General features: G+C 44.0%; 3 protein-coding genes and 1 long non-coding RNA gene across 7 annotated transcripts in view; 1 reads left to right on the top strand and 3 right to left on the bottom strand.

The window, feature by feature from the left end:
* Window positions 1-11262: 11262 nt before the first annotated feature.
* On the top strand, window positions 11263-27941 carry AQP11 (aquaporin 11). Of its 2 annotated transcripts, none has more exons than XM_020810960.3 (3): window positions 11263-12452; window positions 26206-26322; window positions 27724-27941. In XM_020810960.3, the coding sequence occupies exons 1-3, from the start codon at window positions 11864-11866 to the stop codon at window positions 27783-27785; spliced, it is 768 nt and encodes a 255-aa protein (XP_020666619.3). In that variant the 5' UTR covers window positions 11263-11863; the 3' UTR covers window positions 27786-27941. The 2 variants fall into 2 exon arrangements, with proteins under 2 accessions (XP_020666619.3, XP_020666618.1); XM_020810959.3 differs by lacking the exon at window positions 11263-12452 and adding an exon at window positions 16133-16876.
* Window positions 13403-14332, bottom strand: LOC140705571 (uncharacterized). The gene is made up of 2 exons (XR_013543447.1): window positions 13842-14332; window positions 13403-13476 (listed from the first exon to the last, which is right to left on the bottom strand). It is a non-coding gene; the product is annotated as an uncharacterized LOC140705571 (long non-coding RNA).
* Window positions 27942-32577: 4636 nt separating the features above from the next.
* CLNS1A (chloride nucleotide-sensitive channel 1A) lies at window positions 32578-44357 on the bottom strand. 3 transcript variants are annotated; one of them, XM_020810948.3, is made up of 7 exons: window positions 44134-44357; window positions 41991-42127; window positions 39654-39770; window positions 37985-38095; window positions 35819-35992; window positions 34756-34843; window positions 32578-32790 (listed from the first exon to the last, which is right to left on the bottom strand). In XM_020810948.3, the coding sequence occupies exons 1-6, from the start codon at window positions 44250-44252 to the stop codon at window positions 34773-34775; spliced, it is 729 nt and encodes a 242-aa protein (XP_020666607.2). In that variant the 5' UTR covers window positions 44253-44357; the 3' UTR covers window positions 32578-32790; window positions 34756-34772. The 3 variants fall into 3 exon arrangements, with proteins under 3 accessions (XP_020666607.2, XP_020666606.2, XP_020666605.2); XM_020810947.3 differs by lacking the exon at window positions 32578-32790 and adding an exon at window positions 34247-34332; XM_020810946.3 differs by lacking the exon at window positions 32578-32790 and adding an exon at window positions 34247-34311.
* Window positions 44358-54717: 10360 nt separating this feature from the next.
* RSF1 (remodeling and spacing factor 1) overlaps window positions 54718-60948 on the bottom strand; it is a 76531-nt gene continuing 70300 nt past the window's right edge. The window contains exons 15-16 of the mRNA XM_020810939.3: window positions 58636-58827; window positions 54718-56131 (exon numbers count right to left, since the gene is read on the bottom strand). Of these exons, the coding sequence (XP_020666598.3) occupies window positions 55566-56131; window positions 58636-58827 (758 nt within the window). The 3' untranslated portion in view covers window positions 54718-55565. The remainder of the gene's footprint in view (window positions 56132-58635; window positions 58828-60948) is intronic.

The raw sequence follows: 60948 nt of genomic DNA, 5'->3' as shown, positions 1-60948 counted from the left end.
GCACTTCGAAATAAACAATTTGGTTTCGTGTTGCTGTTTGAGCACTTGGGCTCAAAAAGGTTCGCCATCACTGGTCTAGGGGCTAGCCCGGACTCACCATGTCCTAGATCAAATCCGGCCTGAACTATCTCTGGGGGCAAAAATGTTGAGACTGAGGTTGTCCTATTTCATGAAAAGGCAGGATTCTCTGGCAAAGCCAATCATGCTGGGAAAGGTCGAAGACAGCAGGGAAAGAGGAAGACCAAATATGAGATGGACTGGCTCTCTAAGGGAAGCCACAGGCTTGCATTTAGAAGAGCTGAGCGGGGCAATTGAGGACAGGAGATTTTGGAGATTGTACATTCATAGGTTGCTATAAATCAGAAGCTACTTGACAGCACATAATAGCAACATGCTGTTCAGAACAGTGTAAGGAGCTGGCAACATAAAAAACCCAGAATATAAAAACAGCATAGCATCCTCTACTGGCTGGAGGTGCTTCATAATTTAATCAAGATTACTGTATATTCTCTTTCTTTTTTTGGACCTTTGATTTTCCTTCTCCTTTCAACCCAATTATCCTTTGACTGACTCCAAATAATTCTGCGGGGAGAAAGTTTCGCTTCACAATTCAGCGATAGGATTCTGTTCTCTTTTGCTTGTTATACGGATTTAAAGAGAAATCTTAACTTCCATCAAAACCTCAAATCCATTTTTTTATGCTGTTCTGTTCCTGAGGGGGAAAAATGCAGGACTTCAATTTTTCGATTTGACACATTACTTGTCGTTTTCTGTCAGCCGGAAAGCCCACAGGCACCGAAAAGAGCAATGAATATTATTTTCAACTAAACCATGGGGGAATATGCCTGGCACCGAACGAACTACGGGGATCAAAATCTTTGGTAGCTAAATAGTTCAACATAACTGATGTCTGAGAAAACTGACACATTGACATTTTCAGCCTTCCAAAAGCATTTACAGAGATTTCAACCATCTGGGTGATTTTGCCAGTTTTGGTGGTTATCGCATGACAGAACTCCTCATTTTAGAAAATCTTTCTCCTGGTAAATTGAAGCACAAGGAAATATTTTTGGGGGAAAATGGGGGAATGGCAGTGCAAACTTATGAAAGCTGGCAAAGAGAGTAAATATTTAGTTTGAATTGCTAACGTTGTTGTTCTTTCAGGAATAATCTTTTTTTTAAATCTCCATGGAGCAAACGAATGGGCAGCCGCAGTCCTTTGGATGTTGTTGGATTACAGCACCCTTAGTCCTTCCCCATTGGGTATGCTGCCTGTGGATGATGGGAACTGAAGTCCAGCAATAATGGGAGGGCCCTTATTGCCCATCCTGGAACAGGAATTGAATACACCTTTGTCTTCAGGGTGCATTTATGTCTATGTGTACACATAAACATACCAACGGTACAGTCATGTCACACCCTCTACTTGCTGAGTATATATAGAATTGTTCATTTAAAATATTTTCACACCACCTTTCTCCTAAAAAAGGAACCAAGGCAGTGTACATCATTAAAAGCATAATATTAAAAGCTTAATACAGTAAAATATTCAAATATTAAAGAACAATTAATAACATATTTAAAATATGTTTAAAATATGCCCCGAGTAGACGTTGTCTAGAGGGGCGGGGTAAAAATCGAATAAATCAAATAAATATATTTGCCAGCCACAGAGACTGGCAAAACGTCAGGAAGAACACGGCCAAAGAAAAACCCACAACTATCAAATTAATCAAATTGTTAAATTAAACAATTTATCAAATTAGCAATTTAAATGAACTTAAGTAATATTTTACATAAAAACACATTTGTTTCAGAAATAGAATAGAAACAGCAGAATACAACAACTAATATCAACTAAACAAGACAGAAGAAAAGTAAATTAAACAAAAATAATAAACAAAATAAACCCAAGATTCTCCCCCACACCTATGGTTAGGGACTAACCATAATCAACATCTCAGATTGAGCCCAGTTCCTCCCAGTCCCAATACTGAGCTTTTTCCAATGTTTAACCCGTAGCCACACAATCAGAAGAACAGTTAGTTGAACAAGAAGGTTGAAAAAGAACAGGCTGAGCATCATGGTGACCAGCTGGTGCCGGGTACCAAACTCGCTTGCTCTGAAAGCCTGCCTCCAGGCTGGCAGATTTATAGGGCACCTCTGCTGACATCACAAATTGCATCACAAATGCCCTTTGAGGCACCCAGCAACCCTGGTTTGGCTAAAGGCTGTGCTCACCAGGTGGGTTGTACCAATGGCATCTTCCCACTGGCCTTAAAGGAGCCAGCAGGCCACCCCTAATTAAAAGGGGAACCTCATTTTTTTTCTAATTGGCCAATACTTTCTGAGTTCTTGGAGAAGCAGTCAAGGCGACTAAAATGCCCTTTTTGACATGAATGAGATCTGAAGTCCTTCAGAAAATATGTTAGGAATCCACTTGGCTGCTACAGCTTCTCTTCTGAAACCTCCCCCCCTCCCCGCTTAAAGTGTTTGTGTGCTAATTAAAAGTTAATTGAAAGTTTTTGAAAAGCAGTCTGATTGCAGAAATGAACTTAACAATAGGAAGGGTTGCAGCACTAAACTCTGTCCCTCTCAGAAGAAATCAGGAGGTGCTTTGCAGCAAGAATGGGGAAAAAATGCAAGAATCACAAGAATATATGATTGTGGTCCTGAGTTTATATACAGGATATACAAAATTCTAGTTCAACATTGAGAGTCAATCCCTCTATCTGACTTGGGTTAAAGCTGTGGCAGCTGAAAGGATAGCAGCAACACCTGGAGGTCAGCACAGAGCATCTTTGCCAGACCTCTGTACACTTCTTTGGCATTTTGGGTAAAAAAGAAGGGGGGGGAAGGAGCAGGTCTCACCTTCCCAGGCACAAATAAATCAGAAGATCAGTCAGGACTGCCTTGCTATTATGACTGCAGGCAAAAAAATAAAATTAAAATTGAAAAATAAGCTCCGGGGTTATAACAGGATAGCTCCAAGTTAAAAGTTTGGCTCTCTACTTTATATATATATATATATATATATATATATATATATATATATATATATATATATATATATATATATATATATATATATATATATATATATATATATATATATATATATATATATTATATATATATTTTATATATATATTTTATTTATATATATAAATATTTATTTTATATATATAAAATAAAATTAAAATTGAAAAATAAGCTCCGGGGTTATAACAGGATAGCTCCAAGTTAAAAGTTTGGCTCTCTACTTTATATATATATATATATTAGTGTTATGTTTATTTGTGTTATGTTTATTTGGCACAATCTCCTGATCAACCCTCTTTTCCAAAGCCAGATCTTAATTTGACAAGGGCCGCTAAGGCAGAATCTGTTCCACGTGCTGGACGGGCATGACAAGCATGGTACAGTAACCCCTGGCACATGGGCATCTCCTTGAAAATGCACGCATGTATTTTAATGGTTCAAAGAATAAAGGAAACCTACAGGACTAATTTCACAACCTGCCTGGCGCAGCTGGAAGGCTGGACTCGGGAGGTGGAGTTTGTGGGGTGGAAGGCAAAATATGGGGCAGCAACTTGGTTTTGGCGGCCTGGGAGCAGAGCCACCGTAGCGCGCACCCTTGTTAGGTAATCTGAGTTATGCATTAGTCATGTTCTATGCTAATGTGGTCACGAGATGGAGACACAAGAGATGTGAGAAGGCGAAGCCTGAGAGAGGAGGAGGCAGTCGAGTCTGTGTTGAGAGAGAGAGAAAGAGTGAGTTGGGGGATCCGAGGAGTGATTAGTAACCTGTGAGATTTTATATAGAAGATTAATATGGATGCTTGGTGAAACTGAAAGAATACGCTTACGAATTATTCTAGAAACCCTCTGTAATCAATAAACCTGTTTTATTAAAGGAAGTCTGTGCTGAATGGACCTTCGTCTTTTCTGAGCAAACTAAGTTGATAAAAGGGATCAACTGGCGGCAGTGTGTCAAGAGGTGTTTGGGTTTGCCTTTGTGAGCTCCGTGTGTTTAGTGAGACAAACAGGGGCCACGAGGGTCAAACGCCATGGCCACCAACCTCCACTTTATATCCCTTTGCCCCTCTCTTAAGTGTGTGGCTAGAAAGACGCCCCCCCCGGTGAAAAAAACAGGGAAAAGTTCTTAGGCAGAGATCTGGAACAGGGCACCGACCTGGGCCTAAAACTGCCGCTGAATAGCTATTTCTGCTCCAAGTCTCACGCATATCCAGTCCTGTACATATTTTTATTCTATGTCCGGGAGGGTTACAAAGGGTTATGTCATTACAGTGCGTGTTTTCTGGTTTCTTTCATGATCCTGTAAGAATTCCAGTGGATCGAAGACTAGCAGATTTATTTTGGTTCACCAGAAAAACAGGATGGAATATATTTTGTCCCAATACATTGGCTGGCACAATAACCACCACCCGGGGCAAAATTCTCAAAATTGTCCCTAAATGTGCATGTTAGCTGATTTTGCCTGTAGGAAAAAGGAAGAAGAAAAGAGAAAAACTGCACATAGTAAATTTTATTTATTTATTTATTTATTTGATTTATACCCCGCCCATCTGGTCTTCCGATCACTCTGGGCGGCTTCCAACACACATATATAAGTTTAAAACATAAACACATAAAAATAACATAAATTAACAATTAATAAATTATTTAAGATGGCAAAAAGTAGAAAAAGAAAGAGGAAGAGGATCATGGATTAAATGGGGGGGAGGGCCTGCACGAACATTCAAGTTTTTAACTGATTTTTAAAGATACCCAGCGAGGGGACCGCGCGAATCATCGGAGGGAGATTATTCCAAAGGCGAGGAGCCACCGCCGAGAAGGCCTGATTTCTAGTTCTTTCCTTGCGGGCCTCTCTCGGCGTCAGGCTCCTCAGCCTCACCTCCTGACTTGCGCGGGTGATACGGGTAGACCTTGGTGGGAGAAGGCGTTCCGCCAAATGGCTGAAACTTGGGAACATCGTTTACAATTGCTCAAGTAACAAAACCATAAAAAGTTTAGCTTGTAGATCAACTTCTGTGTGGATTCTAAACAACAACATCACCATCAACACTTCTGAATAGCCATTCAGGGCACCACCTGGAAGACAATATGGACGCTTATCGGCCAAGAAGGACTGCAAACTGAGGAAAAACAACTGCTTCCAACCACTAGGTTAGCACTACTCACTTGACTGCAAATGGCTTCTCCTAGTGGGTAGACTCCATTTTATTCCCAATTCTCTGATAGCGGGTTTGCCACATGTCAGATGGAGGAGGAGTGAAAACTGGTGGAAAGGACAGAATAACCTGCAATATGCAAATGAACATTATGAGAATATCTTACAGTTGAGGGTTGTTGGAAATTCAAAATAATTACCTAAAAGATATGTGGAATTTTTTTCCTGCCGGGCGGCTTCAAGCTAAACTGGAAACCTGTCATTGGTCATATTCCAACTCTGGTTATTCTGCACTGAATACAGATTTTGGTTAGACTAGAGGACTTCAGATGAATCTTAACATCTAACATTATTCCATCAGTTGGAAGAACATATTATTCTTTGCATTGTACATTTCTATAGTCTTCCATTACGTTTTTCCCCCCGAGTGTGGCAAAGCTTCCAAATGTACAGCTTAAGAGTGGTGTAGTCCAGAAAGAATGTTATCACTTGATTCTGGATCAGTGGGTAGATATACTGGACGTAATAAAATAAAGTAGCCATCATTAAGTTTTTGATGGATTCAGAGGACGTAGGATTTATATACAGTGTTATACTGTTACAGCCTCTGCAACTGCCTCCTTATTCTCGCCTACAGTTTTAAGGCAGAAAGAAGGGTGTGAGTACATATTACCGAGTCCCTACTGCCCTCTTGTGGGAAAGTATGGAAAACAGTGGGAACACACTTTAGGTGCAGCCAGAGAATACAGCTTGTTTAGTGTGTGATGGTTTTTTAGTGGTCTAGAAAAGGTATCGTGTATTTTTGCATTCGCATTTCATTTTGTTATGACCACACAGCTGCCCTTTACTTCAATGGAACTACAAGGATACCGAGAAATAGCCCTGCCCCACCCCCTGTACCACCAAGAAGACACTTGGACTCCCAACATCAGTAGAGGAGGACTGTAACCACTAGGTAATATCATTTGGGCTTTAATCTGACATCAGTTGGGTAAACCTAGTGTGTTTAGTCGTGTCCGACTCTTCGTGACCCCATGGACCAGAGCACGCCAGGCCCTCCTGTCTTCTACTGCCTCCCGGAGTTGTGTCAGGTTCATGTTGGTTGCTTCGCAGACACTGTCCAGCCATCTCATCCTCGGTCGTCCCCTTCTCCTCTTGCCATCACACCTTCCTAACATCAAGGTTTTTTCCAAGGACTCTTTTCTTCTCATGAGATGGCCAAAGTACTGGAGCCTCAGCTTCAGGATCTGTCCTTCCAGTGAGCACTCAGGGTTGATTTCCTTTAGAATTGATAGGTTTGTTCTCTTTGCAGTCCAGGGGATTCTCAAGAGCCTCCTCCAGCACCACAATTCAAAGGCATCAATTCTTCGGCGGTCTGCTTTCTTTATGGTCCAGCTCACCTAGTGAGTTTACTAAATTGCCACCTCAAATCCCAGATGGAGGACTCGAGTTTTCTGTGTTTCCCCCCCCCCTGCCAATCAGAAACATATCCGTTTCAAACAAAGGCCAAATGGGGAGATCTGTGTATGGGCGGACACACACGCCTGTGTTTCTTTGTTTGTAGTTCCGACTGCCCAAGTTTTATCCATAAAACAGCAACCAGACTCCTCATCTCCATCTAAAAGAGTAAAGCCTGGACAACTGGCAACAGCAGCTTACCTGCCCCCCCCCCCCCAAAATACAGTATCATCTTGCCATGTAGTTTTGGATTTTAAGCTTCAGATAATACAGGAAATCTATAGCCAGAATTTCCAGCATCATCTCATTCATTCCAGGACATAGTGAAAATGATTTGAATGAGCTTTCTGTACTCTATGAAAAAAATGGCTTGGTGTGAAGCAAATCTGTGTTCAAAGCAAATCCCCATTGCAGGATTGGTTCTGTGAAGGCTCTGACCCACTTGCTTTCTGCTATAAATTTATTTTACAATGCAATACCCCCCTGCCTAATTTCACACCCAAAAGTGAGTTTTGGATGTTGGCAGAGCAAGCACAAGCCTGTGGATTCAGCTCTTGAAAATCAATTTTTTTAGCAGAGCACATTTTCTTCCTTGAAAGAAATCACAGTCATACCTGTTATACTAGTGTAAGCTTAAACAGTCTTAATCACCCCAAACCCATCATTCTCCTGGGGTGATGGAAACTTTCCTCCCCTTCCTCCTTGTCCTCTCTTTCCTGCTGCCACTGTGCAAAGCAACATAGGAACCTGAGCATTTGATTGTGACTCCTTGGGGCTCATTCCTGTGAAAATATACTGCAGCACTATTAGTAGCTGCAGAAATGAGAAGCTGGCATAGTTAGGCTTTCTGTACTACACACCAGTTCTATGGGAATTAATCCGCTGTGCCATTCCATAAGAGAAGCCAACATATCTGCTTGTCTTACTTCATCTATTGCATCACCACCAGAGCTTGGATAAATCCCCTTTTTGAACTAAACTTTTCAGAATCCCCCAGGCAACATGGTCTGAATATTATTATGCACTACAGACAATGCAATAGTAAAAGTAGATGAAACAGTGGTACAACAGGTGAAGGAAAGTGAGCAAGACAATAAGCTCTGACCACAGCCTCTTAAAAACAAATAGATACCGCTATCTGGCACAATGGGAAAGTCAAGGCTGTCATTACTGAAAATATCTAAAAACACTCACTAACAAATTTGTCAAAGGCAACTTCTATAGAGTTTAAGATGTTTTTTGATATTCCAAGGTTCATTAAACCCCACATATAAAAGAAACAAAAGAATAACCCTATATATATAATATATTTAAAGCAAATCCCACTGAATGCAATTCGGCTCACTATAAACTGTATATAGGATTGCACCCTATGGAGCTTTGTTCCATTCAACTATCATTTCTCCTTTGCTCTTTTCCTCTATGTACTGCTTATTGTTAAAGCATATGTGTATTATTTAAATGAATAAAGCTTTTACTATATCATACACATTAATCTTAATGTTTTTAAAGTTTTAATAGTTGTATGCCGCTCAGAGACCACTGGTAATGGCGTGGCTTAAAAATCTTGTAAATAAATAAATAAATAAATAAATAATTATCTGCTTTATCCACAGACTAGACTCTTCTGAGAAAAATATATTTTGATAATCTTGTGTCTGAGTACGATGGCAAGGAAAGTGGGGGGGAAATATGAAATTTGTGCAAATGTATCTTCAATTTTAGTCATAAAATCTTAACATTCTGATGTCAAATATGTATAGCTATCTTCTTAAGGTATTATACACATACTTGTCCCCCTCCCATTAACTGTATTTATGTACAGTATTATGAAGTTGATTCCAAATTTTGGTGACCCTCTCTAGGTAAATGAAATAAATAAATAAATAAATAAATAAATAAATAAATAAATAAATAAATAAATAAATAAATAGGTACTCACAGATGGTTTACCATTCTGTTTTTCCTGGAGTGTCCTAGGATTATGTAGCTTGTCCAAGGTCATACAAGCTGGCTCTTCTCTCAGAAGACACACTGGGGAATCGAACTCCCAACTTCTGGACTGTAGCCAAGTACCTAATTCATTTGACTTATTACGTATAACCTCACGGACTGTTGGACCCAGGTGGGGGAAATCTCAGGGAGGGAGCATAATTCTAAATTCATTGTGATTGTAAAATCATTGTGTTCGCTATACTCATGCAAAGAAGATTGGACCCCCCCCAAGAATCTGGAGAGGGGCACCCTATCTCTTTACCTGACACAAAAAAATGACGCTGGCATGACTACCAGCCTGTTTTAATATTATTAAACTTTATACCAACACTGAAAACACTTGAGCATTCATTTAATTAAGAAGATTTCTCCCTTTTGCTTCTCAGCCAAACAGGCTCGCAAGCAATAAAAACAGAATCAAAGTTATGTTGTTTAGTCATCAAGTCATGTCCAACTCTTCTTGACCCCATGGACCAGAGCACGCCAGGCCCTCCTGTCTTCCACTGCCTCCCGGAGTTGGGTCAAAGTCATGTTGGTCGCTTCGATGACCCTGTCCATCCATCTCGTCCTCTGTCGTCCCCTCCTCCTCTTGCTTTCACACTTTCCCCAAATCAGAGTCTTTTCCAGGGAGTCTTCTCTTATCATGAGATGGCCAAAATATTGGAGCCTCAGCTTCAGGATCTGTCCTTCCTGTGAGCACTCAGGGTTGACAGTTGGAGGATAAAGTACCAGCTAAGGTGGTGTAAAATTATCTGCCCCAGAACCCAGTGTAGGATCCTGCACCTGAGTGGCTAAAGATGGTATCCTCTCAATCACAAGAAAACAAAAGTAGCCATGTAGGCTAATAAGAAATATTCAATTCCATGTTATTAGAGTAAGCAGGTGAAAGTATGCATATTAAATGTTTACTTCTTAATAACAGTAATAATAATTCCACAATGCCCTTTTCATACAGATGCTTGATACAGATACCCCAGTCATATAAAAATTTCTTGTATAAAAAACATGTTAGCATTAAAATATATATACAGTATCTACATTTGGGTAAACTGGCAAAATTTATACAAATCCAATAAATGACTGACTGACTGACTAAATAAACAAATAAATAAATAAGTCCTGTCCTGCACTCTGTTTGGTTGCCACATGCTGCCAAGCGACTTTCAACATATGACAAGCATATGATTTAGTGACCTGCAAAACATCTTAGCCACAGTCTTGCAAACTCAAGGTTCTAGGGTCCTTTATTGAGTTAGTCCATCTCATGTCAGGTCTTCCTCTTTCCCTACTGCCTTACTTTTGCCTAGATAATTGTTTTTCCCTTTGAGTTTTCTCTGCTCAGGAGGCACCCAAAGTATGATAGCCTGAGTATTCTCGAAGTACAGTATGATAGCCTGAGTTCAGTCATTTTCACTTCTGCTGAGAATGGAGGTTTGATTTTTCTCTAGAACCCACTTTCTTGTCCTTCTGGCAAGGCATGTTATCAATAATACAGTATAGCTCTTCTCCAACACCTAGTTTTGAATGGATCCATCCCCCCCCCCCACATCAGCTTCATTGTCCGACTATTCAAACCTGATTTTTAAAAATCACAATATTATATGCATTACTAAGTGCGGTCTCTGGGAGTTTTACGTTTTAACTTTAACAGAATAGCGTGTGCACTAATGAGGCAGTATAGAAATCAAATGAATACTGTGAATGTTCACATCAATACATGTTAATTGGGAATACAGCAGAACCTGTGCTTTTAGCACCCTGCACAAGAGAAAAAGATTCAGCGGGTTTTCACTTTCTTGACAAGGGGGAGTTGTGACAAATCGTATTCTATTTCTGTTCACATTTAACAGGAATGCACTGGAATATCCCTGAGAAAATTGCAAGCTGCTGTTTTTCACGTCAGAGGTACTTTTTCTGCGCGATGGGCAGAAATAAAACGAATAAAGCTTTTCCCATTAAGCGAAAAAGCCTCCACCTCCTTGTATTGCTACACCCTAGGCACAACAAACGTTTGTGACACAACGTATTGTCAGTTTCAGACATTCTGGTTTCTCCAAAACAAACACGACTGTATTTTTTCTCCCTCCCCCCTTTTTTGTCATGGTACAGTCTGCACGGTGAGGATACACCGGTGGACGGTTCCATAGAAACACTTGGCGGGGGTGGGCTCTCCTCTTTCCCCCTCTACTTTTTGAAGAGAGCAACTCCACTCCGTGACCAGGTTTAACGGTCTCAAGCGGCGCGCGCGCGTTGCCATGGAAACTCAGAAAGCGGCTGCCCGGCCGTGAAACTTGGGGCGCGAGGGGAAAGTCGGACTGCGCCTGCGCCTCCGTGACTTTTCCCGCCTTTTCTCGATGGGCCTGAAGGCTTAGCTTAACACAGTCGCCTGGCAGCCTTCAGGGTGCCCATATTTAGTGATTTGCATCTGAAGGGGAAGAGAAAGTTTAGTGTCTCTGCTAAAACAAGGCCACCTACACATTCCCTGTGAGGAAAGTTTGTTTTTTAAATTTTCTGGGGAAAATCCATCAACCAGCTCATGAACAAGAGGCGCTTCACATAAAATGGACTGGTTAATACAAGGCGCAGGCATTGAACAGTATTTTTTTAAAATGAATTGCTAATCTTCTACCTCCCTCCAAATTTGGCAACCAGCTCATCAAAAGAGGGAAGATTTCTTGAAGAAAAGGATTCTTGCCTTTCCTGGCGGATATTATGATTTCATTAAGAGTGAATTGATACTTTAAAAAGAACTGAGGTGGTCCCACCCACCTCCCTTGGGTGAGGTGGAGGTGTTAATTATGATACCCTTCACTGATTTCGCTAAGATGTGCTTGGGCAGAGACAATGTGATCTACTTATTACAGTAAACCACAGCTGTGACAAGAGGACAAGCAGAGAGTATTTGATAACAGGAAATATTTTATTCTTTTTTCCCCCTTGGGTTCCCTGTCAAGAAGGAGCAACTCTGTTCCCATACCACAGAAGTATAGGGGAAAGCTTTGATGCCCTTATAGCAAAAGAGCCTCAAGTCCTCTAGTTCTGATTCCTGATCAAAGAATAAGATATTGATGCAAAGCCAGGTTTGAGGCAACCCATGCCAAGAGAAATAGACTGAGAAAGTGGAAGTAATTTGATTCCATGGAAAGCAGAGCATAATTGTTTGGCTGCAACAAAGCCAAGCATCACAAGAGTAAAAATATTACAGCAATATTTCATCATGGATACGGATTCCACCATGTCGTTGGTCTTCATTCAGGGGATCACTACGCTAGTGGCAACTGAAGCCAGGATAATGACCCGCAACATGGTCAACCTGCCGTCAGCCCGCCTCTTCCTGCTGGAGATGCTGGCCACTTTCCAGCTTTGCACCTGCTTCATGGTGCTGCATCCTATGGCTGACATAGATCCTAAACCCCAGCTGTATCTTGCTCATATTTATTCGTTCATGGCTGTCCATTTCTACTTGACCTTGAATGAGAGTACTAGCAACCCAGCCTCCACTCTGGTGTGCATTATACGTAAAGGTGATTCCATGCAGATAGGCTTGCTGAAGATTGCTGCCCAGTTCCTCGGTGCCTTCCTCGCCAGGATTTACCAAAACTTTCTGTGGTCAATGAGGATCAGCAGTTTGTTCACCGATCCTGTTGTCTGCGGCAATCCTCTCCAGACGGGTCTACTTAAGGCCTTTTTGACAGAGCTTATAAGCTCCATCACATTCCAGCTGAGCTTGCTGGAGTCACAGATGCAAGAGCTCCGTATTCGAGCCAATGTGCTTTCTCTTGCCACCACCTCCCTCATATATGCAGGTTTGTTATTATCTTTCTTTCTCACCGCCTAAAACGATCACAGTCAACGAGATTATATATGAAGCACATACTGTATACTGAATAACTAGTTAGATGCCCATGGAGAATATGCCCTATGGCTGAATTAAGTGAAGAAGTTGCTACCCTAACCCTTATTTTCACTCCTTTTCTCCCTGTTCCTTCTCCGTGTGTCTCACATAATTACTTGATGGTGTGTTAGTTGTTGCCTTCATTAATTCTTGATCCTTTGCTTCCAGACTTACTTTTTTCCTTGTCAGGATGTGTACTACCATTGTTGTCAAGGGTGCACATATTAGGCCTGTGGTGAGGTCCCAAACCCCATGACAGACCTAATATTTGGTTTCGAGCCCAAACAGGGCTTCCAAAATGGTTCCCTATTCAGCCCGGAGTGATTTGGGCTCCATCTGATTTGATGTATGCCCTAGGTTTGTGACCTGGTATGGTCGATCTGTTGGAAAATCAAAGTGACTACAACTTTTTGGTTTTTGCAGCTAAGAAATATGGGAGATATGGTAGACACTAAAGAGCAGATTGAATCTGCAGAATTTCAAATAGCAGTTGTAGGTACCTTTAAAGTATGCTTTTTTTAAAAAAAGCAGTAGGCTGAAGTTATTTCTATCCTGTTCAATTCAGTTGATGCCCCAGATCCAATCTGATTTTGCCTTGCCCTACAGTTGAATCCGGCCATTCCATTTTGATACCCATCTCATAGAAATTGGTCCGAAGCAGACAGATTCATTTTGAAATCTGTGCCTTGTGTGAAACTAGTGTACAGACATACCAATTATGTCTGCAATCAGGGTGAAGATGGGTGTTGATGTCACAGTGGTACAGATGTCTGCGGAAAGCACAGAAGGATGTTGTTCTAAGTGAGGATGGAAATTTGAAGAGATCCTTTTGTCTAGCAAAGGGAGAAAGAGACACAGATGTCACTTGTGAACGTTTTATTTTGCTTCTTTTCTTGCATCTTTCAGAATATATTTGCCTGCGCTAGCAAAGGAATCTAAAAAAAGAAGGCAGAAAAAAGAGTTTTAAGTGGGCAGGAGATAACTAGATGTTGATAAAAGCATTACAGTATTAACCGTTTGCTCTTCACTTCCTTGACTAATAGTCCCTAGAATGAAACAGTTACAAATACAGTATAGCTCTATTTAATCCAAGATGTCTACTTGCCAGAGCCTTTCCCCCAGATACTCTAGCTTTAAAGAGAGCCTGTGAGGCCCAAAGTATTGTTCCCATAGTCTCCTGTTTGTACTGTATACTGGTTTGCCCATCTCTGGGAACACAGGTGGGAGAGGCGGCATATTATACTGATTGCCAGAGGGCAATAATATCTCTCTAGGGAAAAAGAAATCCAAACTCTCTGACCCTTGTCCAGCAGGCCGAGGCAAAGAGGCAGTCACAAAAGCAGCAAAATGAGGGAGCTAGACGCGGTACAGATTGTATTTGTCTCCAGTGTGGAAGGGATGGTCGCTCTTGCCACACTAGACGCTGTTCCAAGTCCTCCATGCAGAGCACGATACCATAGTCTCTAGAGACTGAAGAATACCTAATCTGGACTCTCTGAAAGAAGAAAGACTCAGTTTGAAGAGGAGTAGACCAAACAGACATGTTATGTCAAAAAAGCTGACATTGTAACTGGTAAACCCTGCAACACTCATAGCAAGAGTCACACTGCTTGCAATGAAATGTATCATATTCGCCACATATCTTAAGAAACGTGATTAGACTGAAATCCTGTCTTTCCTCCATTTGCTCAATATGGCATCCAGGAACATGTCTCTCCTCCACTTTGTCCTCACAAGAGTCTCTTGAGGATTCAGCTGAAAAAGAATGGCTATGCTGGCTAATCTGATGGCAGAAAGTGAGGAGAAATTAAAGAACCTCTTAATGAGAGTGAAAGAGGAGATAATAATAATTTATTGTCATTGTAAGTATATACACATACAACGAAATTCACAGGGGTGTGTGCAAAAAACAGTGTGAAGCTCAACATCAAAAAAACTAAGACCATGGCCACTGGTCCCATCACCTCCTGGCAAACAGACCGGGAAGATATAGAGTCAGTGACAGATTTTACTTTCTTGGGCTGTCTCCTTTGACCGGGATAGGGTTGTTCTCTCTGACTACTGGAATCGAGGAAACTGCGGTTGGGTGTCATGTGTGATAGCAAATTGACCTACCATTTATCTGAGTGAGATGGCCCTAGAATTTCACTGAGAGTCGTGGAAAGAGTGAAAGGAGGGAATCTCAAAGGAGCCGAAACCCGCTTGCATGAAAGCATCTGAAGGCACGAACCTTTAAACAAAACATGCCCCTTTATTTGCGCACTGTGTCGGAGAAGCCTCGGGAAGGGACTGCTGAACCATCTTAGGGTGCAGTCCTGTGCCCTTCACTGGCTTCGGTGGGCCTTCCAGCCGGAGTCGATACGTCTTGAGCTGCACCGACAAGGTGGCGTTTATCCTGCCTGTGTCTGAGCCCCGGTTGGCGCCCCTTGATCTGCCTTTATTGCGTGTCAGATCTGGATCAGTTTCCCGGGGTGTCGGGGGTGCCCCTAAAGCAACAGTCGAGCAGCATTTGGAGCACTTCGCGGTTTGGGCCGAGAAACAGCTGGTGAAAAACCCCACCAGCAACAACAAAGCGGGGGACGCCCCCCCCGGCACGAGTCCTGGGGTGGCGGCGATCCGAATGGCTAGAAAAGGCGGGGGGCATCTCCGGTCTTGCATACTCCCCTCTCTTTCCACCCCCAGATTACGGCGTTTGCCGGTCCGCCGCAAGTCCCCTCCACCCTCTCCGGGAACCAGCCCCGCCGACGCGGGATGCAGCCGGGAGCGTCTACCCATGGAGTCCCATAGGCGCCGCTTTCCTGCCCCGGCCGAATCTGCGCCGGAATGGGCCACGCGGGCGGGTGGGCGGACAGGCCCGGGCCGGAGGTTGCTCCTCCTTCCCCGGCAAGAGGGGCCCTCCCTGCTCCTCCTCCGATCCCTGCCTGCGGCTGGGAAGACTCCGGAGCGGAGCCGGAGCCTCTCTCGCCCGGGGCCGACTAGGAGCCTGGAGCTCGGCTGCAGTGCGGCGGACGGAGGCGCGCGCCCCTTCTCGCCAAGCCCGCGGCCGGCCCGGAGGGACTTGCGCACCGCTCGCCGGGGCGTTTGCAGCCGCCTTGTTGGGCGAGGCGAAGAGGCGCCCCCCCCTCAGGACCGCGGGGCTCTCCCGGTCCTGGCTGCGGAGGGCGGTGCATTGCGCCACGCCGGCTGGGCAGCGCCGAGACCGGCAGAAGTCGAGCCGGGGAGGTCTTCCGCTTTCGCTTCCAGGGGAGCGGGTGGGCTCGGGACCCCTCCCGCTGAGGGCTGCTGCAGTGGGTGGAGACCGCGGGGCAAGCCTAAAGAAGTGGGGGGGGGGGGGCCACAGTGGCCGTGGAGGACGAGCTGGGTCGGAGGCGGCAGGACGAGGCGACCGGACAGCAGTTGGCGAGAGAGATCTATCTGTGCAGGGAGACCGGATACTCTCTTCCTCAGCTCGGAGCGGGGGGGGGGGCGGGGGCGGTGAAGTTGGACACGAGGGATCACTGACACTTCGTGAATGGCACCGGGCAGGTGAAGAGGAGCTGAGGTCTCCCGAAGGCGCCGAGAGGGCAGCCGGAGGAGGAGCTGTCAAGCCCTGGGAGAGAGCCTGGGCGGGATCCAGAGCGACTTGAGGCGGGGAAGGCGCAGAGGAGCCCAGAAGGCTGCAGTCGTCCCGCAGGAGGAGAAACAGAACAGGGACAAGTGGCTCTTCTTCACTGATTCCGGTGGCAGGAAATCTCGGGGCCATGGCTGTCACTGAGGCTTGCCTCTCTCTGCTTGTGATGGTGACTACCATGATGGTCACGGCTGGCTGCAGGCAATTGGCCTGCCGCTCTGTACCCCCTAAATCCCATGCCCATTGCTTCTTCCTGGAGTTAACTGGTGCCTTCCAGATATGTGCTTGTACTCACGAGCTTTGCCTGCTGGCTGATCTGCCACCCAAACCACACATGGTGCTCACCCTCGTTTTCATCTTCACTGCTCTCCATGGCTTGACTTTGCCAGGCAGTACCAACAACCCCTCCAGCAGCTTTCAACTTCTCTACAAGGGTAGGATCCCAGTCAAGACCTGGTGGCTACACACTTCAGCTCAGTTCACTGGAGCAGTCATGGCTAAGGTCTACATCAAATTAATCTGGAGACTGGGGATCCTACCAGTGCATTCAAAGGCGCTGGCAGAGAACTGCAGCCACCCCATCCAAACCACCCTAGCAAATGCTTTCATCCTGGAGCTTTGCTTCTCCTTCCTGCTCCATCTGACCTTACTGCAGCTTGAAACAATGAATCACAACACAAAAATCCATCTAGTCGCTTTGCTGATCACCGTGTTGGTATATGAAGGTTTGTTTATTTGCTTATACTTTATTTTATTCTATTTTAGTTTATTTGTACCCCACCGAAAAAGGTGCTCAGAGTGGCTATCAAAACATTGCCTTCATCAAAGCATAACATTTTTAAAAAATAAATTAAAAACAAAATTAACAACATGGCACTAGAAGATGTAGCCAGCACCCAACTGGTTAAACCCTCTTTAGCCACAGATCAGCTTAACTACCAAAAGCCTGCCTGAAGAGGCTTACTTCCCTTTGCCTTCCACTGGAAATACAACAGGAGCAGACCTAACCTTCCTTGACAGGAAGCACCAGAGTTTGGAAGAAAGAGTGTTTTGTTACTTCCCCCCACACACACAATTGGGCTATAAACCAACTTTCTATGATCATCAGTAAGTATGATATTGTATAATCGGCTTGATATTGTTGATCTAGATTCAGTTTTAATATGGTATTTCTGACAAGGCCCTAAACCACTGAGCATAACTAAAATGGTACTCGGTTTCCACTGTAGTTCTGCTCAGTGGTTTTCATTTTTTCTTTCAGAATATGTTTTCTACATTGAACTGTTTGGCATTGGGCCACAGAATCTCTGTGCATTTGCAGAAATTTTATCAAGGATGAATCCTCAGCCTGCACAGGGCTTTGGCCCAGCTGTTGTTGCTCCCTCTGAGCTACCCTTTTGACCTGTATTCTACCAGCAGTACCGATGGAAAGGTCAACAGCGGTAGGCAAGCACGCTTTTATAACCATTTGTTTACCTTTTCCAACATTCTCTGTAAGGACAGTTTCCAAAAGAATCCATTGGTCATGTGGATCTGCATTTGAAAGCTACTGGTTTAGCCAAACTCTGCCCCCCAAAGAAGCTTGTCATAGTAATTAAAATAATATCTGTGTCTTCTCGTAGAGAAAGCAGGGCGACGTACTTTTCCCACTGACCTGACTATCAGGACAGAGACTTCTTGCTCCAGAGAAGAGCTGAGTTGAAGTCTGTGACACCAGTGCCCCCAAGACAGCTGTGTATTTGCTTAGTACACTTAAAGGTGGTGGGAGGAGTATGAAGAGAAATCTATTTTTCCCCCCTCCATTGTTCTGATTCTCTCTACAGTATTATTTTTGCACAAAGCAAACAGAATATTTTCTTTGCTTGCTTTGGATCTGGGCTCTCATTTCATGTCCTTCCTATGCTGTCCCACCTGGTGAAAAAAAAAGTGTGAGATTTTGTTTTGGGGCTGCGTTACTGAAGAGAGCAGTAGCTTTTCCTTCTCTGCTTTTGCTTGTGGATTTTTCTTACATCCCGCCAAGGTTATTCCTCCATTGAAAAGCATTGTGCACGGATAGCCTTTGAAGCAAATAAGAAAAACATGACCACTAAACTTCTCTAGCTTCAATGAGTACTGAGCTTAGGAAATCTTACTTTATAAACTATGTTTCCCACAATTCCCATGGTGGCTGTGCGATTCTGAGACTCATTGTCTGAAGAGTAAATTTTCCAAGCCCCAATTCAATTAACAGCTTTACTACCTGTCTATCCTAGTTGGTAGGAAGCAGAGCAGATATAATGGATACCTACAAGAGAGCTGCTAATATTACACTTGTGTAAGTCTCTTTAATTCTGGCATGGCTTAGCCTTTAAGGAATGTACTCTTTTTTGTAGTTTCTGTATTCTTTCCATATCAGTTTTGTCAATTACCGGTAAATTGATTAGAGCATCTCAGTTTGAAAACAGTAGTTATTGCAGACATTTATTTATTTATTTATTTATTTATTTATTTATTTATTTATTTATTTATTTATTGCATTTATATGCCGCCCATCTAGACATAGTCTACTCTGGGCGGCTCACAATTTTAAAATAGACATGAGCATGAAATTAAAATTTTGCTTGAGCTGCGTAACCTCAGTTGCTAGAGTTTCAAAATCACAGTTCAGTCCAGTTTCTCTCTCTCTTAAGTACATTATATGACTGGCACAAAGGACTTAAGTGTGAAATTTTAAACATGGCCAGTGCTCAAGGGGAAAGATCCACTTCCGCCTGTTCAGCGGAAAATTTTAAAATTTGCCTTTGTTAACGTATGTTGGCACAGATCAGGAAACAAAATAACAAATGAGGCAGAAGGGTTGCTGTTGCTGCAGTGTTGCACATTTAGCAAGGAAAAAGAACCACCTTGGGTTCCTTTTAAGGAGAAAGGTGGGATAACAATATTTTAAATAAATATAAATAAATAAATAAGGAAGGCCTGTCTGTAGAACAGATCCCCAAAGCCATTCACTTTAAAGTCAGAAGCAATAAAAGGCTCTGATTCCACCGTGACTAAAGTCTTGAATTCTGCAATATTCTACCAAGAAAACCTAGGAATGAAACTGGGGGCTTGTCCTGTTGGTTAGCATAGTAAATTGCACCAGAGCAGGCCCATTGAGTCAACAGAGGAGTCAATTCCTCCATCAGCTTCATGGGCCTACTAGCTGCAACTTATGCTAGCATAATAAATCACAATTAGAGTAGGTCCATTGGAATCACTGGATGAGCCGACTGAACCAAAACCTCATGGATACAAAGGGCCTACTCTAGTGCTAAGCAACAGGATTTTGGCCATTCAGTACATGTTCAGAAATCAGACGCCTAGGTAAGCACTTCATTCCATGCTATATCTATACAGGCTAGCCTTTTACTGCTTGGAAAGAAAGAGAAAAGTTTGTAGAACATCTATACAAGATGCGTACTTTGCTTTTCCACCTTCTAGTGAAATGAAAGTGATCAACTATTGACTTAAGGCGATAAGAACTTTTGCACAGGGAGTGTACCATGAGAATCCTTAGTTCTTTTTCCAAGGTTCAAAGTGTCTGCAGCAATATAGACTGCATTCACTTGTTTACTGAGAATGTGATTACACTGTAAATGCCAAGCTATGCTTTGAGCCTTGTGGCGCAGTGGTGAAACTGCCGTGCTGCAGCCAAACTGTTCTCATGACCTGGGGTTCAATCCCAGGTAGCCAGTTCAAGGTTCATTCAGCCTTCCATCCGTCCAAGGTCAGTAAAATGAATACCCAGCTCGTGGGGGGGGGGGAGAGGCAATGTGTAGCCTGCATAATTGTAAATTGCCCAGAAAGTGCTTTAAGTACTAAGCAACGCCCTTTATAGTTAAGTATTAGAAAGTTCCTACAAGGATGACTGACTAAATGTGATGAATCAGAGAGACAGAACAGCACCGATGTTCCAAAACACACTGAGAGTGTGATGAAGTCAGTCCAGGCAAAACAGGAACCGGCATGTTTAAGTAGCCATTTCAGGAATTTATCTCTTGTAGGCTGATGGCACTGAAACAATGGCCAGAATCCAACTGAATGTTTAGACCAGTGTTAAGTGCAACAGTGTAACTTGGAGAAAATTAATGCCCAAATATAACTATGAAAAATTTTATCTGCAAATACTAGACAGAGAGGACAGACCCTGACTGAATTTGGGATTGCAGCCCTCTTGTGTGACTCAACATGTACCTAGAAATTCAGTTGGGGACCTGTCACCTAGCCTCTGTTTGCCACTCTTACGCTGGTGTAGTTATTTAGTTGGATTCTGGTCATTCCATAGGTTAGCATGCCATAGCGTGTAATTAAAAAAATACTTTGTTTGTTTCATCTTTTAGGTGAACATTTATGTTCCAGAATAATTCAGTGTTCGGTAAGGCTACATCTCGTAGCTGAGGCTAGAGCTTAGAAAAGTGAGACCATGAATTCTCCAGTCAGCATGGTAATCCTAGCCTTGGATTCCTAGGAGCTGTAGTCCTGAACAGTAACATTCAAGTTTTGTTCCAAGCTAGTGTCTTCTCTCTGTCCAGCTTTCGCAAATGGAATTTGTCCTAATTATTAAATTGCAGAGTGGTAAGATCAATTAAGGCATGGAGAAATGCTTAATGACCAGCACTAACACAGTTCTACCTATTGTTGTTGAGTTCTTGGGTGTTCACTTATGTCATTTCCATTTCATGCTCTGTGCCTTGACAGTCAGCTGAGATGTTTGAAAACTGCAATTTGGGCAAGAAAAAAAGGGACTATTGTAGCACAAATAAGGCCAACTGATTGTTATTCAATGAAATACATAAAAGTTACTAGAAAATGGAAAAATTACGTATCTGTAATGCAACAGTATGGAAGGTCTGCCCTGGCAACTTTTGCAGAGAGCAAAAATGACCTTTGGAAGTCAGACTGTTTTCACTGGGTTCAATCCAAACTTAGTTGTTTCTATAGTAGACTCACTGAAACCAAGGTAACAAGTCATGTATGACTGAAGCCTCATGTATTTCACTGGGTCTTGACTGTAGATATGATTAAGGATGAACCCAACCTCTTAAAATGGAGCAAAACTTTGAATTTAATGTTCCTGTTTTTTTCTTGGCAACTTGATACATTGCTGAAAATCTTTTACTATTTGAAAGATTTTTCTGACATGCAAATGTTTTCTCTACCTTAGCTCTCCTAATGCACTTTCATGGTCTACAATCGGAGTCAAATAGATTTCATTGAAACAAGAAACAATTGTTTAATTTAAAGACTATAATGTAATTAAATATAATTTATAGCACAGAGGTTCAGTTTCCACAATAGATAACTGCGTTATGTCAGTTCAGACTGTTAATACGTCTACACCAAATTTTATCTATTCCACCTGGCAGTAGCTCTTCAGAGTGCCAGAAAGAGAGTCTTTTCTCATTAGCTGCTGTGGGATCTTGTTAAATGAAATTGTTTGAAGTTGAACCGGCATCTTCTGTATACATAGCAGACACACTATGATTCTATGACAATTCCTCTTGCTGCCTTAAAACTACGTTATTTGATTTACAAACATGTGCAATGCATTCTTAGTCTCCATTTGTTGTTACGTGCCTCTAACCTATGGTGATCCTAGGAATGCGTGATCTCAAAATGTTCCGTCCTCAACTGCCCTGTTCAGCTCTTGTAAACTCAAGCCTGTGGCTTCCTTTAGGGAATCAGTCCATCTCATGTTTGGCCTTCCTTTTTTCCTGCTGCCTTCTACCTTTCTCATAGTAAAAAATAATTCTGAAGTTTACCTGGACATATTTTGGCAACAGAGAAAAATTATGCTACTCTCACCCACTCTCCATTTCAAAAAGCTGTTCTCATCTAATAATTTTTTTCCTGTCCTTTGAAAACCTCATCAGATATAACTCAGGCTTCTTTTTCAACTTTCTTTCTGTCCAGAGAAACATGTTCATCCATGACCATTTTCATTCATGACCATTTTCATTCTTCTTCATACCCCTGGCCTTTAGTCCTGGGTCTGATACTCTTATCCTATTTTGCACTCTAAGCTCATGTTCTGGCTTACCTGTATACTTCAAGGTTTAATTCCTTTTCTCCCCAAATGCGACTCTCAGGAAAAGCAATCTTCTGCAGTTAAAATATTGAGAACCACCAACCTTCCATGCTCTACCTTCGGTTTGAAAACCCCAAATATTTATTTATTTATTTATTTATTTATTTATTTATTTATTTATTTATTTATTTATTTATTTATTTATTTATTTATTTATTTATTTATTTATTGGACTTATATACCGCCCCATAGCGCTACAAGCACTCTCCGGGCGGTTTACAATTTTTTAAAGTTTTACAGGCTACACATTGCCCCCCCCCCCAGCAAGCTGGGTACTCATTTTACCGACCTCGGAAGGATGGAAGGCTGAGTCAACCTTGAGCCGGCTACCTGGGATTTGAACCCCAGGTCGTGAGCACAGTTTTAGCTGCAGTACAGCGTTTTAACCACTGCGCCACCTAGAAGAACATCTGGCATCCAGCTCAGCCATATAACACTCTTGGACTGTCACTTACACCAGGGGTTTTCAGTATATCATGCAACTCTGCTCTTCTGGCTAAATATTACTTACCAGCTAACTAGGTAGTTTTAAAGTGGTTCAAAATTATAGCTGGCAGATGTATAAGAGGATGGTAGAGGCCAGCGCTCTTGGTCCAAGCGCTCTCTTGCAAGCAGAGAGGTTAAAAACAATGGCCGAGCACCCTGATAGGAAGCCAGGATGGCACAATTTAGAGCAATAGCCCTAACAAGCTGAGAGATAAAGATACTTTCAGACTCCCACTGTTTATACCTTGATAGACTGCCACTGCTCTGTAGAGTCCATGCATGTTTGTTTAAAGCGTTAGTGGCAAGGTGTAATCTTTAATAACAAGACAGATGTTTTTCTCCCCGGGCAGCCACTTTTGCTGAGTCATTAACTGAACTGAAGTTTGCGAAAGCCTTTAGATTTCAGTTATGTAATGACAATGATACTAATCCTGGTTCATGGATTGGACTGCTGACTCAGGAACTGTTGGAAACAAGTTTGCGACGAGCCACTGAACAGTAAGAAAAATGGATGTGAGCCACCTTGGGTTTTTCTTAAAGAGAAAGGCGGTTGAAAATATTTTAAATAAATTAAATACTGTAAATATTAGCACACACACACAAAAAACTAGCAGCACGCTACCCCACGGGGATCCTGCCAGGATGAATTGGAGGCTTTGTAGAGCGTATTCTACACAAGAAGCATCACAACCTTCCTAGTACTGATTTTTGTATAATAACAAACATTGCTGTTTTCAAGAAACGGCCGGTTGCTGTCTTCCCTAGCCTTTGGAATCTCTTCCATGTGGGAATTTGCCCAGAATCTTCAGAGCAACTTGCAAATGTAAAATACATTGATTTGGTTCTGATGTATCAGTTTGGTTTTCAGCAAAGACTTTGCTCAGCATTATGAAACATGTAAAACAATAACACCACAGGGCGACAGCTAACTATCAAGGAGGGAAGACGATTTTAACAAGACCACATACTTTACAAGCAAAAATGGTGACAGGGCTTCAGAGCCTCATCAGAGAGGGGACGCAGGCATTTTTAGCCCAAACACCTGGCTTGCCAACAACATAGGCAGGTTTTGCTATATAAAACAAGAGTATATGTGAGCTTTCAAAACAAATCTGTCTCAGCATGGGAGGAGCACAGGGCTCACGACAGCACAGACCACTCCTGCCTCTTCACTGTAGTTTCTTTTGAGGCTTTCTAATGTTAAACAATTGGGAGGAAAGCGATGACAAACCTAGACAGCATCTTAAAAAGCAGAGACCTCACCTTGCTGACAAAGATCCGCATAGTCAAAGCTATGGTTTTTCCAGTAGTGATGTATGGAAGTGAGAGCTGGACCATAAAGAAGGCTGACCACTGAAGAACTGATGCTTTTGAATTGTGGTGCTGGAGGAGGCTCTTGAGAGTTCCCTGGACTGCAAGGAGAACAAACCTATCCGTTCTGAAGGAAAACAACCCTGAGTTGATTTCCTTCAACTCATAGTACAATTTAATTGTAGCCAACCCTGGTTGGCTACAATTAAATTACATTGTTGGTTATGATGTACATGACTGAGAATGACAGATCATGAAGCTGAGGCTCCAATAATTTGGCCATCTCATGAGAAGCCTCCCTGGAAAAGGCCCTGTTATTGGGAAACTGTGAAGGCAAGAGAAGGGGACAACAAAGGACAGGATGGCTGGACAATGTCATCGAAGCGACCAACATGACTTTGACCCAACTCCGGGAGGCGGTGGAAGACAGGAGGGTCTGGCGTGCTCTGGTCCATGGGGTCACAAAGAGTCAGATATGACTTAACAACTAAACAACGTTAAACAAGGCTGGGAAGCCTTCTTCATGAGACTAGTGAGTGGACAGTTGTGGCAAGTGGACCATTTCTGGACAACTAAGTAACGTGTGTGTGTGTTTAGTCGTTTAGTCGTGTCCGACTCTTCGTGACCCCATGGACCAGAGCACGCCAGGCCCTCCTGTCTTCTACTGCCTCCCGGAGTTGTGTCAGGTTCATGTTGGTTGCTTCGCAGACACTGTCCAGCCATCTCATCCTCGGTCGTCCCCTTCTCCTCTTGCCATCACACTTTCCCAACATCAGGGTCTTTTCCAGGGAGTCTTTTCTTCTCATTAGATGGCCAAAGTACTGGAGCCTCAGCTTCAGGATCTGTCCTTCCAGTGAGCACTCAGGGTTGATTTCCTTTAGAACTGATAGGTTTGTTCTCCTTGCAGTCCAGGGGATTCTCAAGAGCCTCCTCCAGCACCACAATTCAAAGGCATCAATTCTTCGGCGGTCTGCTTTCTTTATGGTCCAGCTCTCACTTCCATACATCACGACAGGAAAAACCATAGCTTTGACTATTCGGACTTTTGTTGGCAAGGTGATGTCTCTGCTTTTCAAGATGCTGTCCAGATTTGTCATCGCTTTCCTCCCAAGAAGAAGGCGCCTTTTAATTTCAGGGCTGCTGTCTCCATCTGCAGTGATCATGGAGCCCAGGAAGATAAAATCTGACACTGCCTCCATATCTTCCCCTTCTATTTCCCAGGAGGTGATGGGACCAGTGGCCATGATCTTAGTTTTTTTGATGTTGAGTTTCAGACCGTTTTTTGCACTCTCCTCTTTCACTCTCATTACAAGGTTCTTTAATTCCTCCTCACTTTCTGCCATCAGAGTGGTATCATCTGCATATCGGAGGTTGTTGATATTTCTTCCGGCAATCTTAATTCCGGCTTGGGTTTCTTCCAGTCCAGCCTTCCGCATGATGTATTCTGCATATAAGTTAAATAAGCTGGGGGACAATATACAGCCTTGCCGTACTCCTTTCCCAATTTTGAACCACTCAGTTGTTCCATGACCAGTTCTAACTGTTGCTTCCTGTCCCACATATAGGTTTCTCAGGAGACAGATAAAGTGGTCAGGCACTCCCATTTCTTTAAGAACTTGCCATAGTTTGCTGTGGTCCACACAGTCAAAGGCTTTCGCATAGTCAATGAAGCAGAAGTAGATATTTTTCTGGAACTCTCTGGCTTTCTCCATAATCCAGCGCAAATTAGCAATTTGGTCTCGAGTTCCTCTGCCTCTTCGGAATCCAGCTTGTACTTCTGGGAGTTCTCGGTCCACATACTGCTGAAGCCTACCTTGTAGGATTTTGAGCATAACCTTGCTAGCGTGAGAAATGAGTGCAATTGTACGGTAGTTGGAGCATTCTTTGGCACTGCCTTTCTTTGGGATTGGGATGTAGACTGATCTTTTCCAATCCTCTGGCCACTGTTGAGTTTTCCAAACTTGCTGGCATATTGAATACTAAGTAACGTAGGTACAGTATATTAGTACTGCTAGCAATAGCTGCTCCCTACACAGAATATTTAACACTCTATGGTTTTACTAATAGCTAGGTATCTGGTACTTTCCTTTCTAACAACCATGGGTTTTAAAAGTTAAATGACGACTCATAAAAGGACATTTCTTCTTATAGGAGGACATCTCACAGGAGCCATATTTAACCCAGCTCTGGCTTTTTCCATGCACTTAAGTTGCTTCTCTGAAAAATTTTGGAATTACATATTGGTGTACTGGATAGCACCCTGCATAGGTAAGTGCTTTTTAAAAAAACTAAATATCTGTTTAGGAGAACCCAAATCAATGCATCTCACTGTAAGAAACCAAAGGTGTGGAGCAGAGCTCAAGGCATATCTTTTTGTGATCACATGCTCTGGAATCCCTGAGCTAGACATGCTGCTCAAGTAAAGGATCTGGGACTTACAATCTGAAAATGTTTCCAAGCTCTGCTGTACAATGATTAGGATATACCTTTGGTTAAGCATGAGAGCATATCGAGAGTTTGCTAAAGCAGGGCCCACACTTGCTCCATAGAGATTTACTGTTAGAAAATAATGAGGGCATTTGGCTACAATTAAATTATAGTACATTTTTAGTTATGATGTGCATGACTGAGAATAATATTCAGTTTGCAGAGCTCCTCCCTCCCTCATTGTAGGATTATGCCTTTGACTGTTTCAATCTAGAATGATCAACTTCAGCCCTCCAGGTGTCGTTGTAGGGCATCAGGAGGTGCATCTCTAAAAGCCGTATCCCTTTCCTCAAATTCCAGACAAATAAATAAATGAGCAGTCTTTAAGAGTGCCTGAATCCAAGCCATTTAAGACTTGAACTGAGCTTGAAAACAGATTGGCAGCTAGTGCAGATGACAACCATCTGATGCAAGTTGATATTATATCTCCATTAACAATCTAGCTGCTTTGTGTGAACCAACTGAAGTTTCCTGTCATTCTGTGGCTGTCATACAACAGGCCCACTTTTGCATTTCTAAGGATCTTGGTTCTACTTTCCTGCCCTGGCATCCTTTCAGATATTTCATTGTGAAAAATGCAGTTAAAAGCATCAAAAATGTATAGGGTGGTGTTAAACATTCTGGAGAGTTGTGTGAGGGCTCCATCCTATTTAGAAGGTTAATTGCTGATCCCGGGGGCTCCCAGGAATGTCAGTTCTTAGTTTTCATTTATTCTTTCTTTACTATGAATATAATTTTCCATGGGAAATCAATTTTTAGTGGTATGTTGGTGGGAATGTGATGTGGGTCAGAGCTGCAAAAGCCATCAAGGGGGTGGGTGGGGTTCATTTGGTACACCCCTGCTCTAAAATGCATGTACACAAAATAAGAAGTGTGGTGTCCTTATAGGCAATTCCAGCCAGCCACCATCCTGTGTCCGGTCTTACATAAGAACATAAAAAGGATCCCTCTAGGGTCCCTCTAGTCCAGCTCCTTGTATCTCACCGTGGCCCCACCAGATGCTTCTGGGAGCCCATGAGACAACGAGAGACCTCTCTCCTAATACCCCTAACCCTGCATCTGGCCTTTGGAGGTACCTTCCTTCAAAGCCTGGAGATGATACATCTCCATCATGGCTTGTTGTCACCTTTGACGGACTTCAGACAGTTCCTTAAATGTTATTCATTTTTTTCATCATTTCAGGGTCTGTGTTGGTGGTCATAGCATGGGATGAAGTCCTTCCCTTACTACGCAGAGAAATGTAAACTGGTAGAAAGAAGCTCAATAAACTGTTAACAAAACGGATTCAGCCACAGGCTATGCAGAAGACAGACAGCACACTTGAATCCATCTTTGAAATGTTTATTTTTGGAACATTCTTATACCATTTTATAATACAGTATTTGCTGGTACCCTGAAAACAGGATTGATATATTTTTGAAACTGAGTCATTTATTTCAATCTGATAACTTAACTTCGACATTCCTTTTTGACTTACCCTTTGACATTTCCCCCTTTTTGCCTTCCTCCCATCTGTTTGTGCAATCCATATGGTTCAGCTCATCAATTCTGGGAAGGAAGCAGCCTCAAGTTCCTTACCTGCACCTTTCCCATCCTCCTAATTCTTTAGAATGCAGGCTGTTTTCTTAAGCCTCATCCCAGGCAGCTCTCCAGCTGCTAATTATCTAGATACAACCTAATTACTTCTGCTCCCTTCCCTGAATGACAGCTGTGCACACTTGCAATTTGAGATGGGCATGACCTATTCATCTCAATTCGTCCCAGTTCGTCAAGGCAACAGCACAGATGTTGCTGCTCCTCTTTCCCCTCTCCTCAGCCAATCAGCTAAACATCAGGCCCAGTGTGCTTGTGTTCCCCCCACCTCCTTGGCTAATCTTCCAATCAGGAGCAAGAGCACAGACTTCTTTGCCCCACCCTTTTGTCTGAGTGAACAATCAACCAAGAGGGCGGGGCAGAGAAGCCTGAGCTCTTGCAGAGACTGGGAGATCAGTTGAGGTGGTGCAGGCAGGTAGGATGCTGGTCCTGGCGAGGGGATGATTGAACTGGAGGTGGTGGAAGAGTGGAGCAGCAGCCCCTGTCCTGCCGCCTTGATGAACTGGGACAAATTGAGATGAATAGGTTCATGCCCATCTCTAGCTGCAATTATTTCAAAGAAATGATAATCCTAAATAATATTCACTGACATGATTTTACAAAGCAGACAAGGACGAAAACCATGTCATGTTAATGATTTTGGACTAGCAAATTGTAGAAACGTTACATCTCATGCCAACCTGTTTTATGTTCATTTAATGAAATAATCTGCGAACTTAGCATTCCCCAAGGACCACCACAGACTAGCATAGGCATCCTTCAGTCTCGAGAGACTATGGTAACATGCTCTGAACCGAGGAGTGTCATCTCCAGAGCATGAAGCCTGGGTAAAGTAGTATGAAGGATAGGCTGTTACCCAAGCAGCAAATCCCCCCTCTCCACATTGCTGAAATGGTCCAATGGAAAGGCAAGAGCCAATACAACTGGTTCCAGCAATGTAGCAGGAGTTGGCAGAACGACACATGCTGCCTTCGGGACTCCAGCTCCGGATTTTGCCTCTAGGTTAACTCCTGAAGCCTTTTCCATGAGTGGATATAGCCACAAGGCAGTGGAGGTTTGAAATCGGAGTTTTCCTTCTCCTAGATGGGCTGCCTTCCATGGCTGACGAGCCCCACCTACCACACTAGGAATATATAGAATGCTAGCTACCCTTTTCTGTCCCACCATGGATAAAAGAAAGTTCGCATAGCATTCCTAGGTATTGAAGTACACCACAGACTATGTATGCACATTTTATAGCAGTTAATTGGTTTCACAAATGTTGCCAGCAGTTTGTGCCTTTCATGATGCATTTATACAAAATACTAGAATATAATTAAAGGTCACAAACATTAGGTTTTTTGATTAGTACTACATATCTCTGCCGATGTTTCATTAATATTTGCTGTAGAGGAAACATTACCTTCCAACAGTTTTCAAAATCTGATTTGTTCTGCCAGTAGAAGTAACGTTTCCCTCCCCTGACACCTTTCAGTTTGAAGTGAATGCTAAAATTAAGAGGCAATCCTGAAAGGATCCATGTCAGGAAACACTAGGTTTCTGACCTGTTCTTCGCTAACAGAAACACTTTTTTTCTGAAAGATGCCATTTCAAACTATGCCATTTTTTGTGAAAAGTGTGTCCTAAAATGTTATATGGACAGAGATGTTGGTTTTTTTCCTGCAGAATTTAAAGTCAATAATACTGTGACACAAGAAGCTGAGCTTTGCCTTTAAATGGTTACTCTATTCCCAAATTAAAGCCTCATGTTGGAGTAAACTGAAGCCTTAGGAAGATTTGCAAAGTTCACGTGACAACTATTTACGGATTTGGTGCTTCTTAGTCCTGTAATTCTGGCTGCCCTCAAGGAACTTGTGAAACTGACACTTCAGCAGAATGGCAGTATCAAAATACTGTTGAAATGAGGCAACAAGGTGCCTCTCTGGTGCAAGAAAAGGTTTTTTTTTTTTTAGTTCTAAGCTATGAGTTAAAAGACTTTGAAACTGGGATCCTGAATTTTATTCCACTAAACTCATTCTTATTACACAAGTAAGACTGAATGGAAGTTGCACACCATGGAAACACTGGCTGGAAAAATGATCTGTGCCTCACTGGGGAGCTGTGACCTTGACAAAATATCAATGGTCTCTGGAAATTGCAGAAGAGGGGTATATTTTTATCTCAATAAAGAAAATACTGCATTTGTTCTCCTTTGTATGCTCATGAGCTCCCTCTTCAAACTGCATCACTACATTCAACCATTTCCATAAGTCAGTTTAAAGCAAGACAGTATTTTACCTCCCTTGGTCCCTCCTGAACACACCTGATCTCATCCAATTTTGGGAGTTAAGCAGGGTCTTGTTTAGCTAGTAGTTGAGTGGGAGAGTGCTAGGGATACTGCGCGCTGTACCTCGGACGGGCTGCGAGGGAGGGAGAGCACATGATAAGCCCGAGGAAGAATTTCAGCCCCCAGCATCTCCAGGTACCCTTGTGAAAGAATTTCAGGCAGTGTATGGCAAAACTTCCTGGCCAAATCTGACACAGCTTCCCATACACACACTGCTTCATAGGAATGAATCAAGACAAAGTCATGTTTCATTCCAGTGAAATGAGTGAGACTAGTTACAAGTAACTTCAATTCCAAACTAATCAAAAGTGCTTAAGATACTCTGCCTTTGTTGGTTCCAACTCGGTTCCCAAACTGGTGCGAATTTCAGTAGACTTGCTGCTAGTTAAGAGTTATATTTCCTCTTGCACATCAGGCATACGGTTTAGCATGCAAAAAAAATTGCAAACACCGACGTCTTAACTGTGGAATTGTTCCAATGAAATGTATGCCCTTGGACTTACACTGCCTTATTTCATTGGATTATGCCCAATGAATCTCTTCTCACTAGTGTTACTGTAATTCAAGGAGACCCAAACAGTCAAGAAACCTTCTCTGGATGACAGGAACAAGTATTTAGACATGGGTTGGAAATCTTCTTCCCCTCCAAGACATTTGTGATCCCCTCCCCAGCTTGATCTGGAGGAGAGCGCCCACCAGTGGAAAAGACAAGAGCAGGTGACACCCACCTCTTTGTAGTGACACCTGCTACAGAGAAAACTGGCTTTCCCCCCTCAACTGCCTTACAGTGTGGACCTCTTCTTTGCAGAGACGATCATCGGTTCCAAAGTACGACCCAATAGACAAAACATGCAAGAAAAAAAGTGGGGGGAAAACACCCTTGACCCACAATTCATGAAGCACTAGAATGACACAGGAAGAATTAGAAGAGAGAAACCTGCTCCGGTTCAAACACTGTTTATAGAGGTGGAATCAAAGTGTCAAGAGTGTCTCATCCCACATACCCCATTGTTGCTCTCTCCGCTCACATGGAAAATAGATGTATCCAAAGATTCTCTTTGTGTGGAGGCTCTTCACAACAACTCAAGAACTCGGAGTCGGAAGCTCACGTGGGGAGTCCTCATAAGAACAGATAGGTCTCCCCTTCAGAAGCCATGTTTTCTGCATGGAGGATGAGGCTAAGAGAGCTGAGAGCTCCCCTCTTTGTGCTAAATTCCTTAGAACTATGTAAAATCTGGATACTGTTCCAGTCCAACTAGATACACGAATATCTGTGTATCTGCATGTCTGCACATGGGTGGGTGCACATCTGTTTCCCATGGCCGCAGAAACAAGGTTTCCAAGAACAAAATCGAGCTGTAGCATACAAAAAGTATATTTATTGAACCATTTTATTCCTATTTATAACAAAAACACAGTAAGACTTTTTGCTGTGGAGCAGGACAGCTACCACCCATGTGTCACAAACAGTCACGCCCAACAAGAGGACTGCCATTTGCTTGAAAGGCTCTTCAAACTGTATTTGCAGCCCCCAACCATTCCTCTCTCTTTCGCTAAACCCACAATGATGTCCTTGTCTCAGGTGGTCAACCGAGGATAAACAAGCATAAAAATGCGGGGTAAATTAGAAATAGGGGAAGCCCATCGGCACAGGCGGACGTCTTGATTACCTCCCACATCCAGAACGTGGTATTCTACTTACGGCATGCCTGGCTGGCGTCATCATCAGTGCGTCAATTGCAGTGGTAGCCCAGCTATCGCAGCCTCGTCTCCCTGCCCCTCCAGCAAGGGGGTGACAGGACTCTCCCCATTCAGCCGGGGAGTGGGGGGTGAGCAGGGAGATGGGGCTGCGGTAGCCGGGCTACTGCTCCAATTGGTGCATTGATGATGATGGCAGCCGCACACGCTGCACTGTAAGTCGACCAGTGGGTTCTGGGGTGGGAGGTAATTAAGACAAACGCCTGTGCCTTTCGGCTTCGCATTTGTCTACAAATACAAAGCCCCCATCTCTAAGGAAAATTCTAGGACAATCTAGAATTCTGTTCTAAATACCACTGTATTCCTTAATCTCTAGCACTCCTGTAAAGGCCCTTCCAGTAATAAACCATGATTCATCCTATGGTCAAATCCAAGGTACTATATTGTTCTTTTACATACATATATATAAAACCAAGCCACAGCATCAAATCCTTTTTATAAGCATTTCTATAAAAGCATTTACAGACCTAAAACTCCTGTGTTCAGGCCATTTAATACAGAAAGGGTAATTCCTGCTGAAACGTCTTCTAATCTGGAGAAGTGGCCTGTTCTGGAAATGCACAGAGAAGAATCTAAAAGATATAAAATACTGTGTTTCAGTTCTGACAATGCCCCCCCGTCTTACTGAAAGAAAAGAGTGTGGTACGCCAGGACGAAGCGGCCATCATGCATGAGAAGTCCACAGACATGGTTTCAAGACAGATGACCGTTTTTTTCCTCCAGCGGGATGGGAAAAACCCAAATGCCACATGTAGTAAGCATTTTTTTTTTTAAAAAAAGGCCAAAAATGGTTTCTCATCTTATTTGAGTTGAGAAACTTTGGAATGCTTGACAAGGAGCAGCAAAGGAGAAAACCTTTCAAAAGAGTTATACTGGGGTGGCATTAAATACAACCAGAGACAGTTCCATCAGTATGGAAATTGCAACCAGAGGCGTTTCTGAAGCCAACTTGCTTACAGCCGTCATCTTCACTCCAGTTTCTAATCAGCGCTGTGCTATTATTTTCCCAGCAGAATCAAATACTTTTTAAGATTTTGTATCCCACATAGTTTCTAAACAAGTCCTGGAGGAGCCATTAACTGATTAAGACATTGACTGATATCCTCTTGCTTAGCACAGTAAGTCAGACTAAGAGTAGGCCCACTGAATTTGGTGGATCAACTCCTCTGTACGTTTCACTGATTCACATGTGCCTACTTTAGTTGCAACTTACCTTAGCACCGTACAACTAGAGTCGCACATGTGAACCAATGAAACGTACAGAGGAGTTGACCCACCAGTTCAGTGGGTCTAATCTAGTCTTACTACACTAAACAGCAGGATCCAGCCATTCTGTTTCCAAAGAGTGGGCCAGCAGTTTTTCACATCCACCTGCCCGAGACTTCCTTTAAAGTAAGGTGCTCAATCTCTAGAAGTCCAGGGGCACATGTGCCCATTCTGGGACCTTGGAGGGGTCATCCTGCTTGTTTTTAATGGGGGGGCGCGAGAGGTGCTGGCGGACCTTAGAATATGGCAACATTTCCCCCTGGCCCTGGAATAAAAAAGGACTTTTTGAGCAAGACATTGCCATTGGAGGGTTGCATGAAGATCCATATGGGTTACACATGACCCAGAGGGAAGGGAGACATTATCCACTCCTGTTTTAAGAGTGGCAGCGGGAATGGAGTTCCTCCCTTCCCACGCAACAGAGTGGCTTTTTATTGTAAGTTAAATGCAGTCACCAATTCAAAGTCACAGCAGAATCAAATGTACAAACTTGAGTTAGCAGAGAGGTAGCCAGATGTAAGCAACAGACTCCGAAGCAGCAGAACAGATATACTAGGGCTGGTCTGTTTTCAAGTCTGTTGTTGCCATCACTCTAAGGATGTGGAATTTCAACTGGACGTTAAAGAAGCAAATAAAACTTATTTACTACTTCCCCATCCTCTCGTTCCTTCGAAAAGCTCAAAGTGTTCCCGGCCTTACATAATCCTCCTAATAAGGTAGCTTAGATGCAGAAAAACTAACTGGAATACATTCTCTTGGTAAGTTTCATGGGCCACTCTCATTCTGCTTTATTATGGCTTTTCACTCTTCCGTTGCATTCAGGTTCTCTATGAAAAGACACAGTAAACCTAAATTAAAGCAAAGACCAAATCTCAGGAATTCTGAAACACCGGATCCCACATCCTGCTCAAAGCAAGGTAGTCACAAAGTTGCTGTCATTAATACTGTGTACCAACGAGTGCAATGAAGCGCTTATTTCATTCTATATTCCATTCTCTAAACATTTTTACGAAAAGAGGGTGGGGCAAAATCCAAGTAAAGTGGTCTTTTCTTCAGCTTAAGCACATTCATGAACTGAAAGACCCAAGAAACTAAGCTGCCTTAGACAGCAATGCTTGCCAAGTGTTCTTGGACTGCAATTCCCAGAAGCCTTCACCACCAGGCCAGGGTTTCTGGGGGTTGCAGTCCAAGAACCAGCTGGGCGACCCAAGGATGGGAACCACTGCCTTATAGGGAAAGGTGGGGAAAAACGAGGGAGTAACATATCTTACAGCTGCTCACATCCTCCTCAATGATCTATATCAGCATCTTCAAACTGTCCAGCGACAGCCGGGGCCACTGTGTCCACCTCCATTCCGTCTGAAAAAAAGAGGCAGGAACAGACTGAAAGCCCTGGGAAACATGAAGCCACGTACTGAGCAACCAGTGACCTCCACTGCCCAGAAAAGGCTGGCTGGAGCACTCCTCAAGAACAGACAGGACGGCAAGGGCTCAAGAAGAGGGGACACCTTCCAGGGGCTGCTCCTCGTGGCTGGTCACCCACGGCCGCCTAGTGCCCAATGCTTTAAGGCCCTCTAAGAGGAGAAGTTACAAGGTGCCAGCAGAGCTAGAAGCCAAAATGAAGAGACTCCTTTAAAAGTCTTCAGAGCGGCAGCAGTTTTAGTTTGTCTCAGAGAAAACACACATACCAGGAGGAAAGTATGACGGCACCTTTAAAATGAACACATTTATGTCCGCGTTTCTTTTGTGGATTAATTCTTTTTAAATATAAACTGCAATTTTTTTTAAAAAAAATCATTTTTATCCATCCTGCTTCCAGTCAATACTTGAAATCTGGCAGGAATCTTCCATGTCTACTTCCCCTCCCCCCAAAAATAATTTTTCTGGCTAGCAACCGGTTCTTATCAGTTTTTATATGCTGCATTTCTCCCAAAAAGGGATCCAAAGCGGCTCCGTGACCTCTGTGTTAAGGGCAACTGTATTCCTGAACTACAAGTCAGTCCAAAATAGTTTTTTTAAATTAACTTTTTTTTTTAGCCACAGCTTCCTCAGGCCAGGTTGGAAGGGATCCTGGAAGTTGTATTAAAAAATCCAAACAAAACTTTTCCAAACTGTAAACCATCTCCACTCATTTCCAGCCACCGTGCAAGGGCAGAAGAACGGAGAGGCACGTCCAAGGGAACATAGTGAGAGGAACACGGCCCGAATTCAAGCATCTACCGTCTCTCTTCTTGCCTGACTTACACCCGGGCTGCTGGCTTCTCCAGTGGATAAAGTCACTGAGCGGAGGGATGCCTAGCTGACAGTGGGTTAAAGCCGTATGAGCTCTCTTACCTTCAAAATCTTTGACCGAATCTTCTGTCCGTACCCCGGCCATGTGGTACTGAGTGCTGATGGACTGGGCCAGCATGCCTTCCAGCCTCTCCAGAGTAGCCTGGCCCTCTGCCGTTAAATGTGACAAGCCTTCCTCATACGTGTAGAACGAGGGGATATCACCTTGGCCCATTTCTGAGAAAAATAAAAGTCAAAATCCCCATGACCTTTAGACTGCAGGGTTTGGACAAGACAGTGAGAAGCGGAGTTCTTGGCCCCCCAAGATGACAGGAGTCGGATAGACATTGGAATTCAAAAAAGGCTCAAAACCATTCCGGTTGAGCACAGCTGACCAACGTCACCCAAAACACGGCATGGCTTTCTTTAAAAACAAGGCGGCTTTTAGTGATTGGCCAAATATTAGAGACAGGGCATGTCTCGATGCTGTCCTGAAATCTGGGGCCTAAATCACTGTTCCACAGTTATCACAATCGATAATCGTGTGCTAATTCTGACTTATAGCAACCCTTTTCAGGGTTTTCTAGGTAGAGAGAACACTCAGAAGTGGTTTCCCCTTCCCTTCCTCCAGGGGACGCCCTGGGACTACCGTGCAGCTTGCCCAAGGGGACACAGGCTGGCTCTTCTGGGAGGCAGAGCGGGGAACTGAACTGCCAGCCTCTGGCTCCGCAGCCAGATACATAACTCACTGTCTGGCCAACATGTTCCATACATACATTCTTTAAATAATTAAAAATGGAAATATTTATACTACTGAATCTTGGCCTAAGTACTGTCACATTCGTGTCAAACCACAGACCTGTCTTGCACAGTGGTCTGTCTTAAATTGCAGTAGCGAATGCAACAGGTACCCTTTGTTTGCCCCTAACATCATGGCACACTCCTATTAATGACAGAAGTGCCATTTGATTTTCCATGCTCATTATCAACCTACAGACTTGCAGGCTTATCTAACCTTGAAACCTACAGATGATGGTATTAAAACATTCCTTTCCAAAAACAACTTCACCTAACATTTACCGTATTTGCCAGCGTACAAGACGACTTTTTGGCCCTGAAAAACATGCCTCCAAGTGGGGGGGGGGTCGTCTTATATGTCGGGTGCACTTCCAGCAAACCCTCCCTCTCCCAGCGAAGTCACCTGGTAGTAAGACCGAGCTCCTCCTTGGTAGCCTGGGAACAGCCTGACTCTAGTGCTGAACAGCTGACTGTCGGGAACCAGCAGAGAGGCGGCAGCCATTTTGAGATGCGACCACATGGCTGCTGCCTCTCCAAAATGGCTGCCGCCTCTCCGCTGGTTCCCGACAGTCAGCTGTTTGGCGCCCATGCTGTCCTTCTTCCAGCAAACCCTCACTCTCTCCCAGCGAAAGGAACCAAAAGCAACAAAATGAACTCTCCCCATGATGCAGCCAAAGCAGAATCACGCATGCAGAAGAGGGGGCAGTCTTATATGGCAAGTATATAGCAAACTCTACATTTTGAGTGGAAATGTTGGGGGGTCGTCTTATACACCCAGTTGCCTTATACACTGGACCTTTGACTTACAGACAGCTTGACTTAGAGACTTTTTGAGTTACAGACTTCTCCGGCCACAAAATTTAGGTTTGACTTGCAGACCGAGATTTGACTTACAGACCAGAAAAAAAAAAAACAAAATGGAACAAAAATGGCCTGTTACAGGATTAATCGGTTTTCAATGCACTGTAGGTCAATGGAGACTTGACTTACAGACTTTTTGACTTGAGAACCGCCTTCCAATACAGATTAAGTTCTCAAGTCAAGACCCCACTGTACGCCAGCAAATACGGTAGGTATCAAACCACTGGCAGATGACACTTTTTAAAAAATGCCTGATGCTTAATACGGAATTATTTTTACAAATACTACAAATCAGGTTTCATGTTTCAAAAACAAGACTTGGTCAATGGCAACATGATTTTCACCCGTTTTTCACTTCTGGAGACAAGACAAAGATGGGAGCAATTGTGGCCTATTAGGAGCTGATAAAGCCCAAGACCTAAATTTAGCTGTTAGTCCTCACTGTGACCCTGATTTGGTGCTTACATAAATGGGGGCTGGCTAACGTGTCACTGAGTCAATGGGTCTGTCATAGTTAAGATCAAGAATGGGATTTAGTTCTGACGAAACTGACAGCAAAGGTCCACTAACCATGCGCCTCCACATCATACTCATCGCCTTCATAATCGTTGTCAGAATCTTCATCTTCTGGGTCAGGATGAAGGGCCTGGCATTCACACATGGCAGAGAACATGGCTTCCACTGGAGAAAACATAAAAAGGAACTTGGATTGAATAGCAAGCAAATTGGAGAACGAATAGAATACACACACAGAAAGGCGCTCTGCCCCATCTCAGATCATTGCACAATCCAGTCTAGAATGGGCTGCAGCCTTTCCCAATGTGGCAGCCTCCAGAAGGGATGGGAGGTGTAGCCGACACCACCATGTCTTGTCAGGATATTATGACCCACAATAAATGAATTTGCTCTGTAGGACATGAACCAAAGTTTACTAACAGGCATCCATCTCAAAACAGCTGTGCAGCCACAGAGTCAGCACATGAAGCTGATGCAATCCATGGGGCGACACATGAAATGTGTCTTGGACATGAGGTAATGTCTGGGAGAAGACAGCAGGTACTGTGCCCAGTGATGCGTTGTTCACACTATGTAGGTGCCGCACCCTATAGTGATGTGTGGAGTGTTGTGTTGGAGGGTTACTGCACAAAGTGCTGTCCGTTTATTTGCTGAAAACATATTATTGAGTCTGTTGACTGATGGGCATCGTTCTGTTGTACATAGTCTGTAAAGACACTGCTGGTGAAAGACCCTACTCTCTCTGTGAGTCTCTCTGCTGTCAGCCTGGAAAACTGACTTGTCTCGGACCCCTCTCTCAGATCCCAAATTGTGACATGTCTGAAGAGTGCCAGGCTGGTTTCAGGCACAGCTCTCCCTGGGGCCTATCATTGAGCGCCCTTTAACTCAGGGGTATGAAACATAAAGCCTATGAACCAATGTGGGTCTCCTGGGGTTAACCTGAGGGTCACAACCCTTGCTTCACAATTTGGATCCCAGGTTTTGTATATGGAGATTTCCTGTATACTTGAAAATTTCTCTCTTCAGACCTCATTCCTCCCTCCTTTTGCTTAGAAGAGTGGCCTCAAGACATTCTCTAATCCTGAAGAGGGAGGGACCACTGTCATGACAGAATGCTTCCTTCACAGAGGAGATTCTTCTCAGCCATCAATTCCTGCTGTTATTTCAAGTCACTGGTGCTCGGCTAGCCTCAACTCTCCTTTTATCCCCCATTATCGTGGAAGCAGTGGCAAATGATGGGAGTGGTAAATTTCTGATGTGTAGCCATTCAGAATGACAGGCCAGAGGACCCAAAAATACAGGCAACTGTAGGGAAAAACAAACCAGTTCTAACCAGCTTCCATCTCTGATGGGAGCAGGTCTTTTGTGACTCTAAGGGGTCTTAATTGCCTACTGAAACACCAATCCACCTCAATATATACTTTGCTTTATGTCAGGCAGACCTTACAAAATGTACTGCTGGCAGGAAGGTCTACTCCTGCTCAGCAATGGCAAGGAATACATTTGAACTCACAGGAAGCGGGGTTGCCTAAATCTGGGTGGAAGATGATGTCACTGTCCCTGCTAACCAAACAGTACTAGTACTTTGACCCTTGGCTTCTAGTCACATGACTGTCTCCTGGCTGCTTCTACCAAAATGAGGCATTCTCCATTTCGACAGGCAAAACTCTTGCTGCTTCAGGCTCGCCAAACATTGTCCTCCACCAGGTTTCCCAGTACTTACAGGCCGCCTTGTCACTGGGTACAAATCTGAATTCAGAAATCGGCTCAAGCTCCTCATCGCTGTCTTCTTCCTCCTCATCATCCTTTTCTCCGATGGGGCCTTCTTTACATTCGTCAGCTAAGGAATTAACATATCGTTGCACTGATGTTTCCGGTTAGCTTCCCCAACAGTCTATAGGCCAACACTCTCACATTATAGATTCATTCATTTATCTATTCATTCATAAACTTGCATACTGCCCAATTAGCACTGGACACGACTCTGGACAGTTTACATCACAGAAAACACAAACAGAATTATGTAGCAAGGCAAAACAAATTACAGTGGTGCCCCGTATAGCGAAGTTAATCCGTTCCGGATTAACCTTCGCTATGTGAAATCTTCACTAAGCGGGAAGTAAAAAGCCATTGGAACGCATTAAATTTCATTTAATGCGTTCCAAATCGGCCCTAAACTTCCCACTTAGAGAAGTTTCCTGGCCCCGGGCAGCCATTTTCGCGCCCTCCCCTCGGTTGCCAAGGGCGCGAAAATGCCGCGCGGGGCCATTTCGGGTTGCCCGCGGCCGTTTTGAAGCCGCAAAACAGCTGTTTTGCGGCTTCAAAACGGACCCGAAATGGCCCAGCGCCGCGTTTTCGTGCCATCCCCTCGCTTGCCGAGGGCGCGAAAACACTGCGCGGGGCCGTTTCGGGTCATCCGGCGCCCATTTTGGAGCCGCCAAACGCGGCTCCAAAATGGCGCCCGGACTCCCCAATCGTCGCAATGCGAGGTGCGGCGATTGGGTGCTCCGTATAGCGATCCCAAAAAAGGGGATTGCTATATGGATTCGTCGTTATACGGTGCGCTCGCTAAGCGAGGCACCACTGTATCAAGATATAAACTAGTGAACTATAAGGCTCCAAGTTCCTGTTTCCCATACAATTTGAATTGTAGCCGAAGAGGTTGCTCAGAGAGAAGAAAACAAGCTTTTGACAGGACTTTTGTTTTAAAAGCAGGGAATAATGCATAAGTAATGTTACCTGTATAATTTTAAACATTCAAATGCTTTTGATCAAGATCCACTTTCTGAAGGGCATACATATTGACAATTCCTCCTTCTGCTGGCCATTGGGAGGGACAGTTGGGAGTCTGTCTCCTTATCCCTCTCTCCAACATACCCTCTAACTCCCAACTACGCTGGGCTCTACCTCCCTCTTGTACAACTTGGCTCCTGTGTGCGTGTGTGACTCCCCCCCCCCCCCGTGCACGGTTTATTTTATTTATTTATTTTATTTATATCCCGCCTATCTAGCCACTTAAGGCTGGAACCTAACACGATTGCTGTGCAGAGGGGGAAGCCAGCTGTGTGGAAGGAGGGAGAGGCGTATGCACCAAACTTAAAAGGAAGCTTGTCTCCCTCCTAAAATCTTATTTAGTACCCCACGGCTTGTGTGAATTCTCAAGCCCGTTTTGTACCCTGTGGCCCATCAACCCCAGAGGGTAAGACAAACAGACAGGGAACATGGCTGAACATCAGGATGGCCAGAGGCTAAAATGTGCTGTAGGGAACGACATCTTCCGAAGGTGGGTGTGCAACCACTCCGCAGAAATGGAACAGCAACTCAACAGCGGTTCCCAACCTTGGGTCACCTGGGTGTTCTTGAACTGCAATTCCCAGAAGCCTGACCCCTGAGAATTAAAGTCCAAGAATGCCTGGACTATCTAAGGTTGGGAACCACACAATTAGAACATGACAATGAACCAGCAGGCCTCTGTGTATAACCTCTTGAATACTGAGAATCGCATGGGAATCTCCACCTTGCTGCTTGCCTGAAAAAAAAGGCCCAGATTTTGCCTTCTTCCTGATCCACAGGGAGCAATCAACTTATTTTAGCTAGAAGAGTGAAAAAAGCAACGAGGCAGAGGAAACTTATTTCCAACACAACTGTGAATAACAATCAGGAATACTATAATTCGGGCGACCTTGGTCTCTGCCAATATATCCTTACACTTAAGGACATTTTCTATGCCTTCACAGCTGTCTTCCTGAGTCCCAACTTTCTGACTTCTCAGAAGAAATGTTCAATAGGATTAATAACCTATATTATAAAAAATATTTAACAATTGCAATTTTTGTTATTATTTTATATTTTTATTTTTTAATTTTTTTTATTTTTACCCTGACTTTCCCTTACCCTAAAAGGACCCCAGAGATGTCTCCACTGTCAACATTAAAGTTTTCTAAGGCTGAAATCACAAACATGTCATGTGAAACATATTTTTAAACCCACTTTCACCCAAACCAAACTTCCATTCACATCACTAGACTAGTTCTCTTCTGATAGTGCAAAGACCCCGTACCTTCAAATTTGGCATTTACCATGACATACAAATGTTCCCACGGATAGGCATTCAGGTCCCGGGAGATGGCATGCAAGCTTATGGTCGGATATTCCAACGAAAACCCAAGGCCGGAGGTCTCTATCCATGACAGACGGCTGGAAGGAAGCAGAAAAACCCCCAAAAGAAGCAAACTGATGAGAACACAGCGGCAATTATGCAGACAGATTTTAATGGAGCTCAAGCATTCCTCCTCCAGCCAGGCTTGTGCTACAGCCCTCTGTGCCCCACTGGCAGGAGCAAAATACTATGGAGAAATTAGGGGTGATGGGGGAACGGGAAGATGTTCTCTGCTGTGTCATCTTGGGCTGGAATCGGTGCTGCCTCAAAAGCTGGCTCTTCACCAAAACTCTTTAGGGGCAAAGGGGAAAAAATTCCTAACTGTTAGAGCAGTACGATAATGGAACCAATTACCTCAGGAGATGGTGAGCGCTCCAACACTAGAGGCAATCAAGAGAAATTTAGACAACCCTCTGTCAGATCTGTTTTTATTTGGATTCCTGCCGGGGGGGGGGGTTGGGTTTGGACTCGGTGGCCTTACAGGCCCCTTCCAACTCTATGATTCTATAATTGATCATAGCTTGATTTCATTATTGATCTCTGCTGGAACCCACAACAACCACAATTTACATTGCTTTAAATTATTTTACAAGATCTTAAATTGTTGAGTGATACTCTGTTCCTTGTATTCTGCTCTGAGATCCTTGACACAGAAAAGAATATAAACAGAGTACCTACCTATCTGACTTTATGTCTTCGGTCCTACTATTCTGCTGTTTCACGGAGAACCTGCTAGTGGTGCCACATGTTTCATTGGTTAACTGCTTTTAACTTTCTAGTCGTGTATTTGTTTATTTGTAGTTTAACAGCATCGATTTTACTAATGACTGTTCTGAAATGCCTGGAATAATACTTGGCACTAAAGGGACAGTATTTACATTAAGTTAAATACATAAGTCCTACTGGAGAATAAATATTCATATGGCCATTACACCTACTAGAAGGATAAGAGAAAAGAATGAAGGGGAACAGATACATAGTCTTTCCACAGTCAAGGATCATCTTTCCCAAACTTTGCCCTCCTGATGTTTTAGACTACAACACCCATGAGCCCCAGCTAGCATGGTGGGGCATGAGAAGAGTTGTAATCCAAAACACCTGAAAGACATCAGCTAATGGAAGGGCTTCTTGAAGACAGTTTTCACCTAAACACAGAAGTGAATTCCTCACAGCTCTGGGGAAAAAATACCAATCTTTTCTCCGACTGTCAAAAAACACACAGCCCGCAACGTATTTCTTCCTTGAAACACTGGCTCTCACACAAAGTCCAGTAAAAACACAAGCACATTTCAGTAAACACGATACAGAACAAAATGAGAAAAGCACATCCAGCAAACTAATTAGAGACTTACGTAGGGGTTACCGGCCTTGCCAGCTAAAATGCAAACAGGAGGGAACTGGTGCCGCTCAGAGGCGGCCCTGCAAGGCTATTTTGGGGCCCCCACAGGATCCCCTGCCAGGAACGTCTTCAAGCCAAAAACAGCGCCTGGCCTTTCCCAGAAGCCTCCGGGAACGGCCTCTCGCTCATCTTTTAAATAAACCCCACCGTCCTGCTCCCTTTAACGCTCCAGACGTCAATTTGATTTGTTGGCATCAGCAATGGATCTGAAGCCAGTTTGGGCTTCTTTTCGTGTGCACGTGTTTGTATGTGTTTTTTTTTTAAAACTACTATTATATTTATTTTTGGCCTTCTGAGCAGTTCTTGTGCCCTTTTGTGAGGAGAGAATTAATCCATGGATCTCCCAAACACTGCCCACCCCGGGTCTAGGAGACTAAGGGTTCCCACTCTGGGGTGCCCAGATGTTTCTGGACTACAACTCCCAGAGGCCTTCGCCACTTGTTGTGCTGGCCAGGATTTCTGGGCGTTGGGAGTCCAAGAACATCTGGGGACCCGAGGGTGGGAACCCTCCAGTCTGAAAAGACCTTCCTCCTCCTCCTCCTCCTCGCTACCCCACCACACCTTGTGGCAGGGAGTTCCACAGGCAGACGAGAGAAGAGGCTCTCCCCCCCCACGCCCCTTTACTCCCCGCCGGGCCCGTCTCACCTCTCGGCGACGTAGAGGCAGCCGGTGCCCAGGCCCCGGCCTCCGAGCACGGCCTCCGTGTCCGGCTGCCGCAGCCGCACCCCTTCAACGGGCTCCGGGAGGCGCTTCAAGAAGCTCATGGCGGAAAGGAAACCCGAAACCCCCCCGGACTCGCTCTCTTCTCTCCCTCCTGTCTGGAGTTGCCGCGCAGCCACGAACCGCCCCGGAAGCACAACGCTTCGGCCCGACCGGAAGCCCCGCCTCTTACCTTTCCGGCGTCACCATAGCGACGGCAGAGCGCCGCGCCCGTCACGTGACGCGCCGACCAATCAGGCGCCTGGCTGGTTCTCGCGAGGCTTCAGAAACCCCCGACGCGTCAAAAAGCCTGCGTGGCGTCGGAAGGAGCGTGTGTTCTGTTTTATTGTCGGCTGTCCGAGCGCTGCGTTCAAATGGAGAGGCGGCAGAGCTGGGAAAAGTTGCTGTTTAAAAGGGCAACCCCCAGGGTCAGCCAGCAGTGGGGGGGGCTAGCTGTGCTCCCTGAGGGATTCTGGGAACTGTAGTCCGAAAGGAACGCCCAGGCGACAGCGTCGAAGGAGCTGATTGGTTCAAGCTGGCTTCCCCTCAGCACGTGGCCTCTTGATGTTCTGGACGAGGGGGGTCCCAACCTTGGGTAAACCTGGATGTTCTTGGACTGCAGTTCCCAGAAGGCTTCACTAGTACCAGCTGTGTTGGCTGGGGTTTCTGGGAGTTGTAGTCCAAGAATATCTGGGGACCCAAGGTTGGGAAGCACTGCTATATCCCGTGCTCTAGCTCTGTGTTCCCCAACCTTGGGCCTCCAGATGTTCTTAGACTACAACTCCCAGAAGCCTTCACCACCACCTCTGCTGGCCAGGATTTCTGGGAGTTGAAGTCCAAGAACATCTGGAGGCCCAAGGTTGGGGACCACTGCACAGTGGTTCCCAACCTTGGGTAACCCAGGTGTTCTTGGACTACAACTCCCAAAAGCCTTGCTCCTAGCTCTGCTGACCCAAGAACACCTGGAAGCCATTGTCTCTCTGGACAATACCCTCAACCAGTTGAAAGAGTGGGAGTTTGCCCCTATAAACCATGGGGATGTTTTTAATGAAGGCTTAATTGTGGGGTATCTTCTGTTAAAAGGTGGTAGGGATGGAGGCCAGAGAGGGAAAGGAGCAGCAGCAGTTTAACGCAAGCCAATGGGGAGCACAGAAAAGTTATTAGCCATGACAAATACTGTGTGAAAACAATGCTAAAATATTCTCAATATCACAACATTTGCCAGAGACAGGAAATAATATGTGCAACAGTGGTATGGAGAGAATCCTTTTTGACACTGCACATGAGCAATATGGAAAACAAGTCCCAGGGGAAGGACATTCAGAATTAAGAATTCGGGCTCCAGAAGAAAAGATAAGCACCAAAATCTGCTTGGGGGAAAAAAGACTATGAAATTGGCAGACATGATATGAGACAGAAAGCAGCCTGAAGCTCATTAAAGACTCCTGGTATTTAAGGGAGAAAAGCTCCAGTGCCTTATTAAAACACAGACTGTTTAGGTTAGAAGATGCTAATTCAGAGTATCATGGGGACCTGTATATCTTAATAGAGATGGGCACAAACCAGTTCGTCCCAGTTTGTCAAGGCGGCAACACAAGGTGCTGTTCTCCCCTCCCCTGCCTCCTCAGCCAATCCAGCCTCTCACCAGGATCGTCTTGCTTGCTTTTCCCCACCTCCTTGGCTAATCTCCCAGTCAGGAGCAAGAGCACAGACTGCTCTGCCCCGCCCTTTTGTATGAGTGGCAGATCAGCCAAGGGGGCGGGACAGAGAAGCCTGAGCTGCTGCCGGGATTGGGAGATCAGTGGAGGAGGTGCTGGAAGCTGGCACGCTGGGCCTGCCGAGGGGATGATTGAGCCGGAGAAAGAAGCAGCAACACCTATGCTGTTACCTTCAAGAACTAAGACAAACCAGTTTGTGCCCATCTCTAGTTATAAGTGTATGTTACACATCGAATTTTCTCATTGTGTTGAACAGTATTGTTATTTCCACACCACCGTTGTGTATATTAATTAATTACCATTGTGAGACTATTTTAGCATTGTTTTCACAGAGTCTCTGTCGAAGTAGCAAAAGTCTGCCATAGAGATGCATCTAGTCAACCAACCAGTGACTCTTCGGGTATATGAGAGATTGCGTATTAAAATGTGAGTTTGAAATCTCTTAAAACCAGTGGTGCCTCGACTTACAAACTTAATTGGTTCCTAACTCTGGTCGTAACTCAAAATTGTTGTAAATCGAAGCACCATTTTCCATAGGAATGCATTGAAATGTAATTAATCTGTTCTGACTGAAGAAAATCACACACACACACACACACACACACAAAACAACCCACTGCAAGACCCATCAGAAACGCAATTAATCTGTTCTGGCCAAAGGGGGGGGGGGGAGAAAAGCAAACAACCCTGCAAGACCCTTCAGAAATGCAAAAAAAGCAAAGCAGAAAGCAAACAAACCCTGCAAGATCCCTCAGAAATATGGAAAAAAAAACCAAAACCAAACAAACAAACCCTGCAACACCCTTCAGAAATGGGGGGAAAAAACCCAAAAATAAACAAACCCTACAAGACCCATCACAGCACAGAAACATAATCCCACCACCCAGCCCAAAGCCATGATGCAAAACCCACCCAGAACAGTTTTTAAAAAGCAGAATGCAGCACCTTACCTTACCAGGCATTTCAAAGCCACCTCTGATCGCACTCACTCTAACTGCTGGGGCGAAAGAGCTACGAAGAAGCAAGCAGCCTCTTCTCCACCAACGGTTAGCAGTTTGAATTCCCTGCCCTTTTCCCTGCCTTTTCCCCCGATCGTAAGTCGAAGCTCTGGTCGCAAGTACAAGCAAAATTTTGTGGCCGGAGCTGGTCGTAACTCGAAATGGTCATATGTCGGGACGTTCGTAAGTCGAGGCACCACTATATTTGAAATGGTCCAATTTCTTCCTGAAGCTGGATGAAATATTGTTACTAGCTTGTGAGTAGCTAGTATGCATATTGTAAAATCCTCATGCCGATTCCTAATTTGATGCTGCTTTGCCATTTTTAGTTCTTGCACCCCTGTGCCACCCTTTAGCCCAGCTGAATGTCCTCCTGTTGCTCTCCATAGAGCTACTTGCTTTTTAAGAGATGTTCAGATTATCTCCCCTAAAGCAGTGGTTCTCAAACAGGGGTCCCCAGATGTTCTTGGACTGCAATTCCCTTGACCGTTTGCTCTGCTGGCTAGGATTTCGGGGAGTTGCGGTCTAAGAACATCTGGGGACCCCAATTTGAGAACCACTGCCCTCGCCTATCCTCCAGAACTCTTGCTGATTTCCTATCATCTGTAAATTCAGCTCTTTCCTCCTCTGTGATACAATGACGAGGCCATTCTCCAAAATGCAAGTCCCTGCATCAACGTATTTAAATGTTTTTTTTATTATGACAATTTACATGTCATATTTATATGAAAGAAATGACAGTAGATATTATAAACAAACAAAAAAAACATTATGAAAGAAAAAAAGTTACACAATAGGCCCCCAAGCTATAAAAAGGCTGGAGGCCTAGCTTATACACAAAAGAGCTCGAACGAGACCGTAGTGAGACGACATGGAACGTTTCATTAACAAAAATATTGGCACCAGCCGTAACATTTTTTTAAAACTTCATTTACAAGGAATACAGTATTTAAACAGTCATGTACTGCAAAGCTAAAAACACCAGCTGTTAGTCAACTGCAGTGAACCACTTTTGAGCATGGAGGGAACTGAGGACTTTCTCATTTCAAGTTAAAAATTTCCATGCAAGTGAATTTACCAGTGAGATGGGTTGGGGGGAGAGGAAAGAAAGAAAAGAGATAAAGATGTCCCAGATTTATGTACAACAGTGAAGAACGTGTCCAGTTCTCTCCCCGAAATATTTTCTCATCCCTGTCAATGGCCACTTCACGGGCAGTGTTTCAAAAAAAAAAAGAAAAAGAAAAGAAAAGAGAGATGTATCAATGCAGAAATAATGTTCCCCCAAGAAAAATGCGTTCGTGACTCCTGAAGTGTAGCACGGATCCTGCCCTTGGTGCACGAACTGGAAAGTGCACAATGACTTCTCAGTTGAACAATTCAAGCCAAAAAATGTGACAGCCATTTGTACGGTGCCTACGTACGCTTGTTCTAGATGGAGTATCAAAGGCACACACAGCATATAAATCCCAGAGGCCTGTCCTTTCAAAATTCGGCCCATTCATGATAAAAACAAGAGCAAATTTCAGGACACAACTTATGTATTTTTTTTAAAAAAAAACTGGGATTGGTCCATTTTCCAGAAACCTAACTGTGTTACTGCCTTTGCCAAAGTTGAGCCAGCTGATATTCAAAATATAAACACACTAGCTGGGTGCTCACCGTAGGGTCTCCCATGCACAGGCATGCCCTGGCAGAAGCGCTAAAGTTGCTTGTGAGGTGGTTGTTTCCAGGGCCCAACTATCAGTGCTTTGGTCAAACAGACTTTAGGGAGCAATAGATTTAACACAGAATGTAAGAATTACCACATTGGGGCCCAAGGAGGAGGATGAAATCTGATTCAATGGTGGTCTAATTCCAGGGGCTCAGATTTTAAAATGGGAAAACTCCCTAGAAAGTACATCTTCCTAGACTACTCATGGTGCCTCAAATGTTATGTATGAGCCACAAGCTTATGTTGTTGTTTAGTCGTGTCTGACTCTTCATGACCCCATGGACCAGAGCACGCCAAGCCCTCCTGTCTTCTACCTTCTGATCTGATTTTGTGTAATTGTTTATCCCCGAGGAGAAGAGAAAGCGCAACGTGGTCCTCCTCCATTGTAGAAGCAAAGAAACTATGCCCGACAGTACAGAAAAGTGGCATAAGCGCACCGTCCCCATGCCCCAGCCCTGGGAGAAGAAGGAGAGAATAAGCATGTGAACCGACTCTGTGGCTGTGAACTGTCAGCAGCGGCTACTTGTGAAGGCCTCAATGACCCTGTTGTAGGCTGCAACACACAATGTTGAACCGATTGCAACCCTTCTCCAAAAGCTTAACGGTGGTGGTGGTGAGATTCATTCGTCTAGCACAGTGGCCCCCAACCTTGGGCCTCCAGATGTTCTTGGACTACAACTCCCAGAAGCCTTCACCACCACCTCTGCTGGCCAGGATTTATGGGAGTTGAAGTCCAAGAACATCTGGAGGTCCAAGGTTGGGGGCCACTGGTCCAGCAGGTATCTTTAAAAGACATGCCGATAACACAGGTAGACCAAAACCAGGTTGTTATTCAACCGTAGAGCACTGTGTCCCCCCCCCCCCCATAGATCAAAACTGAAAATTTTAGAAAAAGTTTGTGTGGAACAGAATACTGAAATAGACAAAGAGTTGAACACCCACCTCCCACCTCCAGAACGTTTTAAGCAATGTGAGGAACATTTTTATTCACCTATTCTGACAAGTCTCGCAAAGCCCGAGTGAAAGTTACACCTGATATTAACCATCTGCTTGTTGAAGTCAAAGAGATTTATATTAACCAATTAAACCAGGATACTGTAAAAATGTTTTGGGGGGAGGGGACTCCTCCTGGCCCCCTATGTAACACGGTGTAATGGTGATTTGATTTGAATTAATCCATTTGTTAGGAAGATGATTTCTTTTATCACCTTCTAGAAGGGGGGAAAAAGAGTTCTTTAAAAGGTTCATAAATTTAACCATATAGAAGCAGCCTAAATGTGTGAGGACATTACACAGAGTAAGTTAGTAGGATTCTGGAGTTTACCACTTTGCACGACATGGGTTGAGTGACACCTTTGAAGCTCCATGTTTTAAAAAATACATACCTGCAAAAAATTCCCTCCCTCCACATGGTAAACCGCATATCTGAGGAGAAAGGTTTAAAGGAGCTAAATTTATTATATAGAAGGCGCCTTTTATGTATGGAAATCTTTTTAATTGTCAATTAATTTTGTTTGTGGAAAGTGTGAATGCCTTAACGCTGCCTGACTCTTATAAATAAGCCAAGGGTCTTCCTCCAAATCTACAAAAGAAAATTTAGATTGCGGGTTGTGGTGGAAGGGTTAGGGTTAGAGAACTTAAATTATTATTGGTAAGCAACTCTGTGTAATCCATGGAAAACGGCAATGGAAATGGGTCTTTCTTAACCAGAACACACATCTGACCAAGTTTCTAATCCGCCTCCATGCAGGTGCTAAACTAGGAATCCTAGAGAAATACAACAACTAAAAGTCACACATGCACACATAAACAAACCTGCAAATTAAGTTGCAGATTTCTGCAAGGTCCGGGATATGTGGAATTTCTCTGTGCGAGGAGATGATGTTACAGGCAAACATTTATATTCAAGCTATGAGAGGCAGTGGGATGTATGTGCAGAGAAATCTCTTGGTCACCCGAATTACTGTCTTTTGCTACCCTGTTTTTCTCTGTATGTTGAAGCATGTTTTAAAAATCCCAAGCACCTCCCGATGTAAAAGTCTTAGAAGCATTTTTTTCCTATGCACTCAGTCGTAGGTGCATTATATCTTAAACTCTGTAGTTCACCGAGACCGTTGGGGCTGCCGAGGTCAAAAGACAAATCTGTCAAACGTTACTGCAGTATTCGGTGGGCCGCAAAGCGACCTATGATGTGGCAATGGGAGTCATACCAGGTTAGAGTTTGGGAAAGTGACTTCTTCTGGCTTCTAGGATTCCAACTAGGGGATTTGCAGACCCCAAAAAGTCTTGGTGAAGAGTCTCCAACTCTTGATGAAGCTTCCCTTTTATGCCCTGCTCTCCACTGCTAACCAGGGACATCTCCCTTCCCTTCCCTTTCTGTGCTGTAAAAACAAAAGGGGTTGATAAATCATGATGCACAATGTTTACATGTAACAGCAGCCCCACTGTTTATAGGCTGCTGTCTAGCAATAATGCAAACCGAACATGTTCTACATGATTTCACAAGCAGCTACCCATGGGGTAGAGTGGGGTTGGTCTTTTCTAAAATCTACCTCGCCTGGCTGTTGCAACTTCACAATTTCAAGACAATCAACTCGATAATTTTTGCCCACCACTGGTCACTCGAGAAGTAAAAATGAGAGAGGTTGGTGTTAATTTTTGTATTTACAGCTCAGGCAACTTTTCACAGAACTGGATCCTGCACCTGCTTATAATTAATTAGTCTCCGATCTTTTTTTTTTTAAAAAAGCAGGAAACACCCAAATCCTTCCAACTTGCGCTGTTTTAAAACCATAATGAATGTGATATTCCACCTGCCTGCAAAGCACAAATTCATGTTGATTGCTCTGTACAGCTGTTACTGAACTCACTACATTTTAGGAAAAAAATACACTCTGATGAAATCTTCGCTTGCTTTCCTCTTATAAGCTAGTACTCCTCTTCTTGAAATCCATATTCCAGTTTGTCTAACCTTTCGCCCCATGTCCGCTTCAAAGATGAGAAACGTTATTTTAAAAAAAGAAAAAGAAAATTTCCAGAATCCTACAGTCAAGCATGTTCAGTGGCCATGGCAGCTGTGGGATTCTGGGAGCTGTAATTTTAAAAAGGGAACTTTTTCTATCAGCATATTAAAATGCTAAAGTCTTCCAACAATGACATACACATGAACACAAGCATGCCATTGACTGAAAGTTCAAAAGTTGTGCTTTGCAGTCTCAGCATCATCTGAGAAACTACTCCAGACACAGCGTCATGTAATAAATACACAACCTTGCTTCTAGAAGCAAGAGTGAAATCGGATAAAGTCACTTGATAGTGAGAGGAGGACCTGAGGGATCAGAGCAGGCAGCTATGCCCGAAAATGTAACTACAGTAATGGAAAAAGTTGTGACTTCTGATTTTTGCAGAAGGAAGAATTTAAAGTCAGATGGAGACAGGAAGCAACGTAGGTCTGCAGAACTATAATCTGCTAGATTAAAGGGAGGGAAGGGGGCCTACAATTTACAAGCCACATTCCATTTCACTGCCAAGTGCTCAGATTTTTGAGGAAATGATAGGTAAGAAGCTATAGTAGATGTAGCAGTGCTAGGATGACGCTGTAAAACCAAGAAAAACAAACCAGTAGAGGCGATGCCCTACCAGAGGGTCATTGCACAAGAAGAATCAACTGTGCCTTGTACAAAAGCAAAATAAGGATATAACCAGGCCGTATCCAACATTCTTACAGGGCTCCCCCCAAATTTCTTTGTGGCTCTATCTGCAAGATTTATCTAAGCACTGATGCTACAAATGTGAATGAATGAATTGGACTTCCATGAAAGTGGTGAACAGTTCTCCTAAGTCCTCCAGGCAAAACTGGGGGCGAGCCAGTTTCAAAGTGGTTTTAAGCGAACCCCCCTTGGATTCCATTCCAGCCATTTCCTAGAAAGCTACCTCTATGGCACAAATGCTCCTTTAAACAAAACTGATCAAGCCGTGAAGATGTCCCCACTCTGGAGAGCTCTGAAAGTCAGCAGCGTCAACTATTCCAACCAATCTGGGTTCACTAGACTAGGGAGAGATGCCCAGCAAGGACAGAGGAAAGAACTTCTAGTAGAGGGTGCCTCTGATTTGAAGAAGACTCAAAGGTGACGGAAAAATGTCAGGAAGACAGGTTTGTCTCCAAAAGAAGAAACAAACAAAAGCAGGATGGGGGATAGGGAAAGGACGGACAACAGGTGTAATGGCTCAGTGGCTATGTCCACCTCTCCATCTCATTCTTATTTTCTTAGATGAGTCCATGCTCAGAGGTTGAGAAGGAACTGATGCCGTGCACCAGTTCACAATGGGGAAGGACGCTTTCAACGCTCCATGCCTGCATCCTGCGCATCAGTCATGAGCTAGTCAGACGACTGAGCTCATCCTTCTGCGCGTTCTACTCTTGCTCCCGTTCTGTGATAGGGAGTTCAAGAACAACCTGCCACCCAGCAGAAGAATGATGAATACCTATTTCGTTTCACCTAGGAGTTACGGGCAAAACTATCTGCCCCATCTCCATTTTTAAGCACTCAAATTTTTTTTCTGAAAAATAAAATAACACAAGCCAGTGGTGTTTGAGCGGGTCAAATAAATACATGGCCTGCTCAGATGCAAACTGGATGACTCAAATGTACGAGCACATGCTGCATGACAGCATTACTCAAGTGAAAGAGACGTAGGATTTTGAAGAAAGATTTCTGCGTTTCTGTGGGTTTTTCAACCATATTCTTTGTTATTCAAGCAGATACCTGCTAAACAAAGTCATGCAATATATTGGGGGGGGGGGAGAGCTTTTTTTGTTTACTTAAAACAAAAGAAAAACCAACAAGCCAACGAAAACCACAACTCCTTGGGGAAGGCAAATATTTTGTTAAGATCTGGGTTGTTTTTTTAGAATTTTAAATGTGGATTATGTGCACTGCAAGAATGTAGATGCATACAGTTAACAGAGTGGTTCTTTAAGTGCTTACCGGGAGGGGGATACTTGAAAACATTTAAAGGCCAGAGAGTATGGGGGGGAATCCAAAGTTTTCTTGTGAGGTCGTATGCATCATCCTAAGGTCACCTTTAAAATCATATATATATTATTTTTTAAAAGATGTGCTAAGCAACAAACATCTGGAAATGCAACATGGTTTTGGGGCAAAGGAGCCACCGAAGAATGAATCCCTCCTTCAGTGTCAGCAGCAAAACTGGTGCAGCCACTGCCAGCAACGGACCGAGCACCAGAATTAAATCCAAAACCCAGCATTAAAAAAAAGAAAGAAAAACACACAGTAATTACTATTTCAGACTATGACGATGTGTAGACTGTGTGTGCTAATTTGTGTATACAGAGAAAAATTAAAGAAAAGGAAAACACTGAAGACGCCAATTGACCTCACAGAATAAAATGCCAGACGGAATGGCACGTCATGTTCTGGTTTGATGAGCTATCAATAATAAGCAGAAAGGCTATTTTGATACAGAGGGCACACTCTCAAACCCAGTGTTATGCTGCTTAGCTCTGCGGACAGAGGAGATCATGGGGAAACGGGCATCCTCCCTGATATATGGCCCATTTTAGAAATCAGTTTAGCAAATAATATCTATTAAAATACACATTAAAAACATGGAAGGACCGACAAGCAGCCATCACTGTTGAAATCTGCTAGAATATCCAAACTGAGTGATAACATTAATCCCTCTCACCTTTCTCTCTCTCTCTCTCTCTCTCTCTCTCTCTCTCACACACACACACACACACACACATATACATACTTTCCCAAACAAAAACCTCCCAGAAAAAAAAACCACCAGTTCTATTTGCATACTTCAATTTGAAGTAGATACTAAAAAGCACAGAAAGGGTTTTAAGAGCGGTTGGTTCCCTGTTTATATGAGAGTCCTGCCATCTCTTGAAAATGATTTGCTGCCAAACATGGTCTCTTCATAGCAAAAAAACGGTTAAGTCTTCCCAAGTGGTACCATGTATGAAGCTCCCCAGATAAATGAACACATTAAAAAAAGGGAAGAGTCTCGTTGCAAACTCACCACTCAGAACTGTTTCAAAGGGTCAAAAGCTCATGACAGGGTGACAACGTCCTGCTGTACAAAAACACGTTTAAAAGATGTTTATTGGGGGAATGGCAAATTAAAAGGTGATGCAATTGCTTTTCGTCCGTGGCACTTCTGCCTCTTTGTCCATCGTGGCGATCCTCAGGGTCTACCACGGCTGTTTTTTTTGTTGTTTTTTTTGAGAAGCCGATTACTAAAAGGATCTATGGTAAATTAAACCTACAAGTCACAAAATGCAACAGTAAAGATACTAATTGCTTTCCTTAAAATTGTATGTTAAATCGTAATCTAAGTTGTGAACATTTATATATAATATATATCTCCTATGAAAAAGCTGGAGCACAAAATTCTTTTGTATCCCCTATCCTTTTCCCACGCCTGCCCCCTTCCCCACCCCCCAAGTTAAGATTTTGAGCCCTGACCGATCTGGAATGCTTTCCTTCAGCCACCCCGTCTCTCCTAACCCCCCACCCCCAAATTTGTGTGCACTCAGGAAATATAAAGTCAAAAATATACAAATCTCTCATTTACTACAAGGTCTGTGTGTAGATGGAAGTTTTTTTCTTCGGACTGCAGAACTGGATGAAGTTGGTTGGGGGTAGGTGGTCAGAGAGCAAAAATAATGAGAATATGGAATTTACAGTAATTATCTTGGGGGGAAAAAGTTCCAGAAAATCCCATGGTCTGTTCAGGAGTGGGGGGACGGGGAAAAGGAGGGGGGGAAAAACATTATCCCAAACTGCAGGACTGGTGAAATTCTGACTGCTAAAAAGTGATACTGTAGTGGAGAGTTTTCTAGGAAAAATAAAACACCTTTTAATAACTGGCCCGCTGGTATGAGCTACCGTGGAATAAATTAGCACAAAAACGGAAGTCTTATAACTGTTCACTGTTACAGACGTAATCCACAAGGTCAGTCACTCGCAAGAGTTCGTCCTCGTCTTCCTCGGGGCCTCCTGCCTCCTGGCCTCCACCTGTCCCGTTGGGCGCCAAGCTGGCATTGGCTGTGCTGTCCTTGGGGGTGGGAATCTTCTCGGCCGGTTTGCCAATCAAGTTCTCGATTGTCTTCCCGGGGCTCTGCCCGTTGGTGGAGGGCAAATCCACCAGGCTGTAGTCCAACGGGCTTTCTACCTTTCCCACATTATCAAAGTCATCCTCCTCGTCGCTTTCTATCCGGTAGCAGGATTTCTTGGGGAGGTCCTGGGGAACAGGAGGGATCGCGGGCTTGGCGGCGGGCACCGGCCGGCTGGTCTCGTCGTTGACGTTGCTGCCGCTGTTGTCTTCGTCATCCGTCTCGATCCGATTCAGACGCTTCCGGATGGGCCGCCCTTCCTCGTCGCCATCTTCCGAGTACTCGTCTGTGCTGTGGCTGCGCTTTCGCACGGATCTCTTCGACAGCCTGGTCGATGCGTCGTCGTCCGAGTTCTTAGCCACATAGCTCTCTGGAACAAGCATCAGACTTAGAGCCGTTAGCAAGATCGGGGGCAAAGCAAGCACTACACCTGCATTTCTGTTTGCGTTTTTAGACCATACATGCAACATGCATTGCTAAATTAAGACGCTTAGGCTGAAAGAAAACTGGCGGCCGGTCAAAAATAAGAGCAGTTCAATATACAAGAAAACTAACAGCTAAACTGCCTCTCATGGGAGAGAGAAAAGTGACAGGACAGATGTAGGAGGTTTTTGGTTACTGGAAATCAGCCCCTGCTAGTGATGTCATCACCCCTCTGTGGACATATTTATACCAACAGGTTTTTCAATCAATTCATGTAATAAATCAGATGGTATGTTTTGAAAGATATTTTCCTAATCCACCCCTTTTATAACATTTATTTTAATCTGCATCCCACTTCATGTAATTTTAAGAATTTGAAGTTAAAACATTCTATGCTGCTATAAAAGCTTAACAAATGATTGCAAGCTTTCCTGTGTCAGTCCCCAAAGCTACACACAAAAATAAAACAGCCATTTAAGAACTCATGTAGCCCTGGTGATGAAGACATAGAATTGTGGAACAGAATTGGGATCATACTTCATCATGGCCACCGATGGATCAAATGGCCTTGGTGAAGCCACGTGATGCATAATTTGGGATCACTGTCTGTTTTAGAGGATACATATTTCAGAAACTTTATGAGAAGCACAGTAGCTAGATACTGAATTATATTATAGTTTCAGGTGGCCAGAAAAATAAGGAGAAAAGGACTGCAGTGTGGAGCAGAATTGCTAAAGCTCCACCCTAAATTCTTACTTTTAATCATACAGATCTTACCCTTCCAGGAACTCTTGTTTTCTTATCCAGCTTTCCAAATTCTAAACTGTCACCTAATGGAAGGGCCTCTCTTTGCTGAGGGTAACTGAAAATTCTGAATCAGATTTTCCAAAGGTTGCAGGTTGCATGGTAGGATATGGCCATAGTAGTCCTGGGGTGTGTGGGTTTTTGTGTTTTTTTGGACTCACTGGCCTTCTATGACCCTCCCAACTCAATTATTCTATGATTCTCAGTGAAAACTTTTAAGGATTTGCATTTTGAAACCATCCTTTGAAAATGTCAGCCAGAAAGCTCCTGCAAGGCAAGAGAAGGAATGGGTCTTTTTCAACACCCCACTGTCCACATCATGCCTCAGGAGATCCTTTTAGGAATGCACAAATTGTCAGGGAGTCTTCTCACATGTTACAGTATGTGTGGTGATCATGGTAAGAACGATGAGTGCCAAGAGTATCTGGAAAATAGAAACTGCTGCCTTCTCATCGGCTAGAGCTAGCAAGAACTCCTGAAAGGAAAAACACCTGCCAGACAACCTAGGCACAGTAATGGGCCCAAAGAACATGCTGAGGGCCTGATAAATTAAGAACCCAGTTTGCCGCTGTCTATCCCTCCCAGAGCTGAGAAAAGTGGTTTCGTTTTCATTTCGCTTGGACTACAAGATCCAGAATGCCCCAGCCACAGAAAAACAAACTGGCCCTTCTCTATTGGGGAAGGTTTTGCCAACCACGACATCTCATTGAGATTCAGCTGTAAAAGGGGGCTGTGGCCCCGAGGCAGCTCTGTCGGCCAATAAAGGAAGAAGTAGATTTAAGTCTCTATGTCTGCCTAGTTTTAGGGTGGGGACCATAGTTCACGGTGGAGCACGTGCTCTGCTTGCATATGGTCGCAGGCTCAGCCCTCAGCAATTCCAATGAAAAGAAGAGGCTTGTCTCAAGTAGTAAGACTCGTGGGAAACCTCTCTGGCCAAGATATAGGAGGAAGGCTGCCAGTCAGAGTAGACAATATGTGATCCAATGGCCCCACTACATATCAGGAAGTTTCACAAGTCCTGCTTTAGAAAAAAAGGATTTTATAGAACTGGTGGAAGACTGTGGGAGTGGTCATCATAGATCCCCATTTATACCTGAATAAGGGTCTGAATCCTATTGTGTAATGTATGCCTGCAGAAGGGTGATGGTGTCACCACCAGGGTTTGATTTTTGTTAATTAATAACCCCTTACTTCCACCTCATGGCTTTTCCAACTAATGCATTTCACCACCTGGAAGGAATGGGATAGAAGTAGGAAAAAATTTAACTACTAGAACTCATCCCGTCAGTGACATCATCACCCTTCCACAGGTATTAATTACACAATAGGGTTTCAGCGAGACAGATCATGGCTTTCCACAAATAAATCTGGAGTGATTTAAACCTGGCTCCCTAAAGACCCGAATACAATCAGAAATCCACTGTTTGCTGCTCTGCTTCCCCGGTGCCACTCCTACGGCTACCAATTACGTACCCATTTCCCAAAAATATGGCCCATACAGGAGGAAGATTAATGAGTGAACAACTGTCTACAGTATTGGCCGACTAACATTAGCCATGCTTCTGTTTAAATTCTGGTTGCCACTCTCCCTTCCTCTCGGGCATAAAGCTGTTGAATCTGTGCTACAAGGCAGCATTTTGATTTTACCTTCGCTGTCCGAACTGGAGAGCCGGCGCTTGTGAACTCTTCTCAGCTCCTTTCCGTATCGGAAGCTCTTCTGAGAGCCCTCACTTTCGGAATCTTCCTTATAGTTGACTTGCCTCTTCTGATTCCGCCGAGATCTTCTCCGCCTCGTTTCCAGGTAATCTTCATCACTGTAATCTGATGACACATCACTTTCTGCCCAGGGAAGGAAGAGAAGCAACCACCTAAGTTCGGTTTCATGATCTGGTGCATTCTGTCACATGTGTAAGAATCTGTCTGTTCAGATTAAAGCTGAGGGCGTATAAACTGAAACTTAATTCAGACAAGACAGAGGTGCTCCTGGTCAGTCGAGAGGCAGATCAAGGAACAGGGTCGCAGCCTGGGCTGGATGGGGTTACACTCCCTTTGAAAACACATATGTGCAGCTTAGGGGGTGTTCCTGGATTCATCTCTGAGACTGGATGCCCAGATTTCAGGGGTGGCCAGAAGTACCTTTGCACAGCTTAAACTAGTGCGCCAGCTGCGTCTGTTTCTTAAGAGGTCTTATTTGGCTATGGTGACACATGCCCTAGTTACATCTTGGCTAGATTAATGTAAAGCGCTCTATGTGGGGCTGCCTTTGGAAAGTGTTCTGAAACTCCAGAGGGTCCAAAATGTTGCAGCCAGATTACAGTGGTGCCTTGCACAGCGATCGCTCTGCATACCGAAGAAATCGCTTTGCGACGCTGTTTTTGCGATCGCAAAAGGGATGGCCCCTATGGGGAAAATTCACTTTGAGATGATCGCGGGGAAGTGATCATCGCAAAGCCCCCATTTTGGGCCAGCTGATCAGCGGGGCTTTGCAATGATCACGGGGACCCTCGATCATCGCAAAGCCCCCATTTTCGGCCAGCTGATTGGCGGTTCCAAAATGGCCACCCGCTATTTTGTCTCGCTTTAGAGGCACCGAAAATGGCCGCCGCAATGGAGGATTTTCGCTTAAGGTGAGTTTTGGAGCCCATAGGAACGCATTGAAGGGGTTTCAATGCGTTTCTATGGGCTTTTAAAAATCATTTAGTGATGAAATCGCTTAGCAGCAATTTTTGCTGCACGGATTAACATGGCTAAGCAAGGCACCACTGTACTAAGTGGGGCTGGCTACAGGGAACATAGAACTCCCCTGTTACAGCAGCTCCACTGGCTGCCGATCCGTTTCCTGGCACAATTTAAAGTGCTGGTTTTCACCTACAAAGCCCTAAACAACTTGGGTCAAAGCTATCTAAAATAGCGGTCCCCAACCTTTTTAGCTACGCAGACCGGCTGGGGAAGGCGGGGCAACCCCCCTGCCACAAAGGGTGGCGCAGCACTCATGCACAGGCACAAACGGGCTGTGCGGGGAGATTGTGTGTGGAAGTAGGAAGGTGGGACCTTCACAGGTGCATTTGGTAGAGAGGGCCTTCTCTGTTGCTGTTCCTAGACTGTGGAACTCCCTCCCACTGGAGGCCAGACTGGCCCCATCTTGGCTGTCCTTCCACAAGCAGCCAAAGACCTTTCTCTTCAGGCAAGGCTTTCCTTGGGTTTTTTAAGTGGATTGTTGTGCTCTCTTGTTTGAAATGCGTTATAATATTGAATGCGTTATAATATTAGTTACCATTTTAATTCTTTTTTAATATTTGTAGACCTACTGTTTTAGCTTCTACCTGTAGTCTTTTTAATGATGTAAGCCACCTTGGGTCCATTTAAAGGAGAGAGGCGGGATAAAAATGTTTGACATAAATAAAATAAATCCTCATGCGAAAGGAAACTGTGCCAGAAGGGTTAAATGTTTCAGGCTTGAGTTTTCTCAGTTCTTCCCCAACAGAAAATGCATTTCAAGGAATTCATGGAAAAGGTGGTCATGGGTTCAAAAGTCATGCTGCCTTGTCAGCTGCAGCTTCTTGAAAAAGGCAGGATGTTACTCTGAGTGCCACTTGCTGGGAATCTGGATAATAAATTCCCCAAGAAACCTAACATGCATTTAAAGCCCGCTGCCTTATCTTCAGCAACATCCATTGGGCAGCCCACCCAGCCATAACTGGTTTAGGCAGCCTAGGGGCAAAGCCATCTGTAGAAGCAGAGAGGGGGCCAAGCTTTGGAGGGCAATGGAAAAGCAAAGCAAAGCAAAATATATTAAGGAGAGAACTACTGGTCTGGAGACAACTTCCACCTCCCCTCTCAAACACATTCCTGTGACACTGACCACACTTCGCTTTAGAAGTCAATGTTACTTTATTTATAAGACTTACACTCTGCCTTTTGACGAAATGAACTTCAGAATGGCTTACAACATATTACAGC

Source organism: Pogona vitticeps, chromosome 3 (assembly GCF_051106095.1).
Source record: "Pogona vitticeps strain Pit_001003342236 chromosome 3, PviZW2.1, whole genome shotgun sequence".
Taxonomy (NCBI): domain Eukaryota; kingdom Metazoa; phylum Chordata; class Lepidosauria; order Squamata; family Agamidae; genus Pogona; species Pogona vitticeps.
This window is presented reverse-complemented; position numbering and strand designations above follow the sequence as displayed.

Bases quoted from the DNA above. Each gene is read 5' to 3' on its own strand.
- AQP11 (XM_020810959.3), top strand. From the start codon at position 16,282: ATGGCTGTCACTGAGGCTTGCCTCTCTCTGCTTGTGATGGTGACTACC. The intron at 16,877-26,205 runs GTTTGTTTATTT...TTCTTCTTATAG, and splicing joins CACCGTGTTGGTATATGAAG to GAGGACATCTCACAGGAGCC. The intron at 26,323-27,723 runs GTAAGTGCTTTT...TCATCATTTCAG, and splicing joins CTGGATAGCACCCTGCATAG to GGTCTGTGTTGGTGGTCATA.
- CLNS1A (XM_020810948.3), bottom strand. From the start codon at position 44,252: ATGAGCTTCTTGAAGCGCCTCCCGGAGCCCGTTGAAGGGGTGCGGCTG. The intron at 39,771-41,990 runs GTACGGGGTCTT...TTAATTCCTTAG, and splicing joins GGTAAATGCCAAATTTGAAG to CTGACGAATGTAAAGAAGGC. The intron at 35,993-37,984 runs GTTAGTGGACCT...TATTTTTCTCAG, and splicing joins GTATGATGTGGAGGCGCATG to AAATGGGCCAAGGTGATATC.